We start from the raw sequence: 72089 nt of genomic DNA, 5'->3' as shown, positions 1-72089 counted from the left end.
ATCTTGAAGGCAGGGGTGATTTCTGCCTTATTCAATCTTCTGCCCCAATATTTAGTACTCTATTTAGTGTATTAAATGTAATGAATCTTTTCTAAATAATTATTTCATTGTATATAAGTGTAATTAAATGTAAGTTATTTTTTTCTCTTGTGTTCCAGGTAATCAATTTATTTATTAATTCATTTAGGCAAACATTTATTTCTTTACTCATTCAAACACTTGAAAATTTCTATATGATCTGGTTGATAAGGACAGACTGGGTACAAGACAGCCACATTCTTCATAAAATTTTTTGCTTAAAGTTTCTTGATATCTTGCAGAGATACCCAGAGGAGAAGGAGATATTGAACCTGTATCCTCTTATCAATAATTTTCCTAGAGTTTTTCAAATCCAATGTTCATGTATTTCCCTGACTCTTTCCTCTGAGCTAACCATCTCTATTCAAAATCCCTAACAGAACAAAAAACTAAATATTAAAGACTATAGAATATAGCTTTAAAATATGATTGTATCAAACAGGCTGATAATTATTATAACTCTTTTTATCACTTTAAAAGCATATATTTAAAATTATCTAATATATATAATGTAAGAAGATACATTTTCTGTAGAATTTCATTCTCAAGAAAATGTCACTGTCTTTTAACAAACTGGATGAACAGTAATAAAAGCAGTGTTTAAGCAAAAAATTTTCATCATTTACTTGTTTTTCTCTTTTGTCTCAGAAGACAGTCAAAATATCTGAGTGCTACATTAACAGCTTATTAAGAGATCATGAGGTAAAGCAATCAAAAGATTTATTAGTGCATGTTAACATCAGGGAAGCATTTATTTCAGTTTGTAACTCCAACCAAAGGAAAGTCAATCATAAGTTTTGGCAAAAAACTGTGAGCTTTGCATGTTATTATGCATATAACAGACATTTAACTGAATAACTCTAGTGACAAACTCTTTACTGTCTAGGCCAAAATGGAAAAATAGCTCATTAACTCATTAGTTTCAGGTAAATGTAAATTCTAATAGCTTCTGCACGTCTTAAATTCTGTTTTCACTGGTAGATCAGAATGGTTTAATAAATTTCTTATTATATGTTATTCTCTCCTCATATCTAGCCCTGAGATAGTGTTATCTACAATAGCATTTCATAATTTTTATTAATGTACATTTTGATAGTCATTTATATATGGTTACAATTTGCTTTATTTCCCTCAACAATGTGTCATATATCCTACATATTTTTGGATTTGTTTTCTGTTTTCTTAAATTTATCATCTTTGAATTTTACCAGAAATTTTCAGAGAGTATCTTTAATTAGTCTTTATATTGGAATGCTAGTTTTTCCTGGCATAAGATGATAGGTTTAAAATAATTTCCTTTCAGGTTGTCATTGTCTTTTAGCAGTGATAAAAAAAACTTTATGCCTAAAATTTTCTGCTGTTATTTTTATTTCTATTTGCTTTTGGAGTTCTGAAACTTGACAAGAATATGCCTAAATTTGTCTTGTTAAAATACATTGTGTTGTTGGCTTTCTTTTCTTTTTTTTTTGTTCAATCAATATGTTATTTATTCAGCGCCTACTACATGTGCTCACACATAAACACACACATTGTTTCAAGCCCTTTAGGAAAAAAAAATCTAATTATTAAACACATTCTATGAATCTGGCACTGTGCTAAGCATTTTAAATACATTTCATTCATAACAAGTAGATTTTGTAACCTAATGTAACATAATGAAAACAGAGTGACCTTGGGCAAGTCACTCTATTTTCCTTTATTTTTAATTAGAGCCCTGTGAGCCCTCTTTCAGTCTAAAGAAGACTGGGAAACTTATTCAGCCATGATATTATCTTATTTTGTTTCCTCTTTTGGTACTCTCTTTTTACTTACTTCTCTAAGATGCATCTTGGAACATGTGAATTCATCTTTTCATTTTTCCTAAGTTTTCTCATAAATTCTACCACTTTGTTCTTGGCTCAGCATTCAGGTAGAAACTCTCAATTACACTTTCCAGTTTACTAAAACAATATTCAGTCATATTTATTTTGTTTCTTTTTAAATATATTGTTTTACTTTCTTTTTAAAAGGAACTTTTTATTTATTAGCTGTGCATTTTTCTTGAAGATATTGAATATGTATTTTCTTTAAACTCAATCACTTTGGTGTAGTGCTTTTGTAGGGATTCTTGTCTTCACACAAAACATTTGATTTTCTTAAATATCTGTTGATTCAGTGTTTTTTTTTCCTAATTGCCTTCGATTATTGATATTTCCTTGTCAGTGAATCTGTGTTCTTACTGTAGCTAAAAACTGTGCATGGTTTTAAGAAGGGAGAGTGTGCAGTTAGTTTGTATTCCAGCTCTGGCAATTTCCCATCCTTCTTAGGCTCAAGAGTTTTGGGCTTTCTCTATTTTCTTTCTTGAGCCAGAGTCTGGCATGTCAGAGGTCTTGCTTCAGAGACACTGCTTCAGGATGGAAGCCAGGGTCAGCCCTGTTTCTTCTCCTTTTGTTTCTACCTCAGTGGTCCTTTTGGTGGTCTGGAGTTACTTGTGCTCTTGCAAATCTCCAGCCTTGATGATTACGACAGGAGCTCTCTCTTAGCAGATAGTTCAGTCTATTTAGAATATGTTTAAGGGAGATTGAGAGTGAAGATTGCCCATTCTGTCCATGGGCAGATTCTCAGAATAAAGATCTCAAAAATGCTAAAGAAGATCCTATGTCTTTGCACCTCCCTTCTTGCTTTTGATGATTTACCTTCATTTGAGACTTTCTTTAGAATATTCTATGATGTGGCTTTGCTTGTAGTTCCCTCTGCTCCTTCTTATTAGCAGATAATACCCCATCCACCTTCTATTTTCCAAGAATTTCTTGAAATAGAGGATCTACGGCTTGCTTATTGTCTGGTTTTCCATCACAATTATGGGTAGAGAGGAGTAAGGAAAGCAATTATGCCCATTGGATTTTAATTCAAAAAGTTGATTTTTGTACATGCATCTCCCAATTAATAATACTTTTTTTGCGGTACGCGGGCCTCTCACCGTTGTGGCCTCTCCCGTTGTGGAGCACAGGCTCCGGACGCGCAGGCCCAGCGGCCATGGCTCACAGGCCCAGCCGCTCCGTGGCATGTGGGATCTTCCCGGACCGGGGCACGAACCCGTGTCCCCTGTATCGGCAGGCGGACTCTCAACCACTGCGCCACCAGGGAAGCCCAATAATACTTTTATTAAACCTCTTGCATTGTTGTTTTCAATATCTTTGTATTTATTTCAACAAAATTATTGTCTCACTTAAGCAACTGTGACATTAAATCAAAGCTAGTTTTAGTGCCTATATTTTACTATGCACTATGGTAGGAAATTTGAATGAGGACTTTTGATAGACAATAATATTAGTGCAATATAATATAACAATTAACTTTAAGTTCAAACTGAAGTGGGTTTGAGTTCTAGTTTTGACAGCTCATAGTTCTGTGACCTTGACATATATGTTTAATATTTCTAAACCTCTGCGGCTCTGGTTGTATAATAATAATAATAATAATGTATCCATTGTGAGGGTTAAATGAGATAATGCATGCAAAGCGTTTATGACACTTTGACAACTTGAAAATACTCAACAAATTCTAGTTTATCATTATTACAATAGTAATGTAATGGCTTAAAAACTGCATTTTACATTCTAGGTTTAAAATTACTTTAGGAATATTGATTGATGACCATAAGAATTTCCAAACCATAACAAGGACATAATTGAAATAAAATGTTATGTTTAGTGGGCTGGGTCTAAACTGTCCTTTGTTGCTTGACAATAACTCTATGAGAAGTGGAAGGATTACTTTAGGTAATTTTAGTTTAGAGTGGCAGGAGGTAATGCTGGAAGTAGAATATATGGAATATTTGTCAGAACATTCCAGAAGCTTCTGAACATGGTTGTCTAGGCTGGGCAAGGAATCATACAGAAGAAATCAGAAGTCCCACTGTGAGAATAAAATATATAAAAATAATAAAACTGTTACTTTGAAGAAATTTATTGCAGAATTTAAGATCATAATTTCTCCTATTCTTAAGGATTATGCTAAAGATAAATAGATGGATGATAGTTATAGGTACAGATATAGATGTGGATGTAGATAGACAGATATAGATACATTTTCAAATGGAAAACTAATATTTCCTACAATTTTTCTTGGTTACATAAAAAATTACTTAAGCTATTGTACGAAAAGAGTGTCAGAATAATAGTCAAGAAAGCTATTGTTTTTAGATTTACATCTTCTTTGTGAACTAGATAAACTACTTGACATCAGAGTTTCAGTTGTTTTATCTGCAAGTCAGGCATGGTGCTGATTGTCCAATACAGATGTTATCAAATGAAATGAATGGAGGATTTCAAAGCATCACACATTTTTTAAAGCTGAAGTTTTCCTGTCTCCTTCCGAAATGTCCCCATGAAGCTGAACACCTTGATGTTGACCTTACCTCCAAGCCCTTCTGGATCTTCCTCTGCCCCCATTCAGCCTCCACTGGAACTTGCTCAGGCTCTCTCAACATCTCTCTTTTAGATTCCTGCAATAGACTCGAAAATGATCCTTGGACTTTGTTCCTACCCTGCTCCCACAACACCCAATTGCTGCTGGAGTTATCTTTCTAAAACAGAGCTGGTAATTTAAATTGCATAATGTATCACTAATCTACCTTTAGTTTGATCTTCCATCACTTGCTGCCATGCACTGTCCATGTTAGTTACACTGGTGTGCACATTATTTTGTGAATGCCCCATGTAGTTTCACCATGTCTGCTTCTTTTATACTATTTTTTCTGCCTGGAATTAAGCTCTTTTTTTTCCCTCTTGGTTTGACAAAATTCTTTTGATCCATAAAGTTTAGCTCTTATAGCACCTTCTCTGATATTCCTTTACTCACAGTTTGTGTAAAGAATTTGCATATAGGAGTGCAGCCCATGGCATTGACTCTCTCTTATCTGTTAGAGGGCACATTTCCTACACTGAGGGCAGAGATTTCACCTTTTCAATTTTGATTCCCACGTGCTTAGTACAATGTAGAGTTTAGCACATAGATTTTTACATTATTTGAATTAGTCTAGAAATCAGAGAACACCATATTTAATTAATTGTATTAATAAACATATTCTTGTTGGTTTTGGAATTCATAAAGATTACTTTCTGTATATCATGCTTAAAGTTCATCTGGTTGCATTTGCCTTAGGTCTGCACTAATATATTTAGCGTTTTTGCAAATTCAGGGAAAAAAATACAACCACATTCACGTTTAACGCTAGCATTCTTCATATCTTACTCTCAGCTCTGTTCCTTTATTATTTAGTTATAAAACAAAGTGTGAATAATGACGTTTGGGAGGTAACATTTTGATGTTTTATTATGAAAGAGTTCTAAGCTGGTGAAAGTAAGAAGGCTCTTATTTGTAGCTGTTATCTTTCACAATACAATTATCTAACATCAGTCACTTGGCTAATAAGATGGTAACTTTCAATCATTAACTTTTTCTTTGAAAGGATATGACTTCCTAAGAATCGCACAGACAATTAGAGACAGAAGGCTAATTAGAAGTTGAACAGAAAAGACAGACAAATCTTTACTGCACAAATTCAAGATGTATGTTAATTTTTCCCTCAGAGTCACATAGTTATCTATTGTTCTTAAGAAGTCTTTTGAAGGACAATGAGATATTGCTACCAACTTATATAATAACATTCTGTGGCCATGGTGATACGCTCCTTTATTTGTTTCTAAAACTTAATCACCAAAGTGGAGAAATAGAGATTCCAAAGAAAAGATATTTTGTATGGCAGAGAGAAATGATGATGAACAAAATAGATACGCTTACATAGCTTTGTGAATGACAAGCAGCAGAATTTCACTGCAATCATGAGGTTAACATGAATTAACACATTAAACTCAACACATATGAAGATGTGCACAGTAAGCTTATGCCTCTTCATCATTCTGTGAGAAGACAAATATAGATATTCATATTTGTTTTGTGCTGGTTTCAGCCTGTCGATAACTAATATCATGGCTGGACCCACCCTTGTGGTTCTTATGATTACAAGACGTCCTCAGAAATAACCATCAGGAAGCTTGAAAAAAGAAAAGGTTTATTACTTACAAGTCCTGAATATTACATGGCACATCTGGGGCCCCATAGGGTGGTCACATGTACAGAGAAAGAGAGAGAAAGAGGGACAGAATGCATGAGTCTGAGGTTCTACTTTTATTGGGGTTGACGGTGGGGACCTAGGGTTTCAAGACCTCACTCTTTATTGGTGAATTTAAAACATAAGATTGGAAATTTAAAATACGGAAAGAGAAAAAACAAATGGCCCAAAGGTCAGTTATCAAAATCAACCAAGATCTTTAAAACAAAGAGGTCTGGCTCTTTACATAGTCCTGTGGCTGATGTTATGTTTATTGGTGAGAGCCATCTTTGAAGTGGATGCTTCTTTGAAGTGAATGCCTGGGCAATCAAAGGTTAAGTCAGGCACTTGCATTACAAAAAGAAAAGAAAAATGTCAGGGCTTATACTATACTAGCACATAGCCTGAAGTTGAAATCGTGTTGAGTTAATCAGCATCGACAATGGTGTAAGGAATTTATAAGAATCTTTTATTTCTTGTAAGATGAAAGAACAATGTTTTGGAAGATAATTTTGAAGTACCCAAAATAAAATAATAGGTAAATAAAAAAGATATAGTATTTTAAAATATGGACTCAGAGGTTCTAGAAAACTCTTTTCAATTCTATGCCCTATTAAAAAAAAAATGTTGCCTACCCTTCCAGTTCTATAAGGATCAAGCTATTAGCCATTGCAGCTGCCCACCCACCGACAGTGTGCCTGAGGGGAATTCAGGATGGAGAAGAACAGAAAGTACCATGTGCTTTAGATATACTAACCCACAGATAGTTAAAATACATTTCTAAGGAAAATTTTAAACAATCCTAGATTCATGTATCTTCCCATACATAGAAAAGCACTAAAATGATTTACTTGAGATGTCTGTTCTTTGTGATTAGCGATAAGCACTCGTTCTATGCTTGACTACATGTTTTCCCCAGCAAAACAGTTCATATTTACGCGGTTCCTGCCATTCCTCTTCAGAACAGTTTCTCAGAGCTAGCTGAGAAGCTGTCTCTCGAGCTATAGTCCTCAGTAAGACACCAAATAGACTGAACTCATAGCTCTTATGTTGTGGGATTTTTTTTCAGGCCAAAAAACTCTATCATGGACTGGCCATAAACACCGAGTAAGGCACTTAGGTTCTCTGAGTGATAGTTTCCTATTACATAAAGAGGTGCTAGGCTTTGGATCTAGTGTATTGTGTTGTGGTGAGGATTAATTAAGGGAATTCATCTAAAGTACTTAGAACCATGTCTTGCACATTATAAATGCTCGATAACGTATAGCCATTTGGAAGAAATGCATATTGGAATTTTTACAACATACTTAGAATTGTATTTACCTGATTCTTTTTATTTCTGTTGCAACTTAAGAAAGTATATTATATTAACATCAGTAAGAGATATATAAAATATGACACACATATAAGGAAACAGGTATATACATACATGTGTATAAAGACTATTCACATATCAGACAAGTTGAACTTGAGAGGAAATAGTGTATTATAGATAAAGGAGAGTTATAAGTATATCACAAATATTTAAATCATTCCACTTTAAAATGGAAATAATTTATTTACTCTGCCTATACAAACAAAAGTGTGATGCAAAAAAAAAATGTGAAATAAGGTAGTAGCTTTTATTTATATAGTTTGGAAATATCTACTGGTAATATTTACTAAATCACCTCACAGGTATTTTTCTATGAATATGCAAACCCAGGTATGTTTTTAATGATAGATTATTGTTGTTCATACAGTTTCACAACATTTTTCTTTTAAAGATACCTTATGAATTTCAAAATATTAATTTATATAATTGGTGGAAATACTTCTATTTTGTCATTGTCAATATATATTACATTACCAAATATACAGTAGGTGTACCATAAATATTTGTTAAAAAATGCATGCCTGAATATTTGTATCATCACAGCTTTCCTTGACAACACAGATCTATATTATTTTTATAGGTGAATTTAAATAAATTCTATTAATGTACATTTATTTATCTAAGTGACCCACTCTTGAGGAACATTTAGGTTGTTTCCATATTTTGCCTATTTTAAATAACACCATGATCACACACAGGACATTAATCTTTACACATTTTACTTGGTCAACACCAGAGATTGAGATTGAGGCAGCTGGTGCACAAACTGGCAGCCACCTTACCTGCACTCTGCAATCTGAAGATCAGGAAGAAACCACCAGAACTGTTGGCTCCAAAGTACCTACACACTCTACTCTCCTGCTAAGTGGTTGCCTTGCTCTTGTATCCTCTCCTCTCTCTCTCTGTCTCCTTCTCTGAGCTTTCTTCTCTCTCCCTTACTTTAATTCAGTTTTCAATTCAGAACTCATATGAATACATCTGATGATAGAAATCTAAATCACATATAGAAACCTAGCTGCTGTGAACTCAGGGAATACATTTCTTTGCTTTCTAATTTCTGCAGTACAGGAAGTTACAGAGGAAGTAGATTGGGATGGATGATGGATAAGCTCAAATATTGAATATGTCACACCCCTGGCTCCGGCTCTCCAGTGTTAATCTACAATAAGAAATGTAGTCATGGTTTCCCAGATATTCTACAGCACACTTCCAATAACTCTCTCTGGTGTCTGGAAAAGCAGTTACTGTTAACGCCTGATATCTTGCTTCAGTTTAGTTCAATTTGTACTGTATACCTCAGACACTCGAAGTTTTCGAGATGCAATTTCCTGGTGCAATGATGAAATTATGGAAATGTATTTCTCTTCAGCAATTCTGTTTATTTTCTCAGAGAGCATAGAAAGCCTGTTCTTTTCAGATATCTTCTAAGCTATTCCTTATAATCTATTTAAGGAAAATAGTTACCAATATACTTTACCAGAAATGATCACTTTAATTTACCAATTTGGTGACATTGAAAATTTTCCTGTACGTGAGTGTGAGTTTTGCCAAGTATAAAAACAATCACACAGCTTGTCTCTACAAGGTTTCTAATTTGGAAGCTGACCTGAATGTCTTGATCTAAAGGCCATTTAGTCCTTTAAAATGACATATTTTAAAATCAGATCAAGACATTTGGGTCAAGCTTCCTCAATCTTGGTATTATTGACATTTTGACCCAGAAAATTATTTGTTACGGGGACTATCCTATGGAGATGTTTATCAGCATCCTTTGCTTCTACCCAGTAGATACCAGTAGTACCTTCAGTAGGGACCAAAAATGTCTCCAGACATTGCCAGATGCCCCTTGGGAACCATAATTGCTCCTGATGAGAATCACTATCTTAGATGTTATTTTTAGTGTTATTACTAGGTGAATAAACATCACTATTACAAAGTTCTAAGTTCTAGAGTGGTTTAGAGTTAACACAATACTAAAGATTAAACAATCTTATTGAAACTTTGGATCAAATGTTTACTTGTGAAAATATTATAGTGTAAGGGAATTGACAGTGAAGGTAAAAATACGTGTGTTTTGATATCCTTAGTTCCTTTATTCTTTTGCTTCAGACTGTTAACCCTGGTCCTAATTTAAGAAAGTAAATGAGTGTTAGAAGGAGGCCTCACTGCTTAACAAAATGCATGATACATGATTGTTAACTTTATTTGGGGGCAGAAAACACGACTATTAGTTTTCCTGCACAAAGAAAATCATATATTTATCATCACTTACCTAGCTAGAGTAAAGATATCTACCTTCATAAATAGAATCAACTTAAATAACATTCTTTTTATAAACCTGATCTCTCATTAAAGGGGATACAATGAGAAAGGAACTATTGATACATGTGAAACAAGGGTCAGATATGCATTTGTAGAGAAGTCTAAAATACTTGTATATTCACTAATTAAATTAAAATAGGGTGGCCTGGACCAGAAACTATCAAACTCTTAGAGGAAAACATAGGCAGAACACTCTATGACATAAATCACAGCAAGATCCTTTTTGACCCACCTCCTAGAGAAATGGAAATAAAAACAAAAATAAACAAATGGAACCTAATGAAACTTAAAAGAGTTTGCACAGCAAAGGAGACCATAAACAAGACCAAAAGACAACCCTCAGAATGGGAGAAAATATTTACAAATGAAGCAACTGACAAAGGATTAATCTCCAAAATTTACAAGCAGCTCATGCAGCTCAATAACAAAAAAACAAACAACCCAATCCAAAAATGGGCAGAAGACCTAATAGACATTTCTCCAAAGAAGATATACAGATTGCCAACAAACACATGAAAGAATGCTCAACATCATTAATCATTAGAGAAATGCAAATCAAAATTACAATGAGATATCACCTCACACCGGTCAGAATGGCCATCATCAAAAAATCTACAAACTATAAATGCTGGAGAGGGTGTGGAGAAAAGGGAACCCTCTTGCACTGCTGGTGGGAATGTGAATTGGTACAGCCGCTATGGAGAACAGTATGGAGGTTCCTTAAAAAACTACAAATAGAACTACCATATGACCCAGCAATCCCACTACTGGGCATATACCCTGAGAAAACCATAATTCAAAAAGAGTCATGTACCAAAATGTTCATTGCAGCTCTATTTACAATAGCCAGGAGATGGAAGCAACCTAAGCGTCCATCACTGGATGAATGGATAAAGAAGATGTGGCACATATATACAATGGAATATTACTCAGCCATAAAAAGAAACAAAATTGAGTTATTTGTAGTGAGGTGGATGGACCTAGAGTCTGTCATACAGAGTGAAGTAAGTCAGAAAGAGAAAGACAAATACTGTATGCTAACACATATATATGGAATCTAAGAAAAAAACAAAAAATGTCATGAAGAACCTAGGGGTAAGATGGGAATAAAGACACAGACCTACTAGAGAATGGACTTGAGGATATGGGGAGGGGGAAGGGTAAGCTGTGACAAAGTGAGAGAGTGGCATGGACATATATACACTACCAAACGTAAAATAGATAGCTAGTGGGAAGCAGCCGCATAGCACAGGGAGATAGCTCGGTGCTTTGTGACCACCTAGAGGGGTGGGATAGGGAGGGTGGGAGGGAGGGAGACACAAGAGGGAAGAGATATGGGAACATATGTATATGTATAACTGATTCACTTTGTTATAAAGCAGTAACTAACACACCATTGTAAAGCAATTATACTCCAATAAAGATGTAAAAAAAAAACCCAAAAAAACCGAAATGAGGTATAGAAAGTCTGAGCCCTTTTCAAACCTGAAACTTAGAGTGACTGAATTTCATTATTAAATGAAAAAAAAAAAAGCTAAATGAGGTAATTATGTCTTATTAATAGCACTAGATTTGGGGTATGTTAGACTCCAAAAAAAGCTTCATACCTCCCTTTCATTAAGAGAAGACTCACATGGATCACTGTGATTCTGAAGGATTCTATTATTTAAATGTTGGTGTCAGAGTAGGAAGTCACAGAATTATATGATTTCTGAGTGGACAGCTCCTATAAATTATTTGGTTCAAGGGGTAAAGCCTGTACCAAAACCAAGCTTTACTTTCAGTTTGGTGTCCTCTCATCCTTTTTCATTTCTAATATAATTTTGATTTTTATCTATTATTCATCTTAAAAATTAAAGTAGAGCATGTAAAAAAAAAATAGGGTGGCCTGGAAATAGAGATGGAATCCAAGGTCTGTTTATCCCAGGCATATTTTGAAATATTACTAAATATAATAGTTTATTTATTAGATGATATTATAGTATAAACTTTAACCTTGATTCATAGCTTGTGAAGAGTAAGCTGTTAAGGAGAAGTAATTATTGTAACTTATTAATATTCAGTGTTACAGAAGTTATTTTCCATAAATTGTTCTTTATGATAAGAAGTTTTGTTTAGAAATTGTATCATTTTTCTTAAATATTATACGAGTTAGAAAGTGAAGTTGATTATTTATTAAACATAGCAAAATGACATGCCACTTTGATAAATTAATGGAAATGTCTGTTTGGGCTTAATTATGAACTAAAGTGAGAAAAAATTTAATACATTATTTTTGTTTGGAATATGACAGTTTTTGTTCAATATCTTGAATTTATTCATTTTTTGCAAATGACATGTGGTTGAATAAAACTGTATTTAGGTTGCATTTTCTAAGATGCAAATTGATCTTACCAATTTATATTCTAGGAATGTCTCAAAAGAAGAAATAAAAAACAGAAAATAAATATGAAAGATAATTCCAGAAAAATAAACACAAAATATCCAGAATCCCTCCAAATTTAGCATCTTTTCCATTTATCTTTACCAAGGTAAGAACTCCATATATTTACATTCATGATTAGATGAGGGGAAAATAAGGTATTGCTCAAATGTTATGCCATATTTCTTGACCTCAAAGTTATTCAGACAAATACAAAAGAATGCACATAAGTTTTTAATTCAAATGGTTTGCAAGGTTGTTATTCAACTTTGTGTAGTAATTGGTGTTCGTTTTAAGAGCTTCACAGAATTTTACGTTTCCCATTACTTGTAGTAAAATTCTTTCCTAATTGTTTCATGGGATTTGTTTTAAATTTGAGTTCATGCCATTTCTAAATCATAAAAATAAATGGAACATGTCAATGCAATAAAAGTCATTTTCTAGCACAAGCTGAAATTGCCCATTTTTATCTTGTATGAATCTCTTAGTATAATGATTTTTCTCAGACATAAGATTAAACATGAAAGTATTCTTGACTTCTCTGAAGTAACACACTGGAATGGACAAATACATTTACCAGTCACTTCATTAATACAAGTTTTATTTTCTTTCCCTCAACTGGAAAGATGTTTTCTGTCTTTTTCTCTTGTAACCAGTATTTGCATCTCATAGTGTTCATTTTTTACTACTTTTATCCTTTTCTGCTTTTGTCCTTTTAAATGTTTGCAAATAATACTTTAAAGAACTGAGCAGTTATTTAAATGCAAAGATAAGTTTTTAAAATATAATTATTTGTATGTTTGCATAAGGGCAGAAAAAATATGCTGTATATATATATATATATATATATATATATATATATATATATATATGAAATTTTTACCTCTCCTTATAGCCAGGGTGATAATAACACCTATAAATCTTTTACACGGTATCCATACTTGCCAACATATGACTCATTGAAGCATTCTTTTAACAGACATTTATTGAGCCAGGACTATTTTCAGTGATGGGGCACAGTGGTGAGTAAGACAGGAGGGTCCCTGATTAGTGGAGTTTACTCCACTAGTGTTGAGCAGGTAAGCAACAAACAAAAATTAGCTCACTAAATAAATGTGTTTAATAATGATTGTCTGAAGAAAATAAAGCAGGTTAATTAAGTAGAGAGTGACTTGTGGAAAACATAGTGTGTCATTTAAAAAAACATTTTTTCTAAATCCTGTAATTGAGTCTACATTCGGCATTTAATATAGAAAAACAAAGGATAGTTAAAGAATTAGAAATAATATTTATATAGGGTGCAGAAAGCTGACTGTTATTGCATTTTAAACCTAATTTGCTATGGGGGAAATCCAGTTTTAAAATTTTCAGATTTAATGCACATGTCTACTTTAGGGAAAATAAATTTCATATGTAAAGGAAGATTAAGGTGAAAAATAGTAAAGCTGTACAGCTGAGAGACCCTGCCTTATTACACTAACCATATACTGATTATATAATTATCCTCTGCAGAGACTGGGCTTTTATGATGGAAGAGCACAAATTAATGCAGAAAAGAAATTTACAAATAAATATTTCTATGCAGAAAAAAATTTTTTACCACCATCTAGCTATTTCCTCTCCCTCAAATTCTGTCCCTGACAATACCATCAGCTGACCTATCAATGGCTTTGCCTAATTTACTCCTTATCTCATTGCAGTTTAATTAAAGAAAACGTCCAAGAAACATTTTTCTTATTGTCCAAACTAGGTCAGGGCTTACAATTTACTCTCATAACGTCACATATATTTCTTCATCATCACAGTCATGCTTCTGCTTGTTGTATCTTTATTGATGTGACTTAGACTATCTACGACCTCCTCCACTTTGGGCAACTGGAATACACTTGAGTGACCTTGAGCTAGCTATATTTACTTTTAGACTAATGTTAACAATTAACAAAATCAAAAAATTTTAAAACTTTCAGAAGAAAAAAAATACACACACACAGACACATGTATGCAGTAAAATATCCTAAAATTCCTCAATTCCTCTCAAGACAATTACAATTTCTTCCCTCTGAGAATTATGAAATCTGTCTCTCATTCTGGGTCAATCTTAAAATATCACATTGGAATTGTCTCTTTTTCATAATCATGATCCTTCTACTTTTCTTTATGTTTATCTTCCTCTTCTTTTCACAAATAGAAAAATTTAGCATTATTGAAATATTCATTTCCAAGTACTACCCTGACCTAATGCAAAGGTACTTCAGCCAAGCAAATTGAAGAAAGAATTCTTCCTTGAGGAGAAATGTTTCTGCTACAGTAGTAAACTCCTTGAGGGCAGAAGTCATATTTATTTTCTCCCATTACCCAGCACAGTGCCATGAGATAAACATCTATTGAATATTCATGAATGAAAGGGTAAAAAGAAACCAACTGATATGGAAGAGACCAGCTTTGTGGGAAGAGCATCACCATTTGCTTTTTGCATCATCATTTTTACTTTTGCAGTAGAATATGAAAACCCTAAAAATTAATAAAGACTGAAGGGGAAAAAATGCAGCTGCGGAGTCTTCATTTGAGATTCAGACTCCCCTTTGGAGAGAGACAGAGCCAGGGCCATTTTAAATAATAGTAATTATTAATCCTGGACTTAAAGACTTTACATTTCCTGCAAAAAATATTTGAAACATGATGAAAGAACAATAGGATTGCTCCCAAAATACTTAAAGAAAAAAACTGTGACAGTATCATTGTATTGTCTCTTGGCTCCAAACTCATTCTTTAATACCTTCTCTGTAATCCTGGTAGAGTTCTGTAAAGCATTTCTCCTTCTGAGTGAGCATGATGGTAAACTTTCCCAGGAGAGGGCGTGGAAGGACATTGCAGGAAGAAGGGCTTCTCTTGGTTCTGGCCACAGCAGGGCTGGTCAGTAATGTATATGTGAGGACATTTGGTTGAGCTTTGCCCAAGTCACACACCTACAGTGCAGGGACCCTCGCAGCAAGCCTGCAGCCCTGGCCAGACACTGTCTTCTGGCTGCCGCTTGCCTGTTCTCTGGAGTGTTGCTTTCTGCTTTTCCTAGCTTTGACCATGGCAACTACACAGTCGGCTGCAACCATCCCTCTCCAATGAGTTCTGAACTCCAACCACTGGGAAGTGATTCCTCTTTCAAATTTGCTCTTTCTTGGGTGCCCTCCTTCAGCCCTAGGAATGGGTTTTCCCAAATAAGCACAATAATTATCAAGAAATCACAGCCAGCCAGACGTGGAATGAATTACTTCTGGTCAATGAATTTCAAAATCGCCATGATCCTTTACATTTATTTTTAAAAATTTAAAAGACGATGTTGAATTTTTAGTATTTTGCTATGATGTAGGTTACAGGCCTCCAAAATAAGAGTGCCAAAGAACTTCCAAGATGTTAAAACTGATAAGTTGGAATAAAAATTAGCTAAAGTTAAATGATAAAACCACGTTACAATGATTTTTTTTTTCTTTTTTCAATTACTTATAGACTATGGCTATGTCTATGGCTACAAACTTTTCAGTATTAAAATGATGCAGGCTACACTTCTTAGAAGGAGAAAATAGGGTCAAAATTTTATTAGTGATAAACAACAGTAGTAAACTATTTCAATATTATTAGTTTACATCTTTCTTCACATATACTCTTCACAATATCTAACTTCATATTTTCTAACATTTGGATTAAAACTGCTAGTATTAAATTTGTAAAAATTTTACACATTTTAAAATTGGCTGAATCCTCTACTGTATGTGTGTCTGTCAGTTACCTGAGCTTGAAGAAACCATCTCCACAGGGGCTACTGGTTTATTATTTAAAACTCTTCCTTGATATGAAAGGTAGTTTTGCATTGAGGATTCAGTAAATTGAAATATGTAATTAAAGTATTTAAATTACAGAGTTTATAATTTTGTGAGAATGATTAATTAATTATATTACCTTTAGATACCTGGTATCACATAAGTATCTTATTCCTTACCTGGCTCTTCCAATTCTTAGCTTACCAGTAATGCAAAACTGTAGGAAAACTCCTCATACAATATAGATAGAACAATATAGAACAAGTCTGTCTATCCCTTTTCCTCTTTTTTAAAAAACAAATTATTATTGTCATTTTTTTTGGTAAAATAGACATAAAATTTACCATTTTAATTTTAAAGGCATTAAGTACATTCACATTGTTGTACAACCATTACCACCATCCATCTCCAAAATGTTTTCATCTGAAAACATTCACCATAAAGTTGCAAACTGAAACTTGGTAGCCATTAAACAATAACTACCCATTCCATTCTGTTCCACATTACCACTACTTCCCAACCTGTATTTTTCCACTCACCAAAAGGCCATAGTCATGGTTCCATGGCAATAGATGTCTGTGACAGTACTATATAACACTGTATATTCAAATGTATATGCTTCCTGGTGAGCTACTCATCCTGAGCTTCTTTCCATAAGAGCATTTAACAAACTGTCATAAGTTCACTTCTCTGTCACCCTAGAGAATTTAAACTTTGTAAGTATAGGGCAGAGGTCTTACTCAAATGTTTATCTTTGGCCAAGCATAGTACCTGGTTTGCAGCAAATGATTGATTAGTGAGTGGATGAGTTAGTGAATGAAAGAGGAATATCAGCTCCCTGGACTGAGAAAAAACGATACTGCTGCTGAAGATTCTGGGCAGCAATCTCAGAGAAATAAATTACATCTAGAAGGTTTAGTGAATAACTAAAGCCAAGGGTTTCATAGTGTACCTATAAGAAGTACACTATGATTTCTGAGATATGCAGATATTTTGTTTCTTAACTTATGATGAACTCTCAGAACACATGAGTTCATTTTGCTAGTATTTTTTAGTTTTAAGCAATACATGTAGAAATGTCACTTTGTGCTTATATTAATATAATTGTTTATAAAAGACCAGTTTTGACAAAAATTATATATGGTAAATTGCAAACATAATTTTAACAGTAACTATTTCACTTGTTCAAAAGAGAACAGCAATGATTAATAGTGAATTCAATAATAGAGGTCCAGAACCAGTTGTGTGTAAGCTAAGAGATCAATCAAAGAAATGGAAAACAGAAATAATTGACTTATAAAGAATGTCTGAGAGCATGGAGGCACATGCAATAGTCTCTGGTAAACAAAATCTGGCTGAAGAACAAGCTTTGATTCCCTTCTCTTTATCTTTGTGTATCTACTGTAGAGGTTTGCCTTGTGATTATTGTGAGGCTTGCATAAAAAAACATCTTATAGCTATAACTATTTTTTGCTGATAACTTAATTTCAATCACATAAAAAACTCTACTCTTTTACTTTCCTGTTTTATGTTTTTGATGTCATAATTTACCTCTTTTACATTGTGTATCCATTAAAAAATTATTGAAGCTGCATGCTTTTCCTTCTCTTTTCTTTCTAGTACTCTAATAATTTGCAGATTGTTTCTTTTGATGGTAACCCCCTAGATCACTTGGGCTCTCTTCACTGTTTTTCATTCTTTCTTCTTTGTTCTCCTTTGACTGGATAATTTCAAAGTTCCTGTCTTTTAATGCAGATTTTTTTCTTCTGCTTGATCCATTCTGCTATTGATGCTTTGTATGGCATTTAAAATTTTTCACTCATTGTATTTTTCAGCTCCAGAATTTCCTTTCGATTCTTTTTTATTATTTCTATCTCTTTGTTAAATTTTTCATTTTGTTCATGAATTGTTTTCCTGATTTCATTAAATTGTCTTTCTATATTTTCTTGTAGCTCATTAAGTTTCCTAATTACATGTATTTTGAATTCTTTATTGGGTAAATGGCAGCTGTTGATATCTTTTGGGTTGGTTATTGAAAGATTACTGTGATCCTTTTGTGATGTCATATTTTCTTGATTTTTCGTGTTCCACCTTAAGTCTTTACTAACTGAGAGAAATACCTCTTTGGGAGAAATTTCTCTTTGGGAAAGAAATACCTTCCTTCAGCCCTGCTAAGGATTCTGAGGCTTTCTCAGACCTTCTATGGATATGCCTACTCCACACATTTTGCTCTCTGTGTGGCAGAATTCTTAAGCGTATAGGCTTTGGCTCAGTCCTGTATAGCCAGGCCATGTGCTGACAACCTCTCTTTTACTTTCCCAAAGGCATTCTCCCCCAAGCCCGAAGATTCAGGGCAGATTTCTGCACATGTTCATTAGCTATCTGCAAAAGCTTGCTCTTGCACTGTCAAAAGTGTGCGCACAGGGAGATCAGCTCCATGCTTTGTGACCACCTAGAGGGGTGGGACAGGGAGGGTGGGAGGGAGACGCAAGAGGAAGGAGATATGGGGATATATGTATACATATAGCTGATTCACTTTGTAATACAGCAGAAGCTAACACACCATTGTAAAGCAATTATACTCCAATAAGATGTTAAAAAAAAAAAAGTGTGCACAAGGAATCAGTCATGGAGTGGGGCTGGGGGAGGGGTAGGAGTGGGTGAGGTGCGTGGATTACTGGGGGTGCCCTGGGCCAGCTGGGGAAATCAGTAGTGGCTTGTGGGTAGGCCTCCTGCTGCGTGTTCACTCACACTCTCACTTTTCCCTGCAGGAGAAATCACAGGCTGAGAATGGCTCTTTTTTCACTGAGTTATCACTTTAGTAGAGGGTAATACAGGTAAAGTCAAACTGCCCCTCTTACCTTCTCCAGTGCACCCAATCTTGTGGGTTTTACAATCAGTGGTATGCTAAAACTTCTTTGCTGAACTCTTGGATTTCCACAAAGGCTCTCTCATCTACGGTAATTGTTCTCCAGCAGCTCCCAGACTGTGGCCAAGAGAGACTGGAGCCAGTTCATGGGCACTTCAGGGTCCAGAGTCATGACCAAGGCATGTGTGCCTATTACCTAGCACATTGGTGGGCAAGAGTCCTCCTGGGTCCCTTTCTGTATGGTGCTGGTGACAGAACCAAAGACAAACAGGGCTTCAGCAGAGTCTTCAGGGTTATGTAGTTGTTTCTGGGTCTATTGTTGGGACCTCAGTGAGTGAATTAGCTATCTAGGTGCAGGCCTGTCTTCTCAAACTGGGTCTTCCTGTTTTTGGATGAACCTGGAGTTTCACAGTCTCCTTCCTGGATCCCACAGTTCCCACAAGTGTACTTTTGTCTGTGGATGGATGCCAAATTTCTATTTTGTGGGGAGAATACAAAAGAACATCTTATTTACCCATCTTGTTGATGTCACTCCAGTTGTTCTGTTTTAAAAGTTGTTAACATTCATGCATTCATGTATCAAAAGTGCCTCAGAGTGTGTTTTTTAATTTTTATCCGACTTGCCTTTGACGTCTATTGGAGATGGATATTCTCTGCAGTGCAGAGCCGTGTGAAACTGCATTTAGCAGGGAAGTGGGTGTATCTGCAACTTTTGTAACAGTTTGGATTTCCTTTCCCTCCGCAGCTTCATTAACAGTTCAGTGTCTTTGAGGAAAGTTTGACTGAGGTGTCCCTATTAGAAAGGGATGCTCCAGATCTTCAGACCTTTGATCATTTCTGTTTTACATGGTGTTTTCCTATCAGACATAGGGTATTGCCAGAGTTGCAATGAGTTAATCCTCCAATAAATGCACTCAGCATAGCTTAATTTGAAATAAAAATGCGTGATGTTAATAAGCTTAACTTTCCAGCAATGCAGCTTTACTTAATGCAATCCCTCTGGGAATGTACATTAGACTGCGGACAGCAAATCTGAAAAGTCATAACTTTATAAAAAGTTATAAATATTTTGTTTAGTGTTATAAGTGTATTTATTATGAATATAGTAGTTTAAATACTTATCAAATACATGAATATTATTTAAGACTAAAACTGTGTGAATTACCAAATGGATAAATTAAGGATCAATAATAGTATCTTTTACACATTTGTATTAAATCTGAACAATTATCGAATCTAATTGTCTTTAAAAATTAAAACGCAGATTACATAAGCAGAAAGGAAAATTTTCCATTTTTATTAAATTTGTCAGTTGTTTGCTGTAAGCTTCTTATATATAGGTAAACACAGTCATGAATATATATTGTAGACCTGGGAACTATGTACCACTAATGAGAGGATTAAACTGATTATCAAGATTTTTAATAGTCTGGTTAAATGTACAAACTATCTCTCTGAAAAATACCCAAGTCCACATTTTGCACACAATTTTATAGATTCGTCAACTGTCTACAGTCTTGACATGGACCTTTTAAGTACTATGATCTTCAAGTTGAGATACTGCATACATGCACAGATTATCTCATATTGTCATGTGAAAATCTATAGAATACCAGTGATACCTTAAATCAGCTTACACGTACTCTTAGTACAAAGAAAGCTACCTAATCAGAAGGAATTTATTGCAGTATTTATGCTATTTATTGACTAATCTATTTGGGGAAAATATTATTGATATTTGAGAAAAACATATCCTTAGTAATAAGTAATTGAAGCTACAGTGTAAATATTGCCATTTAGATAAACATTCCAACAGCTGTTTCAGAGTACCAAATCCTTACTTCTAACATAGAGAACCAAATAACTATTATGATTTTGCACCTCTGTAAACTCTGGGACAGAAATACAACACAGTGTTATTAGACTTTAACAGGATACTTAAAAAAAATTATCCTGAACCCCAAACCACTTTCATTTATTAGTATGAAGTATCTCTATTAAAATATGAAGTAGAACACTTCTATTGCTTCTCATTTCACTCTTTTTTATTTTCTGAGAGTGAAATTGAAAGCATGGCATATTCCTCCTTGATTATTACATAACAAACAATTGGGGTATGTAACTAATCCATCACAAATGGTTAAGGTTAAATAATATTTCTAATCCATCAAGCAAAGACTTAATAAGTCAAGCACATTTACTAAAATATTGAAATAGTAAAACTAAAACAGTAATAATAATAATAGTGATAATAAAAGAAACTAATTTTAACCTCCTCTATACTGTGCATTATGTTAAGCTCATTAAATGTACTGTCCTATCTAAAAATGACTCTGCAAAGTAATATAGATTCCAATTTTAAAGGGAGGAAATTGGAAAAATAGTAATATCAGATGTCAAAACAGGTGTCAAAACATAATTCCTAACAAATTTTATCTGGTTTCAAAATTTCTCTTTGTAATAGGCACAGTGGCATCTCTAAAGACAAATAAAAACTTGATCAGTGTTGCATTGCCTTGAGTTTATTGTCTTTGGGTAATTTTGAGCTTAAATTTCATTTTTTCTCGTTGTTCCATTTTGAAAATAAATTTTAATATTGTAAAATAATAAATGAATTCTTTTAAGATTTAATCACAGCATTTTTGTTTATTTTAAATTTAGATAGATTTCACACATCATAAAATTCAAACTTTAAAGTGTAAAATTCAGTGATTTATAGTATATTCACAAAGTTGTGCAACTATTTTCATATATAATTACAGATTATTTCCATTAATCCAAAAAATAAATCTTGTGCCTATTAATAGTCAGTACAAATTCCACCTTCCCCATCCCTTGACCACCATTTATCTACTTATTTTCTCTATTGATTTGCCTATTCTGGACATTTTATAAATAGAATTATATAATATGTAGTCTTTTGTGTCTGGCATCCTTCAGTAAGCATAAAGTTTCCAAAGTTCATCCATCTTTTGGTATGTATTGGTAGTTCATTCCTTTTATGAATAATATTTCATTGCATAGATATACCATATTTGTTTTTCCATTCATCAGTTGATGGAAATTTGGGTTTTTCCCACTTTTTGGCTTCTGTGAATAATGCTGCTATAAACATTAAAATATGTATTTTTTTCTGGATGGACCTATGTTCTCACTTCTTTTAGGTATGTACTTAGAATGGATTTGGCTGAATCATATGGCAATTCTATTTTTAATTTATTATGGAACAACTAAACTGTATTCTCTTCTCATTTTCCTTTTTCTTTTGGTGTCATATTGCCTAATCCAAGGTTTTGAAGATTTACGCTTCTTTCTAGGAGTTTTACAGTTTTACTTTTACATTTAGTTCTTGGATCCATTTTGAGGATTTTTTTTTTGTTTGTATTTTTTGCTTTTTGTTTTTGTTTTGTTTTGTTTTTTTGTATATGGTATGAGGTAGCAGTCAATATTCAATCTTTTGCATGTAGATATACAGTTGTCTCAGTACCATTTATTTAAGAGACTATTATATTATCATTCAATGGTCTTGGCACCCTTTTCAAAAATAATTTGACCATAAATTTTTCTATTTATTTCTGAACTGTCAATTCTATTATTTTTTTGTTGATTTTCACTATTGTTTTTCTCTTCTCTGTTTTGCTAATTTAATTTCCTTACTTTTATCTGGTTTGAGTTTAGTTTGCTCTTCTAATTCTAGTGTCTTAAGGTGGAATGTTGTGTTATTAACAACCTTTCCTTTTTTTAAATGGAGACATTTACAGTTATAGATTTCTTACTAAGCACTACTTTAGCTGCATCCCATAGGTTTTGATATGTTGTATCTTTATTCCATTCATCTCAAAATATGTTCTAATTTCCCTCGTGATCTCATCTTTTTTTTTTTTTTTTGCTGTACGCGGGCCTCTCACTGTTGTGGCCTCTCCCGTTGTGGAGCACAGGCTCCGGACGTGCAGGCTCAGCAGCCATGGCTCACGGGTCTAGCCACTCCGTGGCATATGGGATCTTCCTGGACCGGGGCATGAACCCGTGTCCCCTGCATCGGCAGGCAGACTCTCAACCACTGCACCACCAGGGAAGCCCGTGATCTCATCTTTGACCTATTGATTAATTAGGAGCATGTTGCTTAATTTCCACATACTCATGAATTTTCCAGATTTCCTTCTGTTGTTGATTTCCATTTTCATTCCACTGTAGCTGGAGAAGATACTTTGTGCAATTTCCATCTTTTAAAAATTTATGAAGACTTCTTTTATGACCTAACATGTGGTCTATCCTTGGATAAAATTTCAGGTGCACTTCAGAAGAATATATACTGTGCTGTGTTGAATGGTGTACTCTTTAAATATCTGTTAGGTCTTGTCTTATAGTATTGTTAAAGTCTTGTTTTTCTGTTTATCTTCTGCCTAGTTTTTTAATCCATTATTGAAGATGTCTTATGGAAGTGTACAGCTATTATTGTTGAAATGTCTATTTCTCTCTTCAAGTCTGTCCATATTTGCTGCTTATATTTTGGATTCTATCGTTATGAGAATATATGTTTATAATTATAGCTTCAGGATAGACTGACCCTTTTATTATTATAAGTTGTTTTTGTCTCTAGTATCAGTCTTTGAATTTAGGTATATTTTGTCTAATATTAGCATGTCTACTCCTGCTTTTTTTTAGTTATTTTAGTTATTGTTGATGTGGAATGCATTTTTCATTCTTTTACTTTCAAACTCTTTTCTAGAAACTTGGGTGTGTCCTCTGTAGCCAACATATAGTTGGATCATGTTTGTAATCCATTTAGCAAATCTCTGCTCTTGGATTGAAATGCTTCATGTATTTACACTTAATATAATTACTGATAAATTAAGAATTTGTCATTTTTCCACTTGTTTTCTGTTTGCCTTGCCTTCTTTTTGCTTTTTAAACTGTTATTCCCTGCTACTTTCCTTTGTATTAAATAGATATTCTCTAGTATACCATTTTAGCTTCATTGTCATTTCTTTTACTACAATATTTAATTATTTTCTTACTGGTTGCCCCAAGTTTTACAAACTACATCCTAATTTGTAACAATCTAGTTCAGATTAATACAAATTTAACTGCAATAGTTTACAAAATCTTTGCTCCTATATAGCTCTATTTTCTTCCTTTCCTTCATACTATTATTGCCAATTGTTATACATTGTATACTCATCAAGACAGATTTATAATTATTGCTCTATAGAGTTGTAGTCTTCTAAATCAGATAAGGGGAAAAAGTGTTACAGACAAGAAATATACTTATATTTATTTATGTTATTTTTTATATTTACCTAAGTTATCATTACTGTTGCTCTTTATTTCTTCATGTTAATTCTAATGTCTTTTCATTTCAGACTGAAGTACTTATTTAATATTTATTCTAGGGCAGGTTTGCTACCATAAATTTTCTCAGTTTTGTTTATCTCAGAATAAGTTAGTACCCTTTTCATTTTTTGAAAGATGGGTTTACTAGATATAGAATTCTTAGTTGAGAGAGTACTTTTCTGTCAGTACATTGAATATATAATCCCCATGTCTTCAAGACTCCATGGTTTCTGATGAAAAATTTGCTATCAATATTAGTGTAGATACCATGTACATAATGAGTCATTTCTCTCTTGCTGTTTTCCAAGATTTTCTCTTAGCTTCAGCTTTCAACTGTTTGATTCTAATGTGTCTGGATGTGGATTTCTTTGAGTGTATCCCATTTAAGTTGACTGAGTTTCATGGATGTGTAGATTAATATTTTCATCAATTTTTGGATTCTTTTAACATTATTATCTTCAGATATTTTTCTGCCCCTTTCTTTCACTCCTCTCTTTCTGGTAATCCCATTGTGTTGATTTCTTTATGTTATCCCTCATATCTCTGAGGTTCTATTCATTTTTCTTTATTATTTTTTTCTTTTTGTTCCTCATACCGAATTGTCTGAATTGACTTAATTTCAAACACATTCATGACCCCTCTAGTGAAGTTTTCATTTCAGTTTTGTACTTATTACCTACAGAATTGCCATTTATTCTTTTTTATTAGTTCTTTTTATTGATATTCTCTATTTGGTGAAACACTGTTGTCATGCTTTCCTTTAGTTCTTTAGACATAGTTTCCTTTAGTTCTTTGAAGGTATTTAAAATACTAGATTTAAAGTCTTTGTTTAAAAAGTAAAGTTTCCTCAGAGACAGTTTTAGATGACTTTTTTTAATGGGCCTTACATTCTTACTTTTTGTTTGTTTTTAGCATGTCTCATAACTTTTTGGCTGAAAATTGGACATCTTTAATAGTATAAAATGGCAACTTTAGGAACCAAAGATTTTTGTTATTGTTGCCATTTGTTGTTGGTTTTGTTTTTGCTGCTGTTGTTTGTTTAATGACTTTCCTGAACAACTTCTGTGGATTCATTATTCTGTGGCTACTGAAGTCTCTGGTCTGTCAGCTTAGTGGTCAACTAATGATTGGATATGATTTTCTTAAATTTCTGGAATCAATAAGTATTCTAATCTTTGCTGAGAGACCCTATGTGCACATTGGGGCATGTCTTCAATGCATAGAGAGGCAGTTCACAAATATGTCTGAGCCTTTCTTTTTCATTTATGGAGGTCAGCTAGAGGTAAAGCTTAGAGCCTTCTCCAGTCTTTTGTGAGCATCTGAATAGTCATGTTTATACATAGCTTTATGCATGTGGGTGGCGTTCTAGATTTCCAAGAATATGTCAGAATTTTTCAAAGTCCTGTATGGTCATTTTATTCTCCAGGTTTTTCATTTAAGTATTTTGTTATTTGTCCCAACTCATACTGCTGCCTAGTGGAATTGTGATGTTAAACTATTGCTGTCCATTGTTTTCAGCAAACACCCTCAAGGGAGAGGCTGTTTGCACTGGGCAAGCTCTGAGTCAGAGCAAATAAAGACAAGACTTACAAGTGGAATTTTTTAAGGAACTATCAGATAAATTCAGGATAGTTATCTGGGAATGGGTCTATTAGGGAGTTCCAAACCTGTTCTGCCACCTCAAGTGACTGACTGCTGGGTTTTCGCTGTTATTAAAGAGTTGTTAGTTTTTAATGCTACTATGGAGCTGGGAAGAGGGTGATGGGAATAAAGCAAGTTAAAACACCACAAACCTCAGTGTTCTTACTGAGATTTACCTGTTTTTTCTTAATTAAGTACTCCCCAGATTGTTGCAGCTTTTGGTTTATTCCCAAAGTTCTGGAAAAAAAAATGAGTTTTGAAAAATTTTGACAACGTTCCCACTGCTTTTTCAAAGGATAGTTTTCAAAGCTTCTTCCTGAAACTTTCCTGCTGACAGCACTCTTTATCTGATTATTAAGCTATAAAATGAAATGGCTATCAACCTGCATATTTAAATTAACAAATTATGTTAAATGTCTTTAAATGTGCTTATTAAAAGGTTACTGTTTAATTAATTAGCTTATACATGTCTATGTGCTTTATGAAAAATCAAATAGGAAAGCAAAATCAAAATGAGTCCATATCTTAAGTGTATATTTAAATTGAATTTGGAAAAGCATTTACTACATGGGAACTTAAATCCAATATTTAATTCTAAAGAGATAAATAGAACTAAATATAAAAATGGTTACTAGAATGATAAGTAATTTCGTTGTTATGTGATAGTTTCTAAATTGAGATAGGTTTCAATTTTAGAAGTAACAGAATAAAGCTGGAAATATCGTAAATCAAGCCAAATGCTAAATCAGGCTCAAAACCCAATTTTTATGTTATGTTTCCCCAACTGCCTATTAACCATACTATGATTTCAGTTTCTTGGCAATATTGGCTGGATAAATTTTAGTTTGATATATCTTAGGTGTTTAAAATAAATGTTCTGAGTTCTAGCTGCATCAGCTTTGTTTAAAATATTATAACTAAATATACAAAGGGATTTTAATTGTTCATTGTTTCCATAAAATAAAGCACACATAACAATTTTATACTGACCAGGAATTTTAAAGAAAATGATTACTCTGTGATTTCTCATTTCTACTCTTTGAATGAATAGGCCTTTCTTTCAAACATAAAAATGGCAGATTGCAGCTCCCCAGCAGCTCTATTTTGAATTCTAGCTATTCTAAAAATGAACACTGCTGATCAGCTTCTATGTAAATTTCCAACATTCGCTATTCTATTTTGATAGCTGAATACATTGGAGGACTAGGAAATAGCAACATCAGTGTAGGTAAGGAATTTATTTGACAAAGGAAGGACCTGAAGATTATCCTCATTATATAACAAGTGCACAAAGGGAGTCACAGTGTGTAACTAGCCAGGTAAAACCACTTATTGATATAAGCATCTGAATTACATTTGATTATGGCCTCTTAATTTTAATTCGTAACAAATGGTGCATCACAATCTCACTCTTAAGACCAAAGTAGAACTATTATAAGGCTTCTGGCTTGAATGAAATACCCAGGGTTGCCAGGATACCACTGTAGGTGGCTGCCAGGGCAGGCTACAGTAGTTTGTTGAGCTCTTGGCTGGCTCAGTGTTAAGCCTGCTCACCCAAAGCACTGAAAAATCAGTCTTTAAATTCAGGAATAGTGAGATAATGGTTTTTTTTGCTCAGTCCTGAATTATGTTTATTCCCTGTTTTTCCCTAAAATCCAAACCCTTGCTATTGCCGAAAAACGGTGCTGAAGACCTAGCTGAGTTGCAAAAACATGGCTTTTCTTTATTTCAGTTTTGTTTCAGGAAAGAATATACACTTTAATGCTCAATCTCATTAATTATTAGAGAAATGCAAATCAAAACTACAGTGAGGTATCACCTCACACTGGTCACAATGGCTATCATCAAAAAATCTACAAACAATAAATGATGGGGAGGGTATGCAGAAAAGGGAACCCGCATGCACTGTTGGTGGGAATATAGATTGATACAGCCACTATGGAGAACAGTATGGAGGTTCCTTAAAAAACTAAAAATAGAACTACCATATGACCCAGCAATCCCACTACTGGGCATATAAACTGAGAGAACCATAATTCAAAAAAACACATGCACCCCAATGTTCATTGTAGCACTATTTACAATAGGCAGGATATGGACGCAACCTAAATGTCCATTGACAGATGAATGGCTAAAGAAGATGTGGTACATATATACAATGGCATATTACTCAGCCATAAAAAGAAACAAAATTGGGTCATTTGTAGAGATGTGGATGGACCTAGAGTGAAGTAAGAGTGAAGTGAGTCAGAAAGAGAAAAACAAGTATTGTATATTAACACATGTATATGGAATCTAGAAAAATGGTACAGATGAACTTATTTGCTGGGTAGGAATAGAGATGCAGATGTAGGGAATGTACCTGTGGACATGGGGATGAGGTGGGATGAACGGGGAGATTGGGACTGATGTATGTGCACTGCCATGTGTAAAACAGATAGTGGGAACCTGCTGTATAGCAGGGGGAGCTCAGCTTGGTGCTCTGTGATGACCTAGATGGATGGGATGGGGGGTGGGAGGGAGGTCCAAGAGGGAGGAGATATATGTATACATATAGCTGATTCACTTTGTTGTACAACAGAAACTAACACAACATTGTAAAGCAACTATACCCCAATAAAAATAATTTTAAATTTAAAAACTTAAGAAAAGAATATACACTTTAAACTGTAACAGCCATGTTACCTTCATCCCAACTGCCTTGCAACAGAAGGCACCAGACATTGATATAGAAGTTCATCTCCTTGATTAAAATGGTTCATCCAATGCACTAGGGTATAGTTATTATACTTAAATTAACATTTCTTACCTTGCCTGCATTCTTTGTACACTTGTGAGAACTAAAAGATGGTTAATCAACGATTTGAAATATACACATAAGCATATATTTAATTAACCAAGAGTGTTATAGTATTTTTCAGATATGTGAGTGTATATGCTTGTGGTTTTTGTGGTATATGTATGCATTTTTGTGTGTATATTAGACTCTGTGTGTTTATAAATTTTATTTCCTAATATAATTTGATTATTTTAGAAGTGGTTATTAATTACCTACCTTGAGCACACAGTGTTCCATACATAATTATATAATGGTAAAATGATTAAGTCCCTAATTTCTTCAAGGTTACATTCAGGAGAAGAAGGTAGAAGGTAACTGTATTAGTTTCTCATGGCTTCTATAACAAGTTACAACAAATTTAATGGCTTAAAACAGCAAAAATTTACTCTCATATAGTTTTAGAGGTCAGAAGTCTAAAATCAAGTTGAATTGTGTTCCTTCTGGAGGCTCGAGAAGAGAATGTTTCTTTTCCTTTTTCAACTTCCAGAGCCTGCTTACATTCCTTAGTGCATGACCTCTTCCTCACATGACTCCAGTTTCTTGCTTCCATTACCATCTCTTCTACTCCTCTGAGCCTCCTGCCTCCAGTTAAAAAGCACCCTTGTGATTACTTTAGGCCCACCTGGATAATCCAGGATAATGTTTTCATCTCCTTTGCAAAGCCCCTTTTCTGCTGTAAGGTAATAGGTTCTGGAGATTGGAACATAAACATCTTCAGGAAGTGGGAGGTTGCCATTATTCAGTCTGCCACAGTAAGCAAGCACAAGTTGTGAAATACAAAGTAATATCAGCTATTAATTAAGGCTATGAAGGAAAAATAAGCAAGGTAAGAGGATACTGAGTAATAGAAACCAGTAAAGATAGTATGATCAGAGACAGGAAGGAGAGATATTGAGCAGAAACTCTAATAAAGCAGGGAGAGAGGCAATAGAGAATCTGGCAGAAGAATTTTCAGCAGAGAGAATAGCCTGTACGGGGATCCTAAGTCAGGCAGAAACTTGACATGTACAAGAAACAGCACAAAGAGCAAACTAAGCAAAGACAGAGCTCAGTGAAGTAGGTAGGAATCAGAAAAAGTAGAGCTTTGTAGGCCAAGGTTAGGACAATTATTCAGGAGTAACTCTCTGTATCCATGACATGTGGCAATCTATCATTCTGCTGTGGTGCAGTTCTGAACACTGTTTATTGCTATGAGGTTTATCTGCAGGACTGAGTCACTGAGCTTGTAAGAGAGATTAACTAACAACCCAGAAGGGTATCGTTCTCTATCTGTGTGTAGGAAAAGTCTTCCCTGAAGTGATAAATCCTATTGTTTTGTTAGGTTAGACATTGTCTATTTACGTAGACAGAAATGGAGAAAGACTAATTAGGTAACATAGTTCTTAGCCAGAAAACAGAAATTTTAGTTAAATTAATGTTCAGAAGACTGAATTCGGTAGTGACCCAAATTTATGACTTGTACAAGTCTAACATAATCCATATTTTATGAAACTGTTTCAGCTAGTTCTCCAGTCAATGCAAAAATTATTCAGCAGGTGAGAGTTGAAATGTTAGAGAAAGTTGAACATTGGTCCATTCTTGGTTCAGAATGTGGAAAATGTACAAATGATTTCAGACTTTAGGACTTGCCATGCTATATCAATCAGCAACTTCTAGCTAGTCTTTTTTCCTAAATATCTTGAATCATGATATTTTTCTCCATTACCACCACTGATTCTAAGATGTCATCATTTCTCACCCGTCTGTTACATAGGTCCCTTACTCAGTTACCCTCCATTACTCCTACTCTACTTCTGACAGCCCAATTTATTTTCAACAGTTTGGACGGAGTGATCTTTTATTTAAAAAAATACATCATATAACTCCTCGCCTTAAAACTCTTTAATGCGTTCTTAATGAAGTTAACTTTTGTAAGAAGCTGCAATATCGAACTCTTATGTTCTCAACACCTTCTGATTACAATTTCAAGCAAACATCGTGTTTTCTTTCTGCAATGTGCGTTTATATAAGCTGGGTTTTTTTTCTTCTTCAAGGCTGACTACCTCCCAATTCCAATTAACAATTGCTAGTCATTCTTCAGATCTCAATTCACATGTTACCTTCTCAAAGAAGCCCATTCTAGAAGAGACATCACTGTAATGTGTTTGCGTGTCTCTATACTTCTTCAATGCTTTTTCACAACTGCTAATCACACAGTTTTTAATGACTTGTCTGCATCTCTATCAACCACAAGACTGTAGGATCCTTGAATATGAAAACTAAGTCTGTGATATTCACCAGTGTCTCCAAGGCTTTAAATGCCAAGAGAGCAAGGAAAGACTATTTTTGCTTAATAATATGTTTCCAGCTCCTAGGACAGTGTCTTCCTATGGTAGGCACTTAGAAAATGTTTGTTGAGTTGATAAATAATGAATGAAAAGTGAAAGAAGGCAATATGACTGACCTGTAACACTGTGGGCCATTAAGTCCATTATCTGTCCGTTGAAAATGAAGTGAAAAGTTGTTGGCTGTCTTCTAAATATTCTTCTTAATCCCCAGTTTTCAGATGAGGGCTCTGCTTTCAGTTCTCACAGCTTGTAGAATGTGAAGAGCTGTGTAAAGTGTTTTCCTGAGATTTCCATTTGTATAGAGACAAGCCTTGTTTTTTGAGAGGAATCATCTAGAAAATATATATTGTAAAGTTGTTAAAAATGAAATATATATTCAAAATTCACAATAGATATTCACTCACAAATATACTACAAAATTTTAAGTTAAGCATGTTAAGCAATTTAAACAATTTAAGACCTAAAATAATAAAGAGCTACATAAGAAGCTCACTAATACACAAGAGAAATTATGGTTGCTTAATTTTGGTTTAACCTTTGAGTAAAAAAACAAAAAATCCTTCACAGGTCGAATGATATAAACAGAAATATCTATGTCCAATATCAAATTGATCAATAAAAAGAAAATAACACACCTAAAAATAAATATTTAGATTTTGCTGAAATTGCTTGGTGCATGAATTTTATTTTTTTCTATATTATTATTTTTTAAAGCAGTGGATATGTTTTTATGCACCAAGCACATTCATGAAAATATGTTAGAAACTAAAATTATCTTTTCTCCTTTATTCTTTAGGAAGTCACCCTGTAGTTTTAAATGTATAGCTTTTGGCAGGGTAATATTAATATTTCTTTAAAGTTTCTTGTGAATTTCATGTAACCAAATAAGAATGTGTAGTTTTCTTCCTGAATAGAATGAACAACCCTTGGCATCATTCTCTAGTTCTTGAAATCATCTCAATGTAAATGGAGGACAGTGAGAAGGTATTCTTCAAATGGGATGATTTAGCTAGATTGTCTATTTGTTAGGATAAATGAGAGAAATGAATCTTTAAATAAAGAATCAGTAAATTGGTATTAAGAGGTAGAAATACCTCCTTTTTAAAAAAGCAATAGTCTTATTTTGGAGTGTGATGGTTCAGGTCTGCTGAGTAACTACCACATGCCAGGCACTTTGGGGGCACCTACATAGATTGTTCCTTTTATTTCCAAAAAAAACCTAATTAAGTTGCTAATTATGCATTATTATTCCCTTTGTGGAGATAAAGAAACTGAGGCTCAAAAATTTAAGAATCTTCCTATACATAGAGAAGAAGGCACAACAAGAATATTAATCCAGAATGAATTTTTCCTCCAAAGCTTTATGCTTATGATTTGGTTAAAATTTTCCTATAAATCTGTGTATTTGAGAAAGCTATGTATGCCATCAAAAGTGAAAGTGAGGTGTGGTCAGTCTACGGAATAAATATTTGTTAAATGCTATGTAGATGGGGCACAAAAATAGGTAAGTACTGTCTTTGAGCTGTTTATCATATACACTTTGGTGACAAATAGATCAAATGAAGGTAATTGGAAAGCCACACAACAAAGAGTTGTATCATCGGTGAAAATAGAGCAATCACCTCTGCCAGACATTCAGAAAAATTCTTCACAGAACTGATGCCCTGTAAGTTGGTCTTAGTGGCTAACTAAAAGTTTGCAAGTTGAAGAACTGGTATTGGGCATTGAAAATAGAAGAAATGCATTGCTGATAGGGTTTAAAGGTAAAAATGTGTCACATCAGTTTGCTTATGTGGTTTCTGCACAGTTAAAGAATAAGGTAATTTGGGCTTCCCTGGTGGCGCAGTGGTTGAGAGTCCGCCTGCCCATGCAGGGGACACGGGTTCGTGCCCCGGTCCGGGAAGATCCCCCATGCCGCGGAGCGGCTGGGCCCGTGAGCCATGGCCGCTGAGCCTGCGCGTCCTGAGCCTGTGCTCCGCAACGGGAGAGGCCACAACAGTGAGAGGCCCGTGTATCGCAAAAAATAAATAAATAAATAATAAGGTAATCTGACAGATGAAGGCTAATATGTCAGCTTTATTAAACTTTCCCACCCTAAACTTCAGGCTCCCACCCAGCAGAAGATCCAGCAGGCTAATATATATATATATATATATATATATATATATATACACTTATCTCCCAGTGGGGGGCATGGAGTAACAGTGGGTTCATGCGTGCTATGGGATATTAGAACTCAGGGAATTAGAGAGGAAACAGCTGGATTACCCATGCTCAGGTTTTTTTCCTCAAGTACACCACTAGGAAGCCATTCCTACTCAGGGGATATTGGAGTGAGGAAAAAAGCATGAGAAAACAGAAATAACTTTCTTATTACTAATCTTTTATAATTACAGTGGAATGGAAATTTCTTCATGGACACATGAATATAAGTGATGGATGGGGCTAATGTTTTCCAGATTTTTTTTTTCTTATTTGTTTCAATGATTAATCCAGTGGTCTTTTTCTTCAGGGAAAAAGAAGGGGTAGTACTGTATCACCTTCATGAGGCTTGCTCCAGTCATCCATTGCTCTTCCGAGTTTTCTGAATCCAAGGTGGACAATTTAGCTTTTACCAAAAGAAGACTCTGAAATGGGTCCATATAGTTAACTCCAAGACCATGCTGCTCCCTAAGTCAAAACTTTACTGTCTATTCCATTTCCCGTTCAAAATATACAAGCCATGTCCAATGTAATTCACTAGCACCTATGTGAGCCCAAAGAACAGCCTAAATGTACTTCACACAATAAACCAGCCATGTAACACATTCCACATATGAATAATGTGAACCCCTCTGACTATCCAAATCTCAAAGAGTAATCAAGGCTGATATAATTGTATTTTCCTTGAATTTTATAACTAAAACAAGGGAAGTTCAAATTCATTAAAGTTTAGTTTGAAGGAATAATAAGTCAAACATTTTTCCTAGCCAATTTGTTATTCTTTTTCATCTCCAACAAGTGAAGTTCTACCCTAATGCCCAGGAAGAGTCTGGGTTCCTTTAGCAAGTGCAACATCAGCTGACTTCCACAAAAACAAGTGTCAATTTCTTCAGGTCCTTTGAGCTTGAATCAAATTAACCCCACATTTCTCAAGTGTCCCACTCATAACATCAACACAGCATTAAACACATAAAATTGAGAAGATGCAAACATATCCCAGCACCTAAAGCAGTTATTAAAAGCAAAAGTATGTTCCCAGAACTCAGGACTGGTTTTTGTACAATCCAGGCCCATGTTATTGTTTCCCAAGAACAAAGCAGAGACTCAGAGACATCTTGAAAACAGAAAACAGAGAAAGATACCATGAGAGAAAAAGAGAAATCTTAGATTCAGTTCTCTCGGAAATCTGGGATATTTAGTGTTAATGAAGTAACTGAAATTTCCATATCTGGAAGAAAAATAAATTCCCCTATACATAACAGTATTCCTGCTCAGCGAAGGGAATTTACCATTCTTTCTATGTGGAGGTTTTAAAATTTGATATAGGGTCTGGCAACATTACCAGGCATCAATAGAGGCTGAATTTCATCTCCATGTCATGCAATAAATATGCACATTTTCCTTTTAAGATCTGTGCTCTGAACTTTCTGGGTTTCATGGAGTGTGAACTACGTCTCTTTTTTTCCTGATGTGTCCCTGAATTTGTTTCAGCCAGATAATCACTCTGAGCATGATGCTTGTATGAAGCTGCTCTTGGAGCATGTGAAGTCCATGTACCTAGGACACTAGTGAGGAAAAGCCCTTTTGTAGTACTCTCTTCACAAAACTCTGTGCCTTGCCTAAATTTTGAATTTCTAGGCCTTGAATAATTTGCATGTCTTCAGTGGCAGTAGAAATATTTTCTTCTGCCACAACATTCTTGGTACTTTGGAGGTGCCCCTGGTATTTTATCTACTTTTTTGTTGCTCTCTTACTTTCAGCCAGGCTCAGCTTATTGTTTTAACTTTTTTATACTTGCTTCTTGAGGTTTCCTCTTTTATTTACTACTCTATTCTGAACACCTACTCTCTGCAGTATCTTCTCCTTTCCTTCTGTTCTCTATGTATCGTCTCTCCTTCATCTTCTCTCAGCTTTCACCACACTCTGGATTAGAAGGTTAAATTCCAGAACACATAGGTGACATCACTTTTTCAATTCTATCTTCTTTTTTGTTCTGCATTATGAAACTGGAGCCATTGGGGACATTCTCAATCCTCCCATGGTTTTCCTTATACTCCTAAATCCTGTCATTTTTCAGGACAATATCAAATAAGTCACTTTGAGTTCTGGGCCAGTTTCAGAGATGAGGGGGCTATGAATTGCCTCTAATTTGCTTTCCTCCTGTGTGTGTAGATTTTACAGTGTAATGAAGATCTCCTTCATTGTTTGCATTTTGAAGTTATGATTTATTTTCTTGTTTCCTTGAACATGGAAGTTTCTTTACTTTTTTTTAGATAGGGTGGGGTTTGTAAGAAGAAAATAGAGTATCAGTTCTTTTATATTGACTCCAACTTTATTTTTACTCATTTAAATGTTACCCTATACACTAACATTTATGTAAACTCTCCTTGTGAAGTAAAAGGAAATTGTGAAATGCTACTAACACTTAAATCATAGTCTTAGCCCCTGTACTTAGTACACTTGTGACCTTTAATAAGTAACAATCTCTGAGTTGTCACTTCTGCAGCTATAAAATAAAAATTTAAAAAGTAAAACACAAATATTTGTCTCATCTTTCTCATAATATGAACTGTCTTTAAAAAATGAAAAATGCTATGCCTATAAAATTTTGGTTGCTAGCCTCTATTTTATCTGTTTGGATTTTCATGTATTTAATTTCTTTAAATTAGGGCACAGATGTCTGATTTCATCTTACTCATATTTAAAAAATAAGTTTCACATATGTCTTTAAACTTTGCAAAAATTCTGATAGCTAGATATTGTTCGCTCTGAAAATTTAGGTTTCAAAGAGGTAAGCCACTGGTCTATACCTCCAAATACAAAAACAAATGTTGTACTAAGGTTGATCTGGATACAGTTTTAATGCATAATAAGTAAAATGTTCTTTTCCTCTTATGGACAGATTAGGATATGTGAATGTTTAATAATGACCAATTCTTAATTAGCTAGTCTGCTGACCAGATAATCATACAGCCAGCAATTAAGACTAATTGAATATCCTCTAGTTTCAGAAGTGAAAAAGCACTAGAAGGATTACCATCTAAAGTCTCTTAAACACAAGGAGTTGATAAAAAGGAGAAACAGACTGTCTGAAGTAGAGTCTTTAAAGATGCAAAAAAAATAGAGGATTTGGTCAGAAGAGTGGTTTCTTAGAGACTTTGGAATAGCATGGTTAATCTTATTGTAACTTATGGAATTTCTGAAAGTCTTATTTGATTTTCTTTAAAATAATTAATTTGCATAAATTTAATTGACAGTGGTTTTTATGATTCACCTTCATTTTATGATTTTAAATGTAATAGCTGCTGTTTACACGATTGGAAAAAATTTTGCTTTAGAAGTAATATGCAAATGCTTTCCCATTACAGATAAGAGCTAGAGATAGTAGAATAGGGTAAAAATTAAAGTAATTTTTATAGTTGAACAATAGCAAAGCTAATATATATTACTTGACTACTAAGTTCCTTTTTAAAGGTTTTGAATTATAAAATTCAAACATTATAAATTTTATAATTTATAAACAATTATAAATTATTTTTCAAAATTATAAAGTTTCTATTATAAAATTTTGAAATACAGATATATATATAAACATATATTAGTATATGTAAAAATATATAAATATGCATAAAACTTTTAGTGAATACAGTATAACTACTTTATACTATTTTGAAATAGTGAGACCGGTGTGGCAAGGAATGAATTTCTATATCTTTCCTCATATAATCAAAGTTCTCTATTTACTAACTTTCAACTAAGCAAAACTAAAAAACAAGAGGCAAATTTAATCAATTTGAATATTCACAGTATGTCACCTGTTGCTATATAGTTTTAATTTGTGTTTATGTTTATTGTTTATCAACAATCTTTCAGAATCTAATCATTTTTTAACTGGGAAAGCTTATCTATATTAAAAAAAGTTTGAATTATAGTGGATATCTGCTCTGTTTTTTGATTTTCACACAATTTCCTGATTTTCTTTACAAATCACTGCTTAGATAACTAAAACATAGCCAGAATTTTTACATACCATACAGGTTAAAGGTTGAAATAAGTTTCTAAATTCATTCACTTATGTCCATATGCCCTGACAAATATCCATTTTTGATTTGCCTATTAGTTCATTTATGCTAGCAATGATATTCATTTTCAATCTAAATGTTTATTACTTTAAGGCACTGATTTAATGCTTTTATAACAAAAAATGTTTATTTTAAAATTAGCCTTAGGAATTAGACAGTAAACATTATAATTTGTCAGTTTGCTAATTACTTTAATATTTTATATTTGTACATATATAAGTGATAAGCATTTACCAAATTACTCGTTAGACTTAAGACATATGTCAGCATAACCAAGTCTAGTCAATTGCTGAAAATCAAAATAAAACTAAATCTCATTGTGGTATCACTGCACCTCCTTCTATTCTCCTTATAATAGCAAAATTTCCCTCTTTATGCATGTTGAAATTGTGAATCTTCCTACTTTGTAGGGGTCTATGACCCCTGAGCAGCTCAAATAAGTGAAAAGTAATAGAAAAATTAAATTTTTGTACAGCACTTGTTGGTGTGAGGGCAGACTCCAAAGCTTTTCTGCCACAGCAATGAATACCATAATTGTTGGGGATAGCAAATTAGTTTTATCAAAGAAAGCAACACTTATCATATGACAATGTGTTGATTTGAATTTTATTCTTTTTGTGTTTGCTTTTACATTAAATTTGATCTATTTTTGTGGTGACATGAAAGCTATTTGCAGGAAGAGTTTATAATTAGCTCTGTGATTATAGATATTATTTGGAGTAATAATTTGATTTTCAGAACTCAAATCATTTATTTGGCAATTAACAACTTTTTTCTTACTTAGAACATGTAACTATACTTCATTCACTATTACCATTTAGCCACATGTTAGGAGACACTGGGTCTTATTGTTTTATAAGTACTTAGTATATTCTACATCCTTTATAAATAAATAATCATTATTGGTCCTCTAGTAACATTGCATTAATGAATTTCCTTCAAGGTGATAAATTTCTATCATAAAAAATTTGAAAATGGAATTTAAAACCACATAAATAACTGGATCCTAATTATTTACATAATGCAACAAATTATAACCATTTAAAATATATCAAATGGATACATTATATTTGGAAAAATTTCTTGGGACATTTATAAATTGTCTAAGGCTATTTCAAACCAACTTAGTAACTACTGCCATAGTATACCAGGGTAATTACCAAGTTACTTAACAGACTCCCTGTTCACATATTTATCAAATTCCTGGCAATTAATTTATCAATTTCCTGGAAAATTTAATTGATCAAAGTGCCTGATTAACATCAGGAAATATAATAGACCCAGCCTATGGTAATTTTTTCATGGCTATTGAATACTTATTCTTCAGGTGTCAGTACTGTTGAAATTAAATACAAAATGGAGACCAGAATTCAAAATTCCCTGAGCAGACAAAGTCATTTAAGCCATGTGAACTGAACTAAATCTAGCTTATTTCATGAACACAGATGAAAATTAACTTAGGTTCTTTCTCGTAAATGCCTCTGATAATCATAAAAAAACTTAAGTTCTCGTCCTAAAATAGTATGAGATAATCCCTTTCAACAAATCCCCTGCCATCTGGAAACCCCTATTGTAATGACCAATCATTGTAAAGCTTAAACAACTTCTTCACTTTCATCCTATAAGCCATCTTGTAATGTCATGCCCGTGAGCTCCATATCAGTTTTGAATTTGAAAGCTCCCAGTTCACAGACTATTCCTATATGCACAATAGACTCCTACTAAATACTACTTTATTGGTCTGTGGCATTAATTTTCATATTTCTGAATTTTTGACTTTATCATCATATGATGAAAAGACTACACGAAAAAAGAGACACCATAAAAATCACTTAAACATACATTTCATATCCATGGCAAATCTGGGTTTAAGCCATGAGCCAGAAACAATTTTGGTTTTGGTTACAAATAGCAATGGAGAGTGTAAGTTTCTACTCTCAGTCTTAAAAAAAGTAAAGGAAACCATTTTTAAGACAGGAAATAAAATCAATGGAATGGAAACAAGTTGCTGTTATGTCTCCATAGTGTAAACCCATGATTCAAATGCCAGTTTACACTATTATATTTAAAGTTAATTTGTTAAACTGGATATTTGGTGATTGAATGCTGTAAGTTACAACAGAGTATTTTAGGACAATGGTGACTTTTTAAATTCTAAAGATGATATTTTGTAAATAGTGCCAGCAATATTTTAGACGTTTAGCCAAATGATAGCATTTTAAGGATTCTAAGTATTTTTTTAATAGATTTATTTATTTATTTATTTTTGGCTGCATTGGGTCTTTGTTGCTGTGCATGGGCTTTCTCTAGGGATGAGGGCTTCAATACTTGTGATACATGGGCTCAGTAGTTATGGCTCACAGGCTCTAGAGTGTAGGCTCAGTAGTTGTGGCACATGGGCTTGGTTGCTCTGCCACATGTGGGATCTTCCCAGGCCAGGGCTCGAACCTGTGTCCCCTGCATTGGCAGGTGGATTCTTATCCATTGCACCACCAGGGAATTCCCAATTTTAAGTATTGCAAAAGAAGCTAGCTGATTATTAACAGCCTTTCTCAGTTTTTACCTGTATGATTTGAGCAGATGTCAAAGTAATTTGAGTCTCTGTGAGCTCATCTACAAAGCTGTAGGACTGGTCTTGGTGATTTCTAAGCCTGTATATATAAAATTACATTTGCCTCTCAGAAAGACAAAACTGTGTGATCTCCATTATATGTGAAATCTGAAAAAGTCGAGCTCATTGAATAAGAGTAGAAATGTGGTTTCCAGGGGTTGGGGGCTGGGGAACTGGGGAGATGTTAGTAAAATGTTACAAACTTTCAGTTATAAATACATAATTTATATATATATAAATTTAGTTATAAATAATAATATTTCATCATCCTGGATTTTTCTGTTTCTTTGTATCTCCAGATACCCTTCAGTCTCCATTCTAGAAGTCTGGAAAAGGATTTCTCAGACTCCTGAGAGGTGCCCCTCGTAGGGAGGTAGAACGGGGCAGCTCGCGATGAGACTCAACTCTGGGGATCTAGTGTATAGCATGGTGATTATAGTTAATAATATTGTATTGTGCACTTGAAATTTGTTGAGAGAGTAGAGCTTAAGGGTTCTCACCACACACACACACACACACACACACACACACACACACAAATGGCAGCCATGTGAAATGATGGATGTGTTAATTAACTTGATTGTGGTAATCATTTCACAATGCAGTATATGTATATTAAACCATGTTGAGCCCCTTTAAAAAATCACATTGTATAACCTAATTGTATACAACTTTTGTCAACTGTACCTCAATAAAGCTGGAAAAAAGTACAATAAAAATCAGAAAATAAAATAATTTAATAAGGAAAACAATGTAAGAAATAACATTATATGTGTCTCGAATTTTAATATTGAATTTACTCATTCAAATTACTCACATAAACAAAAACCAGATCTAAGTAGAATATATATGGTGACACAAAGAGACAGAATTCAGAGTAAAAAAGTAATGAAGATTCTTTTTTAAAAATGTTGATGTTGGTAGCATAAAACCTCTGAAAAGATCATTTTGCTTTTGGAGAACGCCAAGAATACTCATCACTTGGCTTCATACACGATGATATACATAAATTGAAAGTCTATACTTGAGGGCTACTTTTTTTTCTAATTATAACATTAAAATATGTCCTGTTATGCTGTATTTAGTGTACCTTATTACTGTTTGCTATTTTGTGTCATAAAATATAATTATTACATGTACACATTATGCAATTATAAAATTATCAGTTTCCTTAACTAAATGGAATATCCTTCTCAGTGAAGAGAGAATTTATTTAATATTAATGAATGAAAATATAAACAGAGAAGAGGTCAGGCAGTAAAACTGTTGGTGTGATATGTAAAAGTAACTAATGGTCGGCTAGAATAATGTTAGAAGATGATGAATTTGAGGTATAAATGATTGTTTTCAAAGCAGAACTGCATTCCTCAGAGCTCAACTTTCCTCAAGCATGCTTTGCATATTACAAGTATCTGGGGCTCTATCCCTCAAAACCTACCCAAACCAAAGCAATTCTTTTTTTTTTTAACATCTTTATTGGAATATAAGTGCTTTGCCATGGTGTGTTAATTTCTGCTTTATAACAAAGTGAATCAGTTATACATATACATATGTCCCCGTATCTCTTCCTTCTTGCATCTCCCTCCCTCCCACCCTCCCTATCCCACCCCTGTAGGTGGTCACAAAGCACTGAGCTGATCTCCCTGTGCTATGCGGCTGTTTCCCACTAGCTATCTATTTTACGTTTGGTAGTGTATATATGTCCATGCCACTCTCTTACTTTGTCCTAGGTTACAATTCCCCCTCCCCATATCCTCAACTCCATTCTCTAGTAGGTCTGCATCTTTATTCCCGACATGCCCTTAGTTTCTTCTGACCACTTTTTTTCTTTTTTCTTTTTTAGATTCCATATATATGTGTTAGCATACAGTATTTTTTTCTTTCTGACTTACTTCACTCTGTATGATGGTCTCAAGGTCCATCCACCTCACTACAAATAACTCAGTTTTGTTCCTTTTTATGGCTGAGTAATATTCCATAATATTCCATTGTATATATGTGCCACATCTTCTTTATCCATTCATCTGTCGATGGACACTTAGGTTGCTTCCATGTCCTAACTATTGTAAATAGAGCTGCAATGAACATTTTGGTACATGACTCTTTTTGAATTATGGTTTTCTCAGGGTATATGCCCAGTAGTGGGATTTCTGGGTCGTATGGTAGTTATATTTTTAGTTTTTTAAGGAACCTCCATACTGTTCTCCATAGCGGCTGTATCAATTTACATTCTCACCAACAGGGCAAGAGGGTTCCCTTTTTTCCACACCCTCTCCAGAATTTATTGTTTGTAGATTTTTTGATAATGACCATTCTGACCAGTGTGAGATGATATCTCATTGTAGTTTTGATTTGCATTTCTCTAATGATTAATGATGTTGAGCATTCTTTCATGTGTTTGTTGGCAATCTGTATATCTTCTTTGGAGAAATGTCTATTTAGGTCTTCTGCCCATTTTTGGATTGGGTTGTTTGTTTTTCTGATATTGAGCTGCATGAGTTGCTTGTATGTTTTGGAGATTAATCCTTTATCAGTTGCTTCATTTGCAAATATTTTCACCCATTCTGAGGATTGTCTTTTGGTCTTGTTTATGGTTTCCTTTGCTGTGCAAAAGCTTTTAAGTTTCATTAGGTCCCATTTGTTTACTTTTGTTTTTATTTCCATTTCTCTAGGAGGTGGGTCAAAAAGGATCTTGCTGTGATTTATGTCATACAGTGTTCTGCCTATTTTCCTCTGAGAGTTTAATGGTGTCTGGCCTTACATTTAGGCAGAAGAATGGATAAGTGACCTGGAAGATAAACTAGTGGAAATAACTACTGCAGAGCAGAATAAAGAAAAAAGAATGAAAAGAATTGAGGAAAGACTCAGAGACCTCTGGGACAACATTAAATGCACCAACATTTGAATTATAGGGGTCCCAGAAGAAGAGAAAAAGAAAGGGACTGAGAAAATATTTGAAGAGATATGGTTGAAAATTCCCTAATATGGGAAAGGAAATAGTTAATCAAGTCCAGGAAGCACAGAAAGTCCCATACAGGATAAATCCAAGGAGAAACATGCCAAGACACATATTAATCAAACTATCAAAAATTAAATGCAAAGAAAACATATTAAAAGCAGCAAGGGAAAAACAACAAATAACACATAAGGGAATCCCCATAAGGTTAATAGCTGATATTTCAGCAGAAACTCTGCAAGCCAGAAGGGAGGGGCAGGACATATTTAAAGTGATGAAGGAGAAAAACCTACAACCAAGATTACTCTACCCAGCAAGGATCTCATTCAGATTTGACAGAGAAATTAAAAGCTTTACAGACAAGCAAAGGCTAAGAGAATTCAGCACCATCAAACCAGCTTTACAACAAATGCTAAAGGAACTTCTCTAGACAGGAAACACAAGAGAAGGAAAAGACCTACAATAATAAATCCAAAACAATTAAGAAAATGGTAATAGGAACATACATATCGATAATTACCTTAAATGTAAATGGATTAAATGCTCCAACCAAAAGACATAAACTGGCTGAATGGATACAAAAGCAATTCTACTTTTATCTGTCTGCTTTATTGATCTTACTAAAATTTGTTGCTCAAAAGGTTTTCAAGGTCAAAACTATTTGAAAATATTTTACTGCTGTAGAATATTAGAGTACTTCTTTCCACTAATGTTCTTAATGGGAAGATATGCATTGCACATGATTATTGAGCATGGTATTTATTAAATAATCGTCTTATTTATAGATCAATAGTTTTAAAAGGTTTTATCATTGATATTTATTGTAAAGCATTTATTATGCTTGTTTACTATATGTGTTGTGATCACATATTTCTTCAAATTCTTAAAAGTAACATATAATTGCCATTGAAATACATTTTATTAAATTAAGACAGACATGATTGTGTTAAAATAAAGAGCATCAAATAAATGAATCTTCTTAATATTTTCAAATTTACAAATATGTTTCAGTACTAAATAGTAGTTTTCTATTTGTGTCAGTGCTTTAAAATTACCAATTTAAAATAATTAATCTAAAAGTAAATAAGGTTGTTAATGAGGTTTTAAAAATTAAACTTCTTTCTTTCACCATTTATAAAAGAAACCTAACCTTAGCTTTATCTATTTTTATATGACTCAGTCATAATTTCTAATATTTTAATGTTCAATCCATATAGGATTTATTTTTATGTATGACCTGAGATAGAAATCTATATTTATTTTAATAGATTGCTAATTGTCCTCTATTTTGAGCAATCTATTTTCCACACATTTAAATTACCATTTTTATTACATATGAACTCTAATGACAAGTGCTACAGGTACTGAAAAGAATTTTATTCCATAAACTTAGATGTTGACATAGTTAGCCAATTTCCATTCTGAAATAAATACCAGATGGAGTCATAAACATTTAAATAATCAGAAAACCTCATCTGGATGAAGCCAACCATGGTGAGGATGTAAAGAGAAAAGAGCTATCATGGAATACCAATGAGCAAGATATTTAAGAGATTAGAAAGCAGGTGAGAGCAGTGTAGGAGAAAATCTAAGGTAGCTGCTCCCCATAAGCTAAAAGCTGTGCACTCTGGAGAGCAGAAATAAAACCAGGCGATACACTTTCAAAAGCTACCGTATGAGAAAAAAATATGTGTCCTTTGTCTTTAGTAACAAAGGTATCGTAACTTTGGCCAGAGTAGTTTCAGAGAAGTGATGGACCAAAACTCTGAGACTTGAAATGCTGCTTCTGAAACATTGCAGAATGTTGAGATCTAGAAACTGGGCAACTGAATATTTCTCACAAAATTTGTATACAAAATTAGTGTTAGGATGGCACTGAAGTTAACTGCCCACAAATAAATGAAATAGAATGAAGTAAAATCACAAAAACAAAGAAACAGCTATTCACGTGAAATATATTCACAGTGTACTGGCTTCAAATGGTTACACTTTAATTGTGTCTCAAAGGTAAGATTATTTTTTTTCTCAATTTTGGGGGCAAAAGGTGTATCCTCAAAATTTGTTCAAGCAGGGGACTCGTTTTGTTTAAGAAGAAGTCCTAAAGAAATTACACTGAAAATATGTATAACTGTTTTTTCCCCTATGGAGCGTCTCAAAGGGCCTATAATCCAGACAGATTGAGATGTACTGCTATACAAGATAGATTACTATGATTGTAATAATGAAACTCCATTTTTTTTTTTTCGGTACGCGGGCCTCTCACCGTTGTGGCCCCTCCCGTTGCGGAGCACAGGCTCCGGACGCGCAGGCTCAGCAGCCATGGCTCACGGGCCCAGCCGCTCCGCGGCATGTGGGATCCTCCCGGACCGGGGCACGAACCCGTGTCCCCTGCATCGGCAGGCAGACTCCCAACCACTGCGCCACCAGGATAGCCCTAAAACTCCATTTTTAATAGCATGCTTACATTGAGAATTACATATAATTATGCAAATGACAGGTATATCACACAGCCTCAATAAGTGCTATTTATTATTAAGCTTGACCTTAAAACTGAATAGAATTTTCATATTGGATAACAGTGATGGAGGGAAGATGTAATGGTTAGAGGTGGTAAAGTAATCAGAGCTCAAAATAAAAACTCAAGAAGCTTGAAAATACAAGGTGTGTCCAGAAAATACATTAAGTCTATCAAAATATTCTTATGCCTCTACTGATATATCATCCATTCACGGAGGGCACATCAAGATTTTATTTAAAATGTAATTTGCATCAAATTATTTAAAATGTAATGGCATAAGTTAGACCCTGTGGATACAAACTCAAGTCATATTTCATGCTCGCAAGGAGTTTGCATTTCAGTGAGATTTAGGGAAATAGCAAGAGAATGAAATTGCAGCAAATGAGCCCACAAGTTCTTCTAAGAAGTCAGGAGGGCAGGAACTTTGACATTCTCCCTAGACTGTCATCCCTGGCAGTCCCAAATGAGCATTTCAAACCTTAGTGAAAAAAAATATCATTGATCAGCCTTTAAATGTAATCATTCAATTCATTGTTGTTTTAGTTTTATACAAGAAAAGTTATGAACTAGGAAAGTAAGAATAGTCTATTAGCATTTCCTGTATTTTAACAGTTTCTGTTCCTTCCTTTTTTTTTTCCCCAAAGTTTTGATTTGGCTGAAACACTTAAATGAAACCCACCTCTAAGGGAAGTGTAGAACATCTGAATCACATTTTGAAGTCAGGCCATTTTGTATTATTAACCAAAATTTCAGAAACAGAGATCTGATTGAAATAAAAAGGCGTTTATTTGGGGTATGTTAGGACGGCAGCTCGGGAGACATAGATTCAAGAAGTTCTTAAATCGTGTTCTACCTGACTACAAAATGAAGGAGGCTTATAAAGGCAAAAAACTGCAAGGCCACAATTAGTTACCTGAGTTGTTTGTACATATATCCCACATCTTCTTTATCCATTCCTCTATTGATGGACGCTTAGGTTGCTTCCCTATCTTGGCAATTGTAAATAATGCTGTTATGAACATTGGGGTGGACGTATTTTTTCAAATTAGTGTTTTTGTTTTTTTCGGCTATATACTCAGGAGTGGAATTGCTGGGTCATATGGTAATTCTACTTAGTTTTTTGAGGAACCTCCATACTGTTTTCCACAGTGACTGCATTAATTTACATTCCCACCAACAGAGTAGAAGGATTTCCTTTTCTCCACATCCTCAGTATTTGTTATTTGTGGTCTTTTTGATGATAGCCATTCTGACAGGTATGAGGTAATATCTAATTGTGTGTGTTTTTTTTGTTTTGTTTCGGGTTTTTTTGCAGTACGCGAGCCTCTCACTGTTGTGGCCTCTCCTGTTGCGGAGCACAGGCTCCGGACGCGCAGGCTCAGCGGCCATGGCTCACGGGCCCAGCCGCTCTGCGGCATGTGGGATCTTCCCGGATCGGGACACGAAGCCGTGTCCCCTGCATCGGCAGGTGGACTCTCAACCACTGCGCCAACAGGGAAGCCCCCTCATTGTGGTTTTGATTTACATTTCTCTGATGATTAATGATACTGAGCATCTTTTCATGTGGCTGTTGGCCATCTGTATGTCTTCTTTGAAAAAATGTCTATTCAGTCTTCTGCCTATTTTTTAATTGGGTTCTTTTTTTGATGCTGAGTTGTATGAGCTGTTTATATATTTTGGATACTAACCCCTTATTGGTCATATCATTTGCAAATATTTTTCCAATTCAGTAGGTTGTCTTTTGGTTTTGTCAATGGTTTTGCTGTGCAAAAGCTTTTAAGTTTAATTAAGTCCCCTTTGTTTATTTTTGCTTTTATTTCCTTTGCTTTAGGAGACAGATCACAAAAAAATTTGCTATGATTTATGTCAAGGGTGATCTGCCATGTTTTCCTCTAGGAGTTTTATGGTTTCCTGTCTTACATTTAGGTCTTTAATCCATTTTAAGTTTATTTTGTATATGGTGTTAGAAAATGTTCTAATTTCCTTCTGTTACATTGTAGCTGTCCTGTTTTCCCAGCACCATCTATTGAAGAGACTGCAGGTGTTGTTTTAAAAAACAGCTGGTATCCTTGGGTTTCGCATAGTTCACAGAAACTTCAAGTTCTCGGTGGTGCAGGGACATGTCTGAAACCAGGTCCTCAATGGTTGTCAACTCCATTTTTGTATGTCCTATGACTACTTCATTACAATTCCAGTCTGTTGTCAGTATTGATGAGGAGTCAGAAATACTTGATGCTGAAAGTATAACATAGTGCAATTCTCACCCAATTTTCAGGAGTTTGTTATATTTATCTCTATGTATATGTGTGTTTCTCACTCCTCTTCTAGCTGTGGCAATACTTTGAGAGAGTAAAAGCCCCAACTTTTTTTTTTTTTTTTTCGGTACACGGGCCTCTCACTGTTGTGGCCTCTCCCGTTGCGGAGCACAGGCTCCGGACGCGCAGGCTCAGCGGCCATGGCTCACGGGCCCAGCCGCTCCGCGGCATGCGGGATCCTCCCGGACCGGGGCATGAACCCGTGTCCCCTGCATCGGCAGGCGGACTCCCAACCACTGCGACACCAGGGAAGCCCCAAAGCCCCAACTTTTTCAGCATTCCTGGTCTCTCTGTGGAATCTACTGCAGACAAGATTTCTTTTTATGTTGTGTGCAGAGTTGAAACGGCAAGTCCCAGTGGTACGTAACTGTTCCAGTCTCCAGGACTTCTACTACTGCTTTCATCTCTCTTTTCTTCATGTCTCCAGGCTTAGTCATGTTATACCTATTTTAGTAATGCAAACTTCCCTTGTGCTTTGCTTTTTTTTTTTGGTATTTTGTCTTTGATCTTCGGTCTAAGATATTCCTTATAACATATCATGCCTATACTCTGAATGCTTTAATACCATTGGGATTAATCATTTTTCAGATTAGGGCTAACTTGTTCAACACACAGAACGCTGCAACATCTCATTCAGCTGGTTCTTCTAAATTTGACCCAAGGCAATTCTTTTATTATCAGTGTGTCTGTTTTTAAGGAAGTTCTTTCTGTTTGAAATAGGGGATAATTATTTGGGGTTAATTATTGAGTAATTGGTTTTAATCGTATCTTACATAAATATTCCAGGTGTTTTTCCAAGTTGTTCAACAATGGTAAAACCTATTGGTTTACTTAAATATCCTATTTTCTCTAATTTTTAAATTGTTATATATGCCAAACAAATTTGTACTTATTGAAAAACAAAACAAATACATCAATTATGGGGAAAATAGGAGTGCTTTTAAATTTTATATTAAAGTCTACCTTTTGTAGATGGTTTTAAAAATATACACATTTATCTATTTTCTACTATTTTAAATTATGCCCCTATGAATTTTTTTTTTCTGCTTAAACCTTCCCAGCTTTATTATGAGTTGGTTGTTAACTTCTCTGCTACACTCAAAGGTATGTCTTTATTTTTCTGTAAATATTTAAAAAATGAGTGAACATTGAATTATGAAAGTTTTATTATGTTTAATTCTGGAAATCACACTTTTTTGGTTTTATAATAGTTGATCAAATTATGCCAAAACACATTCAAGTGAAATTTCAGCTATATGTGTCTACTGATTCCTGGGGTAAAAGACAGTAAGTTTAAAGATATTGATTCCATTTGATATTATTTATTCTCTAATAATTGTAAAAAAAATTCTAGCTTTCTATAAAACCTTATATTTGGAATTTATTTTCTTAAAATATAGATTTTCAAATATTACACTATTGAGAAGATCCATTGAGATAAGTCAAAAAGCAGTGCATTTCATCTGGTTCCTAAAGGAACAAATATTTTTAAAGTATCACCAAGCCTCTGTCATGTGCTATTAGAAAAAGGAAGGGCATCAAATGTTACAAATTCTTTGATATGTAGATTTGTGATAGTTTAACACCAATGTAAAGAGTCTAATCTCTCCACTTCTCTCTTTCCCTCACAATGTTGCTATGTTTCTTAATCACAGATCAGATCACAGCATTCCCTTTCTATGTAGTTACTAAGCAAATGGCTCATACCTTAGTAACATTTGAATCACACTAACACCAAAACAAAAAAAACAAAAAAACAAAAACTACCAAGAAGTTCTTCAGTCTGAACCAAGGTTGGTGTGATAATATAAATTTGAACTGCTAGCCCTGAAGACAACCTCAATTTTTAAAAACTAAATTCTATTTCTCTGCCCAACAACATGGTGGTATAATTCTATTTATTCAACAAATAATTACTGATTATATACTGTGTGGTATTGAATATGTGAGGTATTGAAGATTAATATACACATAAGATCTAGCTTTGCATGAAAAATTCTTTCAGCCTGCTAAGAGGGACAGCCTAATGGACAGTTAGCACACTCTGTGAGATGTTCTATATGGTACACTACTGCCTAGGAAGTCATGAGAGAAAAAAAAAAAAATTGGAGGGAAGGAGCACACTTACTCTGCAGTGTATAAAGGAATCTTCAGAGAAATGATGTCAGGAGTGAGAGTACGTGAGGTGGATGGGACTGGAAACAGCATTCCAGAGCCATGTAACTTCATCTGCCAATCTATGGAGCTATAAGAAGGACCTGGCACCCACATGTTGTACACTGTTTGCCATGCTGGGCAAAGAGCTCATTTCAGTGATGCTGGAGATGAAGCAGAAGAGAGAAGCTGAGATGGAACAATGGAGAGTTTTCCACACCACTCTAAGGTTAACGAACTCTTTTTTTCTCCTCAAGTTTTTCAAGTTCATTAGCATACACAACAATTTTATTCCCAATGTGAAATAATTTATTGTAAGTAAGATGTCTGGTCTTCTTAATTTTTGTCAAGGTGGTGATATCGGTAACATATCTGAAGTCATCTAATATATTTTAGCTAATTTACTTTATTTAGAAAAGAAAGCTATACAAATACATATACATAACTGCTCTCTATAGGAAAATCCTGGAAGTATCATATATTTTTCATGTCCTCTTCTCCAGGGATCTGACTTTATCTTTATCTGACATCGATATTGAGTACTCTTCTTAGTTACCAGAGGCCCAAGAAATCCTTTGTATGATCCATATGTAACATCTGGAACTCTAAGACTTTTTCTTCAACTTCAATGTACTATTAGAAATTTCAAATCCCCTCATAAAACTGAAATTAGGACAATAAGGAACAAATATTATCTCAGAAATATAATTAATGAATCAGATACATAGAGTTGACATGGCATCTACTTTCAATAGGAACGGAGATGTAGAATGAAAACTTCCTTACTTAGGATGCTAAGCAGCTAATAATATATACTAAATATAGGAGATCTGTGATGCCTAGTGAAGAGTAAAAAAAAATCATGGCCTAATAATTCATTTTCTTATTACCAGGTGAAAGATTGATATTCAAGGAACTTACATGAGTAGAAGAGGAACACATATGGATAAAAGAGGAAGTTTTAAGCATATTTTAAATGTAACACAGAGGGACCTTGATAAGAACTGCAGAAAACTGCACCTGGCAAGCAGCAATTGGAAAGAAGGTGTTTTGTTTTGAGTAATGATTTCTGGCCAGTTCTCAAACCAAAGAGTTAAAAACAGCCGTGTCTACACATAGTTACAGCAGCCACATATTAGAGGATCATTTTTAGTTATTCATGGCTTCATGATGAGAGTGGGTGGTAAGCCTGCCTGGCCGGTGATAACCTATACTCTATGGAGGCTTTTAGAAGGATGCTCTTTGTTACAGTTTAGTGATTTCAAATGTGCCAATTGTAATTACAGAGGAGACTCTACCATTTTAAGGCCTGGTAAGCTTTATATGACAGGGGATAAGCCAAAATTAAAATTAAATTATACCCGCTTAAAGAAAAAAATGGAACCATGTTCTTTTTACATTCTACATCTATAATTTAGCATGCAAGTTCAGATATGCCCGGCAATGGATTTCTTATTCTCGGTTACCTTGTGGGTACAATAGCATGGTTAAAACCAACTCAAAATTTATAACTGTAATGTCTGTCTTGCAATACTTTAATTCTACTGAAATGATAAGTAATCATTATAGCTGGAATTCTTAATTGAGAAAGGTGGGAAGGTTCCCTAAAACCAGAAAAACAGGAGAAAAATTTTGGACTTTTCCAGAAGAAACATTAATTCCAGTGATAAGTGGACAATCTCAATATTTTTATTAGTGTAATGGAGTACATAGAGACAAGGAAATAATCTTTGAAACTGGTGAGTACAACCTCATATAGTTATCCAAGCTGCATGGTAGAAATATTCCAGCAGAGTTTTACCACTAATTTTTTGAGCATTTCCAAAGCTGAATGGACTTAGAATTATTCAATAAGAATATGTCCCAAATCAATTAGTTTTAGGTTAATGTTTAATTTAGGTTAATGTCTAATGTTAGTAAGATCACATACTATAAGCCCTAAACATATGAGTTACGTGATTTAACAAAAACAAAACCCATTTCCACTGTTGTCCTGAATCAGTGAGGACAAAATAAAACATATGTAACTTTTATATTCACATTATTAGAATACTTACTTACTTGCCAGATATCAATATCTTACAAAAGAGTCATTTCTCAAGTTATTTCTGGGACTTTTCTCAAGATATAGATCTTTGAATAGATTCCTTTATTCTGGCCCTCTTTGCTGTTTGTGCCAATGCCAACCCTCATGCCATGACCACTGTCCTGGACAGATCTGTCCTCAGCTGACTAGCACCACCTGTGTTCTTACTTTTGCCTCAGGACTCAGAGTTGTCATCTGAGCTGCTGCTATCCACTGCCACTCTATAATTACGCTGCTATGCCTAGACTAGCTCCACATCGATATAATAATAGCAGCTTACTGTTTCTTCTTCCAGCCCCACTCCAGGTACACTTCAGGTTTTTCAAGTCTCAGAGCCTAAGTTAATACATTAAAACCCCAGAGACAGGTAGAAATCCCTCCCTCTATCATATCCGTCTCATTGTTCTCTCCAGAATTAACTAGTTCATAGAGTGTTTGACTATGGAATCATTGAACCCCTTAACAAGGAAAAAAGAGTATGTGCCTCATCCGTTGATATTCAATCTCATCCTCTAGCCCAAAGGAGACTCTTAAAATATAAAAAAAGTAGCTGCTATGAACGTTTGCATGAGGATATTTTTTCCTTTTTTTTTTTTTTTTTTTTTTGTGGACATATGTTTTCATTTCTCAGGAGTAATTACTAGGTAGGCAACTCAGTAATTTTATTCTTAGGTGTTTACCCAAGAGAAATGAAAACATATGTTTGTAGACAGACTTCTATATGAATGCTCATGAAAGTTTTATTCATCATAGTAAAAAACAAACCAAAAAAACTGGAAACAATACAATATCTCTTGACAAGAGAATGGATTTTGAAAAATGTAGTCCATTCATACAGTAGAAATCAACTCAGAAATAAAAATGAACAAACTTTTGAAATTGCATTAACATACATGAATCTCTCCAGCATCATATTGAGTACAAAAAGCTAGACACAAGAGAATGTGCAATGTATGGTTCCATTTCCGTGAAATTCTAGAACAGGCAAAATAAAGTTACGGTGGTATAAATCAGATCAATGATAGCCTGGGGTGGGGAAGTGAAGGTGCGAGAATCAACTGCAAAGATAGAAATGCTACCTTTTGATTGGGTTGGGGTCACTTAAATCTGTGAATTTTATCGTAGGTGAATTATTTCTCAATAAAGTTGGTTTAAGATCCAGGAAATATATCTTCTCAAGGTCTGAGTCACTCAGTTATTATCCTACCACTCCTATCTTTAATAGCTCTTTACCGAAAGCATTTTCATATGCATATTCTCATTTGATTTTATAACTACACCCATCTCCTATATATTAAATAGGGCAGACAATACTACCCTATTTTGCATGCTTTTGTATATTTTGAAACATGACTGACTTGCCTGGACTTGGCTTCTTTTCCCAGCTCAAAGTCATTGTACCTACTAATGCAATATACAATAACTCATGTTTACTAATAGAGAACAGAGTTCAAAAAAGTTTCTTTGTGATAGCCAATAGAAAAAAGAGGAAAAGTGGAAAAGACTTTGCCTTCTTTACCCTTTTCCCTGCATTTATAATGATAAGCTAATTTTGACTTGTGGTAACTTATCATTTTGAAGCTTGACTTGAGTTAGAAGGTGATATATCCTTGATTTATGCAGATAGTATCTAACCTCTATATCACATAATAACTTACGACATTCCCTAATTATACCTCTTCATCTTCTTACCATCTGGTCATTTCCCCACAGAGTAAATTTTCTAAAGCTATTTCCAAAAATACATTTTTTTAATGTTTTGAAATGCTTCACAAATCATCTTTATTCTTTCCACTTGGTATTTTTAGCCTTATCTCAATGTTGCCACTGTTGAATTGCAAAGGTTTTCCATTAGGAATGGTACTAACTTTAAAATGATGTCCCTGAAATAACAGCACAGAAGTATTATTTATTTTCTCTTTTGGCAAGGAAAATATACTGCAACAACTTTATAAACTTCTTCAGCAAAGTCAGCCAAGAACCACTTACAACATATGCTGTATGCACAAGGACGGTACTTTGGCTTGAATCTTAACTAATTGTGCGTTACAGCAAATAAAACTTTAAAAGTGTGTTCAAAGGTAAGTATGCCATAAAACTTGCATTCATTTCATAAAATCCATCATAAACAAATTTCCCAGTGTCACTGAAATGATCACTGCTCCCATTGTCACTAGGTTTAGTCTTTTTAACAAAGACATTGAAATTAGACCGAGGAAAGGAAATCAGATTATTTTGGCTAATCTTTTAGTTGATAAAAGCATATGTGCCCAATCGCACACAATCTCTTCTATTTTAATTTAGGCAAAGGTTTTTTGTTTGTTTATATAGCTTATATATCCAAAATATTGCAACAGATTAATTTTGTTCCCCAAGGATAATTAATGAGTGATATTTTCCTTAATCTCCACATACTCAGTAAAAGTTTTAACCAAAATATTATCCTATTAAAAAAAATCATACACTTTTTAAAACATACGTAACATGACACTGGCCATATCCTGAAACTCAGAAATATTTGTGACCAGAGAAAAGACTCATAATGGGGCTACTTAAATTGAAAAACTATGCTTCTGAAAGTAATAAGTAATATTTGCTTAAGAGAACTTCACATTGTTTTCAGAGAGTGTCTATGTCTATTAGTTAACATTTTTTTGCAGTGATCTTAGTAAATAGGATAATGGGGAAATACCTAGTACATTAACTCTCCCAGTTTATAATTCTGTATCATTGAGAAGATGCTTTCAATGAAATTTTCTTTCATGTAAATCTGATAATGGTTCTTCTTAAACTGGCAAAATATGAAATAATTTGGGAACAGTTTTCAGTAATTAATAGAAAAAAACCCCAGGAATCTGACTTTGTACATGCAGCCACAGTTCAACTATATTGTTTAGAATAATGTGAGTTCCTCTCTTCCTCTTAGTCCTTCATTTTAGACATCTCTTGCCCCCCTACTTTAAGATACCCTTCCAGGTACAGAGACAACTGTTGTAACCATTTGCTTTTATCCCCTCATCTGACTCCCTCAGTTTCGTGTGCTTAATGTTCTCCATCTGAGTAGCACTTCAGAGGAGCTGATTCTGGACAGAAGGAAATTAGGAGACCCACCATTCTCAGAAAGTCCTTGAGTTGGTATCAAGTTGTTTCTAGTGCCCTGTGCCTAGGTCCTGACCTCAAATAGCTTGCAATTAGCCTGGGATCTTTCACTTTTTTTTGCTTCTTTTCTTAACCAACTTTTTTTGTCTGAGTACCAGAAACATGGTTATCCACACTACAGTTTGTGCCATGGACCACTATTTCAGCTGACTTCTTAGACCTGCCCTTCATTGCCCAGTTTTATAAAATTAGCCTGTGACTTCCCTTTTCTCTCCTTTATGCTGCCCACATGATTGCTTCTCTTATCTTGAGAAACTCCTGCCATTTCTATGTGTCTGAACTTAGGCCTTGGTCCCCCTTTCTGTCCCTCAAATCCCTAGCAGTCCTGTCCTGGTGCCTCCCAAGTCCCAGCTTGACAAAATCTGTATATTGCTCTAGTGAAGACAATTTAAGTTGTAGGGAGGGTTGGCATGAAAAAGAATTGAGGATGTTTGGATCTGGGAAGGGGGAAGGGTAAGCTGGGACAAAGTGAGAGGGTGGCATGGACATATATACACTACCAAACGTAAAATAGATAGCTAGTGGGAAGCAGCCGCATAGCACAGGGAGATCAGCTCGGTGCTTTGTGACCACCTAGAGGGGTGGGATAGGGTGGGTGGGAGGGAGACGCAAGAGGGAGGGGATATGGGGATATATGTATACATATATCTGATTCACTTTGTTATACAGCAGAAACTAACACAACAATGTAAAGCAATTATACTCCAATAAAGATGTTTAAAAAAAAATTGCAGAATAGGAGCCAAAGGTAACACAATATTCTTTATTAGTGGAGTTTTAATTTAAGACAAGAAAAAAATAAAAGAAAAAAGAGAGAGTAATTCAGTTAACACTGAACTGACTGTATATTAAGCAGGTTTTGTAAATGAAATCCAGCCCAGCTTCCTAATTGTGTTGTACAGTTTTTGTCTGATTTTGTTCTTTTAGTTTATGTAGTTCTAAATAATGACAATATAGTCATCCTGTAGCTATAATTTTAGTGTATTTGTTCTTCTGGAGTGGATATTTATATTTAACATAATATCACAGAATCAACTGAAATGTATCCTGAAGAAATGAGTGCTGAGAGACGGCTAATTTAAAAAAAAGAAAAAGATTATTTGGCCAAAAGCATTTGGAGTTATGATTCATATACCCCTACTCTTTTGGGGGTGTTTACAATGCATGTTATTATATTAAGATCCTGCAGTTTAAAAATTATATTTGTTTAAACCATTATGTCTCAAAATTACTTGGGAAATTTTGGAAGGGAACAACCCTATTCTCCTCTTTTGTGGGAGTGTATAATTGTTATTATACTGTTCTACATATTAAACTTTGGAATAACCATCCCTAGATCTAAGTTGATTTCCTGTCTATGTTATCACTAATTCTGGAAGTGGGTAGAAATGGTCTCTGAGTACTATGTTTCAAGAACTTTGACTGCTTATCTTACGCATTCTGCTTAGTACTCAACTTCCAACTCGGTGACTACCAATTTTGTTGAACCCCTATAGCTTGGTAATAGTAGAAACAGCCTGTGTGTTGGATCCAAATAAAGATAGATCTATTTCTTGATTTCTCTGTTTACTATCTTTGTAGCCTTAGGTAACTTCATTAAACTCTGAGTCTCAGATTTCTCATCTGGAAAACAGTCTTAATGGACTTACCTTCTTGTCCGGCAGAGACTTAAATGAGATAAGATACATTAAGTACACAGCCCAGTTTCTAGAACATAACATTCAATAAATGCTAGCAGTTGCTGAGAGCCCTTTCTGAAAGTCATTGCTCTGTATAGTATTCATTTAAAATTCTTTCTGAGCACATCATAGAATTGAAAATCATAGATTCAGACTTGTGCTATATGTGAGGAAATGAACACATGGTTTTTAAATGTCCTTTTGTGATATAATAGATTTACCTAAAAGCTTAGTTAAAATTTCAGTTAAATTTAATACTCAGAAGAGAGAATGCCTATATTAGATAATGTTATTTAATATAATTCTTATTGATAAAGGTACATCAACATTTCTTTTCATCTACTTTTGAGTCAAAACATCAAGGAACACTTGGGAGAAAGCTTACATACACTTTCAGAATATTTTATTTTTATGATTTTGTTATTTCATATTAGATTTGAGGGATCATTAAGCTTTAAAATTGAAATTATTCTAATATTAATTTTGAATATATTTGATCTTGCATTTTATATGGTACTCTGTTTCCTTCAGACATGTCTAGCCTCCTATTTGATTAAAAATATAAAAATATAAAATACATATATATATTCAAAATAAGAGAACACTTTTCACATGTTTTGAGAGAAAATAATGAATACTGAAACTTAAAGAACTGAGTGAGTTTTAAAAAATGGAAAGCCCCATTCAGAACATAACATATATAAATAGAAAGAGGTAGGTAGCATATTGATTTCAAACATGTCTTTTAAAGATTCACATATCCTGAGGCCTGATATTCAGATCCTCCTTCGGAACTGAGACCTTACCTGACAACTCACAGCCCAGTCCGTCTTCAGGAATTTCCTGCAGCCAAAGGAGGCTGCCTCTTCCACAGTGACATGCTCTTTCCAGGGCAACCAGCATCCCAAGACAGTTCTTATGAGGGTTTCAAAAGGCCCAGGCCCATATATCTGAAAAAGATAAAAATTCTAATTTGAAAAGATGTATGCACCCCAATGTTCATAGCAGCACTATTTACAATAGTCAAGATATGAAAGCAATCTAAATGTTCATTGACAGATGAATGGATAAAGAAGGTGTGGCACATATATACAGTGGAGTATTACACAGCCATAAAAAAGAATAAAATAATGCCATTTGCAGCAACATTGGTGGACCTAGACATTCTCATACTAAGTGAAGTAAATCAGAGAAAGACAAATATCATACAATATCATTTATATCTTAAAAAATGATACAAATGAACTTATTTACAAAGTGGAAATAAACACAGACATAGAAAACAATTTATGGTTTCCAAAGGAGAAAGACTGTGGGTGGGATAAATTAGGAATTTGGGATTAACAGATACACACTACTATATATAAAGTAAACAAGGACCTACTGTATAGCACAGGGAACTATATTTAATATCTTGTAATAACCTATAATGGAAAAGAATCTGAAAAAAAAGAATCTGAAAAAATATATATATATATATATAACTGAACCACTTTGCTGTACCCCTGAAACATTGTAAATTGACTTTACTTTAATTAAAAACATAAATGCCCAGACCCCCTGGTGTCAAAAATGACAAATCTGGGGGTTTCCCTGGTGGCGCAGTGGTTGAGAGTCCGCCTGCCGATGCAGGGGACACGGGTTCGTGCCCCGGTCCCGGAAGACCCCATGTGCCGCGGAGCGGCTGGGCCTGTGAGCCATGGCCGCTGAGCCTGCGCGTCCGGAGCCTGTGCTCCGCAACGGGAGAGGCCACAACAGTGAGAGGCCCACGTACTGAAAAAAAAAAAAAAAAAAAAGACAAATCTGAAGAGTGCTACAGCTCCGGAGCCCCCTGAATGACTGATTGAGGCCTCTGTTGCTACTGTCCGTCCAGTCTTCCTACCCCTTCCTCACATGAGGGGCATGAGGAAACACCTCCTATTAAACTTCTTGCTTGCAAACCTGATTTTCAGTCTGTTTCCCTAAGGAAACCCACTGACACAAATTCCAAAAGAAGTTGTGACAAATGATTCAGTCACAACTCAACATTTGTCTCCACAAGCCTCTATTTTGTTTGTTTTTTAAGTGAATAGTGAGGTAGAAAAAGCTATACCAATAGGAAATGGAAGATTCATGATAGAAATAATTGTGTGTAATCATGTAAAGTAATGCATTTCTAATAGGAAACATTTCTGAAAGCTCTACTATTCCCAACAATTTTTAAATGTTGGTAAGTACAGACAGTTAAGTCAATTACATCTTTTCATATTTATTCAGGTGAAACTGATATATGAAGGTCTCCCATTGCCCATTACCCTTTCATCGTTCCTGGAAATCACACACAAAGTCACTCTTTGTAATATGCTCTCAAGCATAGTAAACATAGTAGTTCAATAGTTTTCATTAGTTTATTGTCAGGAGGTGATTTGGATTAACACTCTATCTAAATAGCAACACCAGTGACATGTAAGTACTGATTCCATTGAAAGCAATGCACTGCATAATAAAAAGTATGGATGTACTTTAGTAGTGGAGAAAGAATTGCATTTGGTTCCTGGACAACCAACCAGAGGAAGAAAGAATAACAACGGAAAAGAATGACAAGGACAATAAAGGGATACTTCACTGCATTATCAGCTAGATATATTCTATTCCTAAAAGACGTTTAAGCCTGCATGTTTACCTGAAGAAAAAAATAAAAGCCCATAACTTAAACAAAGAGAAGAACAACCCTTATGGATTATGAGTTTAGTGCCAAGTGTTTAACATGGAAACAAAACCTTGGGAGTAAAGATTCAGACCCAGCTCTTAAGTCATGTGTAACCTCATGAAATCTAACATGAATTTTTTTCCTGGGGGTTTGATCTAATTATTTGCAGCCTCTTAGGCTCAGACTCCTCTATGATTTGAAAGCAACTTCAGATTATATACTTGGATACTCATATTACTAGTGTCTATAAACTGTTAAGAATTTTAAAAAGAAGAATCTGAAGATTATAGTAAATAAGTGCTTATACTATAAGAAAAATAAACAGTGCCCTTGTTCTTAAGAAAAACTTACCTGAGTTGGTAGATACTGTGTTCCCAGGACAGACAGAAACACATTAAATCCTAGTTTCTCCATCTATTTGCTCTGTGATCTTGGAAGTCCCTTAGCAGATCAGAAATGTGACTTTCTCAAATGGGGATGATAAATTACCCACCTCATAGAATACTTACAATAATTGAGTAAGATTTGGTATGCAAAGTGTTTAGTACAGAGTTTGAAAGGTAGATTAACAGTTCACCAAATGTTAATTATTTATTTGAGCTCTTCCAATAATTGAAATTTATTATTAATCTTACCTTAACACTTAAGTCTAACACTTTTCCCATAATTTTGATTTATTTTAATCAAAATCAATCATTGGAAAATTAGTATTATATTTTAAATATATTTGTATAATGTATAATTATGGTTTCAATACATAATTAAACATATGTAAATATTACAAATAAATTTTTTTAATCCTTATTTTTCTCCATAGGGCTCTGTAAATATTATTAAGATGATAAATTATATAATTTTGCAGTTCTTTCTCATCTAATCTGGGCATTGTGTAGCACCAGTTAGAATTTAATTACTCAGATATATTCTAGAACTGATTTTCAACTGCCATGTTATGATTTTGGTCTCTTGAAATCTTTTTAGAGCCTCATATAGAATACAAATATATTGGAATTGAGTGGCAGGTGTGCAAGGTCTCATCTACCAAAAAAAAATAATAATACTGTTCTCTTTTATTCCAAAGCATAAGCAGTTGAAATCATTATCTCAATTTGAAAGATTGAGGCCAAATCAAAATACATGTAAAACAATCTTTACATCAGCATTATTTATAATAACTAAAATGTCCATCAATATTAACCACATATAGCATGGCATAGAATAATAGGAATTATTATGGAAAGTCTTACATCAATGAAAGTGAATGAACTACACTTATGTGTAACAACTTTGATATATCTCACTAATATAATGTTAATTTAAAAAGCTTGATCAGGGCTTCCCTGGTGGCGCAGTGGTTGAGAGTCCGCCTGCCGATGCAGGGGACACGGGTTCGTGCCCCGGTCTGGGAAGATCCCACATGCTGCGGAGCGGCTGGGCCCGTGAGCCATGGCCGCTGAGCCTGCGCGTCTGGAGCCTGTGCTCCGCAACGGGAGAGGCCACAACAGTGAGAGGCCCGCGCACCGCAAAAAAAAAAAAAAAAAAAAAAAAGCTTGATCAGAATGTGCACATACAGTATGATTTCATTTACATACATTTCAGATGTAGGCAAAAGTAGTCAATGGTAAAAGACATGTAGAAGGATGTCATCCATGGTGTAAACAATGACTGTAAAACACATTTAATCATGGTAAGTTATTAATGAGTAATGGGATGTACAACTGTCAGGAATGGAATAGAATACATTTCTTCTCTTTAGTTTCTAATTTATTTTTTAAATCAACTTTCTAAACTACAGGATTGCCTTTGCTTTTAGCAGCAAATGATGAAGAACATTTAACAAGCTGATTATAAAAGAAATATAACCCAATACATTAGCCCCATTGATCCAAAGCTGTCCTGTTCTAAAGATCTATTACATCCCATCAATCTGAATCGCAGCATCATATGTGTTCAGAATAATGCAAGTCAGAGTCACTTAAATTCTCCTTATTTTATTTCCCTGTAAACCAAATATCAATACCTTGGAAAGGTGATGCCGGTATCCAAATTAAATGACGACCTCTGGTTTGTCATGTGGACCTGTTTATAATCTTCTCCAGTCTCAATTAGCAGAATAAGGAAGGAAATATATAGCTTATTGATTCATTCATCACCTAATGTTGAAACATATAGTGATTTGTTTTTCCAAATCTGATCTCAGCAACCACAGCCAGAACTGTCAAGCTCCCAGCTGTACTCACATTCTCTGCCACAATCTAAATTGTACACTCATGCATGTTACCTTCCCCCCACCTCTCTTTTATTATGTGTTTCACAGTGTGTAGTGTCGCTAAAACAAGCTCTTTAATTATACATTGCCAAAAGAGTCATCTACTGTTAAATGATTCCTGGGCTGCAGACAGAAAAACTGTGGGTCCTGCAAGGTTCTGAAGTTTCCATTATGTGTACAGACCCCAAGAGCAGCCATTAACAAATCTGTTGCTGGTTTTGTGCAAAAAGGAGCCAGGCTGAGCTCCTGCTGTAGTTTTGGTCAGAGAAAGCAATTTGCATTTTGACAGGCTTACTGGGCAAGAGAAAAGACAGTACAGGTATAATAATAGCTCAACGTGAAACATTTAGACCAACATATTACTAATATTGAAAGTATGATTAAATAGTGGGCAGTGATCAGAGAGAAATTTATCTTGGGAGAACAGTAATATTAAAGCTATTATTGATCAATTGAATAATAATGAATGCATTATTCTTAAGTATTTTTAAGAGATAGGAATGATTTAATATACTACTAGCCTGTTTAACATAAATCTAACTTGATCGAATAAAATAAGACAAATTGGGTATCAATGTGTATTAATTCTGTCTTTAAGAAAACTAAAAATATTTTAATTCTTTGTTCTATTATTGTATTATAAGATATTTATCTATATTGGACCTGACTATCCCACATAATTTTAAATTATAATAAATTATCTATTTATACAAGATTATATAACTTTTCTTGGTGACCAAAATACCTACACTTGCATTTTAGTCTCCACTCTATTTTTTTTTCAAACCTTAAATACAGTGATTTAGAATAGAGCATGAGCCTTGCTGGAGTTAAATGTTAAGTCTACATTAACTGGCAATATTATCGTAGCTAAATTAATTTTACTTTAAGTTCTTCACTGGGTAGTAGAGATAATAATAACTTCAACATTATTTATATCAACCATAGATCTCAACATAAAATCATTTACATTTATAAAGTCTTACTAAGAAAACTATTTTCTAACTGTGGTAAAATCAGTTAAGCCAGGGATGTGAGGCAGGCCAAAGATCAAGACATATAACAAATGGGTCTAGAGATGGTTAATCCAGACAAATGAGGATCAGGTTGGGATGAATCCATCTGAGGCAGACATATGCCTGATGAGACATTTTCTTTTCTCCACCAAGCAAATTTTGGACCAGGCAGGTAGACTGAACAAGTAAAGAGGAAAAATCCCAAATAGCTAAGCCATAGAAACTATCCTAATACATACAAATACAGAAGTATTTCTAAAAACTTTGATTAGTATAAAGAATCACAATGTTTTACCTTTCCTTATCTTTACTGCCAGATTACTTGAAAGTTCTATAAAATGGCCTTCCTTTATATTTTCTACTTCTATTCACTAGTTTCTCAACTCTTTACATCTAATTCCTTTCTCCACTGCTCTGTGAAGATTTCTGTCTTAAAGACCATGGACAGACTTCTAACTGCTACCTCCATAAGCTGTTTCTAAGTGATCACCTTTGGCATTATTTACTCGTACTTTTATTAATGAAATGCTGTTCCCTCGTCGACTCAGTGGCATCATTTTCGTCTTTTTTTTTGGTTTTGCTTCTATGTCATACATTTGTGCCTCCAGTAGGTTTTAAATTACCTTTTAATTAGCTGAAGCAGATTATATTTCAATGTACTTGTAAGACTTTTCACTTTGTAATTTTTATGGACTCATCTCTAAAAACACTTGCTCTCACATTATATGCTTCAGACTTAACTGAGCTTGTTTCATTTGCCTGTACATCACATTTCTGTGAGCCATCCTCTCTAAGGGGCTCTTAGTACTTTCCTTCTAAATTATACTCAGCAAGATGACCTTAAAGTTTCCTTAGTTCAGCTTGGCTAAACTTTAAACAGGCTTCCTCCCGCCTCTAAGTCCCTGATCTCCCTCCCACATGGTCCCTTACAGAATCCAAATGGCCTAACCACAGAAGTCCATTACTTCCTTTTCCTTAAAGCATTTACTTTAGAAAATTGGTAATCGAAAATTCTTTCTCTGCCCCTTTGAGGAATAAATGTTTTTAAAAGACTTTTACCAGTTTTATATCACAGGACAGTTTTTCTCAAGGACCTGGGAGCCATCTCTTGGAAATGTAATCACCAAGGAAGATAGCACCTCTATCTTCCAGTCTCTGTGGGAGGTGGGAGCCTCACTTCAGTGGGAGCCTTGCTCCAAATTGTAATATTACCTCCTGTTATAAAGGTGCAAGAAAATTTACTCTTCATCTGGGTAAGGCTGATTAGCAAATATAGATGTCCTAGGATCTCTCACCCCAACCTTATGGAAATGACCCCTGAGAGAGACTTAGTTTTCATTAAGAGAAACAACTTCAGACCAAAGCAACCCTGATAAAAGGAAACTATGATAGGGCGGAGGTCGGTAGGATAAACATCCTCATCATGCTCTCCTCTCTCCCCAATTTGCCTGCCAATACTCAGCGGAAAGTCAAACATTAAAAAAGACTAACCATGAGGTCATATGGGCCACTGAGCAAGGTAAGCTGGTTGACTCAATCTATCCACTCATCGCGTCAACAAACATTTTTATGTGACAGCCATTATGTTAGATAAAAAGATGCAACACAACACTGTATTAAGAACCACATTGCAATTGCTATTACAGAAACATTTCTAAATGCTGGCGAATTCCGGGAAATAAAGTTCGATAGGTAGTGAAATTTTTACTACCATTGAGTTGGGTCTTACCGATAAATGATATTGGTAAAATGATGATGGATAGGTAGATTAGAGAGAGAGAGAGATGATAGATAGAACATCACTATAGAAACCAAGAAAGGAGAGTGTTTACAATAGTGCCACTCAACAGTGTCCTAAATGTGGAAGACATAATCAAAACTGAAAATCGCCCTTTGACTGTGAGAATAGTATTATTGATCTTCACAAGATTTGCAGGTGGAAAACTACAAAAGGCTGTGATTTTACTCAAAGCTGAAGGAATCTAAACCGTATTACATGAACTTTTTTCAAAATAATTTATGATTAAAATGAAGAATTAGCTTCAGTTGAACTGCATTGTTTCTCATTTTATCCTTTTTTTGTTGTTGTTGGAGGAGAAGATTTTATTAGTGGATTCTATCCCTACTGCCTTCCAAACCTTGCCTTTCTCATCAGAGAAAAGATTAAACCATTATTCTACAAACAACACATGAGCTATTCTAATTTGATAGTACCATGCCTACATAAATGTGGAGCCATGGGGCTTCCCTAGTGGCGCAGTGGTTGGGAGTCCACCTGCCGATGTGGGGGACACGGGTTCGTGCCCCGGTCTGGGAGGATCCCACCTGCCGCGGAGCGGCTGGGCCTGGGAACCATGGTCGCTGAGCCAGCGCGTCCGGATCCTATGTTCCACAACGGGAGAGGCCACAGCAGTGAGAGGCCCGCATACCGAAAAAAAAAAAAAAATGTGGAGCCATGGCTACATAAATTCTAAATGTGATCGCATTTCCGAAGAACTCAGAAGTAAACTTAGTATTTTTAATATGTCAGATCATTCAACAAGGTATTTTTCTCTCTTTTATTTTCTGATTTTAAGTTACAAGTCTTCAGTGAAATTGTCAACTACAATCTATTAATTATAAACTGCTTTTTCACTGAAAATCATTTTAGAGAAATTTCCAGATAGTATTTCAAATTATTAATTATGGGATTGATTATAAGTACTATAAGAAAGACATTTTATACCTTAGTATATTAAAATTTTATTCTGGAAAATGATATCTGATCCTACTCATAAGAATTGCTAGAGAGAATAAGTCAAGAGTTAATATGAAGGAAACAATATCAGCCTATAAGAGAAGAATGAGGCAATGCCATAAATCTAGGTAGAAAGATAGTTTCAAATAAAGGAGCAATCAACAAATGAAAGTCTAGATAGTTCATACTGAGAATACAACTGTTAGTGACAAAGATAATAAAAAGATATATCAACCTAAAAATTATATAAACATACGCTTATTTCCCCACGTTTTGGGAGTTCACTGTGTGTTAAGACTTCTACAACTCTAGCCATAAATATTCATTGAATTCTTATCATGTGTCAGTATATATGTGTAGAATTTAATATGTTTAAAGTCATTCACTAGTAAGTGCGTAATACAGGATTTTTTCCTAGGTAGCCCATAGGTACTACTGTGCAGCATTTCACTTTGTAATATTATTGCATATATCTTTTCTCCACTCTAAAATCTAGCCTCCCTAAGGCACAAATTTATTTTTTTTGCCTATGCATTTTTTTTACTAGCACAGCAACTAACAATGGATGAATAAATTGGAATCTATGTATAAAGATTATAGCACCATAAACAAGGCACCATGATATATGGTAGCAGTTTACATGAAATTATACTGGAAAGGCCTAGAAGTCAATCACTGACTTCATAAAAACTCTGACACACTGAGCAACTACTAAGGGACTGACCAAGTGTATGCATGAGCTAGAGAATATCTTAAATTGAGATTGACAGATTTGGTTTCAAGCCGCTCTAGGGAAATATTAATCAGAGACAGAAAACCAAGATTGAGGAAAAAATGTTAGATATACAGAGCTGAAAGATGGATACATGGGTAGATGATAGATAGATAGATAGATAGATTGATTGATTGATTGATTGACTGATATAGAGAAATCTAGAGAAAGATGAGAGAGGTATCAGTAGTCAAAAACAAACTCTGGGAACCCAGAGTCAGCTGACATAAGATAAAAACAGCCAAGATGGAGTCATGAAATTTGTTAGGTTATGTAGGTCATTATACAATGCCAATAAGCACAGGCTCTAGGAAAGCAAAAAAGTTTTGCTTCCGTAATCTCTTCTGCAGTTAGGGCCATGTGTAGGTGGTCCTTTCTGTGAGTAGAAGGTGAATCTAACCAGAGTCAAAAACAAGAGTAAGAGTTTTTATTTTCTCTTTGTGGCAGTAGATACATCTAGGACTGTAAGAAGACATCTCTTACATGGAAATTTATTTTTTTTAACATCTTTATTGGAGTATAATTTCTTTACAATGGTGTGTTAGTTTCTGCTTTATAACAAAGTAAATCAGCTATACATATACATATATCCCCATATCTGTTCCCTCTTGTGTCTCCCTACCACCCTCCCTATCCCGCCACTCTAGGTGGTCACAAAGCACCGAGCTGATCTCCCTGTGCTATGCCACTGCTTCCCACTCGCTATCTATTTTATATTTGGTAGTATATATAAGTCCATGCCACTCTCTCACTTCATCCCAGCTTACCCTTCCTCCTCTCCTCCCCTTGTCCTCAAGTCCATTCTCTACGGCTGCATCTTTATTCCTGTCCTGCACCTAGGTTCTTCAGAATAATTTTTTTTTTTTTAGATTCCATATATATGTGTTAGCATACGGTATTTGTTTTTCTCTTTCTCACTAAATTCACTCTGTATGACAGATTCTAGGTCCATCCACCTCACTACAAATAACTCAATTTTGTTTCTTTTTATGGCTGAGTAATATTCCATTGTATATATGTGCCACATCTTCTTTATCCATTCATCTGTCGATGGACACTTAGGTTGCTTCCATGTCCTGGGGATTGTAAACAGTGTTGCAATGAACATTGTGGTACATGACTTTTTTTGAATTATGGTTTTCTCAGGGTATATGCCCAAGTAGTGGGATTGCTGGGTCATATGGTAGTTCTATTTTTAGTTTTTTAAGGAACTGCCATACTGTTCTCCATAGTGGCTGTATCAATTTACATACCCACCAACAGTGCAAGAGGGTTCCCTTTCCTCCACACTTCCTCCAGCACTTACTGTTTGTAGATTTTTTGATGATGGCCATTCTGACTGGTGTGAGGTGATACAACATTGTAGTTTTGCTTTGCATTTCTCTAATGATTAGTGATGTTAAGCATTCTTTCATGTGTTTGTTGGCTATCTGTATATCTTCTTTGGAGAAATGTCTATTTAGGGCTTCAGCCCATTTTGGGATTGGGTTGTTTGTTCTTTTCATGTTGAGCTGCATGAGCTGCTTGTATATTTTGGAGATTAATCCTTTGTCAGTTGCTTCATTTGCAAACATTTTCTCCTATTGTGAGGGTTGTCTTTTCATCTTGCTTATGGTTTCCTTTGCTGTGCAAAAGCTTTTAAGTTTCATTAGGTCCCATTTGTTTATTTTTGTTTTTATTTCCATTTCTCTAGGAGGTGGGTCAAAAAGGATCTTGCTGTGATTTATGTCATAGAGTGTTCTCCCTCTGTTTTCCTCTAAGAGTTTTATAGTGTCTGACCTTACATTTAGGTCTTTAATCAATTTTGAGTTTATTTTTGTGTATGGTGTTAGGGAGTGTTCTAATAACATTCTTTTACATGTAGCTGTCCAGTTTTCCCAGCACTACTTATTGAAGAGGCTGTCTTTTCTCCACTTTATATGTTTGCCTCCTTTATCAAAACTGAGGTGACCACATGTATGTGGGTTTATCTCTGGGCTTTCTATCCTGTTCCATTGATCTATATGTCTGTTTTTGTGCCAGTACCATACCCTCTTGATTACTGTAGCTTTGTAGTATAGTCTGAGGTCTGGGAGCCTGATTCCTCCAGCTCTGTTTTTCTTTCTCAAGATTGCTTTTGTTATTTGGGGTCTTTTGTGTTTCCATACAAATTGAACTTTTTTGTTCTAGTACTGTGAAAAATGCCATCGGTATTTTGATAGGGATTGCATTGAACCTGTAGTTTGTTTTGGGTAGTAGAGTTATTTTCACAATATTGATTCTTCCAATCCAAGAACATGGTATATCTCTCCATTTGTTTGTATCATCTTTAATTTCTTTCATCAGTGTCTTATAGTTTTTTGCATACAGGTCTTTTGTCTCCTTAAATAGGTTTATTCCTAGATATTTTATTCATTTTTTTGTAGTGGTAAATGGGAGTGTTTCCTTAAATTCTCTTTCAGATATTTCATCATTAGTGTATAGGAATGCAAGAGATTTATGTGTATTAATTTTGTATCCTGCTACTTTACCAAATTCATTGATTAACTCTAGTAGTTTGCTGGTGGCATCTTTAGGATTCTCTATGTATAGTATCATGTCATCTGCAAACAGTGACAGCTTTACTTCTTGTTTTCTGATTTGGATTCCTTTTGTTCCTTTTTCTTCTCTGATTGCTTGGCTAAAACTTCCAAAACTATGGTGAATAATAGTGGTGAGAGTGGGCAACCTTGTCTTGTTCCTAATCTTAGTGGAAATGGTTTCAGTTTTTCACTGTTGAGAACCATGTTGGCTGTGGGTTTGTCATATATGGCCTTTATTATGCTGAGGAAAGTTCCCTCTATGCCTACTTTCTGAAGGGTTTTTGTCATAAATGGGTGTTGAATTTTGTCGAAAGATTTCTCTGCATCTATTGAGATGATCATATGGTTTTTCTCCTTCAATTTGTTAATATGGTGTATCACGTTGATTGATTTGCGTATATTGAAGAATCCTTGCATTCCTGGAATAAAGCCCACTTGATCATGGTGTATGATCCGTTTAATGTGCTGTTGGATTCTGTTTGCTAGTATTTTGTTGAGGATTTTTGCATCTATGTTCATCAGTGATATTGGCTTGTAGTTTTCTTTCTTTGTGACATCCTTGTCTGGTTTTGGTATCAGGGTGATGGTGGCCTCGTAGAATGAGTTTGGGAGTGTTCCTCCCTCTGCTATATTTTGGAAGAGTTTGAGAAGGATAAGTGTTAGCTCTTCTCTAAATGTTGGATAGAATTCACCTGTGAAGCCATCTGGTCCTGGGCCTCTGTTTGTTGGAAGATATTTAATCACAGTTTCAATTTCAGTGCTGGTGACTGGTCTGTTTATATTTTCTATTTCCTTCTGGTGCAGTCTCAGAAGGTTGTGCTTTTTAAGAATGTATCCATTTCTTCCAGGTTGTCCAATTTTTTTGGCATATAGCTGTTTGTAGTAATCTCTCATGATCCTTTGTGTTTCTGCAATGTCAGTTGTTACTTCTCCTTTTCATTTCTTATTCTATTGAATTGAGTATTCTTCCTTTTTTCTTGATGAGTGTGGCTAATTGTTTATCAATTTTGTTTACCTTCTCAAATAACCAGCTTTTAGTTTTATTGATATTTGCTATTGTTTTCTTCATTTCTTTTTCATTTATTTGTGATCTGAACCTTATGATTCTTTCTTTCTGCTAACTTTCAGGGGTTTTCTGTTCTTCATTCTCTAATTGCTTTACATGTAAGTTTAGGTTGTTTATTTGAGATATTTCTTGAGATAGAATTGTATTGCTATAAACTTCCCTCTTAGAACTGCTGTTGCTGCATCCTATAGGTTTTGGGTCATCATGTTTTATCGTCATTTGTTTCTAGGAATTTTTTGATTTCCTCTTTGATTGCTTCAGTGATCTCTTGGCTATTAAGTAGTGCATTTTTTACCGTCAATGTGTTTTTATTTTTTACATATTTTTTCCCATAATTGATATCTAGTCACATAGTGTGGGGTTGGAAAACATACTTGATATGACTTCAATTTTCTTAAATTTACCAAGGCTTGACTTGTGACCCAAGATATGATGTGTCCTGGAGAATGTTCCATGAGCACTTGAGAAGAATGTGTATTCTGCTGTTTTTGCATGGAATGTCCTATAAATATCAATTAAGTCCATCTTGTTTAATATATAATTTAAAGTTTGTGTTTTCTTATTTATTTTCATTTTGGATGATCTGTCCATTGGTGAAAGTGGGGTGTTAAAGTCCCCTACTATGATGATGTTACTGTTTATTTCCCCTTTTATGGCTGTTAGCATTTGCCTTATGTATTGAGGTGTTCCTATGCTGGGTGCATAAATATTTAGAATTGTTATATCTTCTTTTTGGATTGAACCCTTGATCATTATGTAGTGTCCTTCTTCTTCTCTTGTAATAGTCTTTATTTTAAACTCTATTTTGTCTGATATGAGAATTGCTGCTCCAGCTTTCTTTTGATTTCCATGCATGGGATATCTTTTTCCATCCCCTCATTTTTAGTCTGTATGTGTCCCTAGCTCTGAAGTGGGTCTCCTGTAGACAGCATATATATGGGTCTTGCTTTTTGTATCCATTCATCCAGTCTATGTCTTTTAGTTTGAGCATTTAATCCATTTACATTTAAGATAATTATCAAGATGTAAGTTCCTATTACCTTTTTCTTAACTGTTTTGGGTTTGTTATTGTAGGTCTTTTCCTTCTCTTGTGTTCCCTGCCTAGAGAAGTTCCTCTAGCATTTGTTGTAAAGCTGGTTTGGTGGTGTTGAATTCTCTTAGCTTTTGCTTGTCTGTAAAGATTTTGATTTCTCCATTGAATTTGAATGTGATCCTTGCTGGGTAAAGTAATCTTGGTTGTAGGTTTTTCCCTTTCATCACTTTAAGTATGTCCTGACACTTCCTTCTGGCATGCAGATTTTCTGTTGAAAGATCAGCTGTTAACCTTATGGGGATTCCCTTTTATGTTATTTGTTGCTTTTCCCTTGCTGCTTTTAATATTTGTTCCTTGTATTTAATGTTTGATAGTTTGATTAATATGTGTCTTAGCCAGTTTCTCCTTGGATTTACCCTGTATGGGGCTCTCTGTGCTTCCTGGACTTAATTAACTATTTCCTTTCCCATATTAGGGAAGTTTTCCACTACAATCTGTTCAAATATTTGCTCAGTCCATTTCTTTTTCTCTTCTTCTTCTGAGACTCCTATAATTCGAATGTTTGTGCATTTAATGTTGTCCCAGAGGTCTCTGAAACTGTCCTCAATTCTTTTCATTCATTTTTCTTTATTCTGCTCTGCTGTAGTTATTTTCACTATTTTATTTTCCAGGTCACTTATCTGTTTTTATGTCTCACTTATTTTGCTATTGATTCCTTTTAGACAATTTTTAATTTTATTTATTGTGTTATCATTGTTTGTTTGCTCTTTAGTTCTTCTAGGTCCTGTTACACGTTTCTTGTATTTTCTCCATTCTATTTCCAAGATTTTGGATCATCTTTACTATCATCACTCTGAATTCTTTTTCAGGTAGACTGCCTATTTCCTCTTCATTTGTTTGATCTGGTGGGTTTTTACCTTGCTCCTTCATCTGCTGTGTTTTTCTCTGTCTTCTCATTTTGCTTAACTTACTTTTTTGGGGGTCTCCTTTTCACAGGCTGCAGGTTCGTAGTTCCTGTTGTTTTTGGTGTCTGTCCCCAGTTGCTATGGTTGGTTCAGTGGGTTATGCAGG

General features: G+C 34.5%; 1 long non-coding RNA gene across 1 annotated transcript; it reads right to left on the bottom strand.

Annotated features, from left to right (window-relative positions):
• Positions 1–28444: 28444 nt before the first annotated feature.
• LOC125965066 (uncharacterized) lies at positions 28445–61818 on the bottom strand. Its single transcript, XR_007478559.1, has 3 exons — positions 61585–61818; positions 57682–57825; positions 28445–31445 (listed from the first exon to the last, which is right to left on the bottom strand). It is a non-coding gene; the product is annotated as an uncharacterized LOC125965066 (long non-coding RNA).
• Positions 61819–72089: the final 10271 nt, after the last annotated feature.

This window comes from Orcinus orca, chromosome 7 (genome assembly GCF_937001465.1).
Source record: "Orcinus orca chromosome 7, mOrcOrc1.1, whole genome shotgun sequence".
Classification (NCBI taxonomy): domain Eukaryota; kingdom Metazoa; phylum Chordata; class Mammalia; order Artiodactyla; family Delphinidae; genus Orcinus; species Orcinus orca.
This window is presented reverse-complemented; position numbering and strand designations above follow the sequence as displayed.